This window comes from Eriocheir sinensis, unplaced genomic scaffold, assembly GCF_024679095.1.
Source record: "Eriocheir sinensis breed Jianghai 21 unplaced genomic scaffold, ASM2467909v1 Scaffold220, whole genome shotgun sequence".
NCBI classification, from domain to species: domain Eukaryota; kingdom Metazoa; phylum Arthropoda; class Malacostraca; order Decapoda; family Varunidae; genus Eriocheir; species Eriocheir sinensis.
The window spans coordinates 240,960-313,048 of record NW_026111522.1 but is presented as its reverse complement, the minus strand read 5'-3'; positions in this window follow the sequence as shown (position 1 = coordinate 313,048).

The following is a 72,089-nucleotide window of genomic DNA, read 5'->3' as shown; positions in this document are numbered from 1 at the left end:
TATATGTTTTCTCATACAAATTTACATTATTTTATTGCTATTTTGTTTATTTATTTTGATACGAATTACATGATTATATGTGTATTTTGTACATATTTTTTATACGTATTTACATTACTTAATGTGTATTTTGTTTATATATTTTTAAACAAATCTACGTTATTATATGTATTTGTATAAATATTTTGATACAGATTTACAATATTTTATGTATTTTGTATGTACATTTCAATTCAAATTTAGCTTATTTTAGCTGTATTTTGTATATATATTTTCATACAAATTTAATTACTTCTGTGTATTTTTGTATATAGTTTTATACAAATTTACGATATTTTATGTGTATTTTGTATATTTATATTTATACAAATACACATTCTTTTACTGGTATTTTGTTTATTTATTTTGATACGATTTTTATGTATATATTGTATTCATTTTTTTATACGTATTTACTTCATTTTATATGTATTTTGTATATATTTTTATAGAAATCTACGTTATTTCATGTGTATTCGTATATATATTTTGAAACAAATTTACATTGTTTTATATGTATTTTGCATATCTATTTCAATACAAATTTACCTTATAGTATGTGCATTTTTTATATTTATTTTAATACAAATTTTAATATTTTATGTGTAATTTGGTATATATATTTTTATAAAAAATGCGTTATTTTATGGCTATTTTGAATCTTTATTTTCATACAAATTTACATTATTTTATTAATATTCTGTGTATTTATTGTTGATACGATTTTACATTATTCTATTTGTGTTTTGTATATATTTTTTTATACATATTTACATTATTTAATGTGTATTTTGTATATATATTTGATACAAATTTACGTTATTTTAAGTGTATATGTTTATATATTTTCATTCAAATTTCCATTATTTTATGTGTATTTTGTATATGTATTTCAATACAAATTTACCTAATTTTATGTGTATTTTGTATATATATTTTCATACAAATACACATTCTTTTATTGATATTTTCTTTATTGATTTTGACAAGAATTTAAATTATTTAATGTGTATTTTGTATATATATTTCTATAGAAATCTACATTATATTATGTGTATTCGTATATAGATTTTTAAACAAATTTACACTTTTATGTGTATTTTGCATATTTTTTCAATACAAATTTACCTTATTGTATATGCATTTTGTATATTAATTTCAATACAAATTTAATTATTCTATGTGTATTTTTGTATATGTATTTTTATAAAAATATGCTTTATTTTATGGGTATTTTGCATCTTTATTTTCATAGAAATTTACGTTATTTTATTGATATTCAGCTCATTCATTTTGATACGATTTGACATTATTCTATGTGTATTTTGTATATATTTTTCATACAAATTTACGTTATTTTATGTGAATTTGTTTATATATTTTGACACAAATTTACAATATTTATGGTTATTTTGTATATATATTTCAAAAGAAATTTACCTAGTTTTATGTGTATTTTGAATATCTATTTTCAAACAAACTCAAATTATTTTTATGTATTTTTGTATATATTTCAATACAAATTTTAGTTATGTTATGTGTATTTTGTAAATCTATTTTCATTCAAATATGTATTATTTTATTGTTATTTTGTTGATTTATATTGATACGAATTTACATTATTTTATATGTACTTTTTATATATATATATTTTTATACGCATTTACATTATTTAATATTTATTTTGAATATATAATTTTATACAAATTCATGGTATTTTATGTGTATTTGTATATATATTTTCATTTAAATTTACATTATTTTATGTGTATTTTGTTCATATATTTCATTAAAAATTTACCTTATTTTATGTTTATTTTGTATGTGTATTTTGTACATTTATATTTATACAAATACACATTCTTTTATTGATATTTTGTTTATTTATTTTGTTTCGAATTTATATTATTTTGTGTATTTTTTTTTACATTTCTTTATACGTATTTACCTAATTTTATGTGTATTTTGTATATATATTTTTATAGAAATCTACGTTATTTTATGTGTATTCGTATATATATTTTGAAACAAATTTACATTGTTTTATATGTATTTTTGCATATCTATTTCAATAGAAGTTTACCTTATTGTATGTGCATTTTGTATATTTATTTCAATACAAATTTAAATATTTTATGTGTATTTTGGTATATATATTTTTATAAGAAATGCGCTATTTGATTTTCATACAAATTTACATTATTTTATTATTATTCGGTGTATTTATTTTGATACGATTTTACATTATTCTATTTGTTTTTTGTATATATTTTTTTATACATATTTACATTATTTAATGTGTATCTTGCATATATATTTCATACAAATTTATTATCTATTATTTATTTTCATACAAATACACATTCTTTTCATGATATTTTGTTTATTTATTTTGACACGAATTTACATTACTTAATATGTATCTTATTTATATATTTTTATACGTATTTACATAATTTCATGTGTATTTTGTATATATATTTCTATAGAAATCTACGTTATTTTATGTGTATTCGTATATATATTTTGAAACAAATTTACACTGTTTTTTTGTATTTTACGTTTTTTTTTCAATACAAATTTACCTTATTGTATGTGTGCATTTTGTATATTAATTTTAATACAAATTTAATTATTCTATGTGTATTTTTGCATATGTATTTTTTTTTTAAATATGCTTTATCTTATGGGTATTTTGCATCTTTATTTTCATACAAATTTATATTATTTTATTGATATCCTGTGTACTTATTTTGATACGATTTTATATTACTCTATGTATAACAAAAATAAATACAGAATACACAAAAATAGATGTGCAAAATACATATAAACAATGTAAATTTGTTTCAAAATATATATACGAATACACATGAAATAAGGTAGATTTCTATAAAAATATATATACAAAATACACATAAAATTAAGTAAATACGTATAAAAAATGTATACAAAATACACATGAAATAAAGTAAACTAGTATCAAAATAAATAAACAAAATACCAATAAAAGAATGTGTATTTGTATGAATATATATATACGAAATACACATTAAATAATATAAATTTGTTTAAAACTATACAAAATGCGTTATTTTATGGGTATTTTGCTTCTTTATTTTCATACAAATTTACATTATTTTATTAATATTCTGTGTATTTATTTTGATACGATTTTACATTATTCTATTTGTGTTTTGTACATATTTTTTTATACATATTTACGTTATTTTAAGTGTATTTGTTTATGTCTTTTCATTCAAATTTACATTATTTTATGTGTATTTTCTATATGTATTTCAATACAAATTTACCTAATTTTATGTGTATTTTGTATATTTATTTTCATACAAATTTAAAATATTTTTGTGTGTTTTTGTATATAGTTTAATACAAATTTAGGTTATTTTATGTGTATTTTGTATATCTATTTTCATACAAATACACATTCTTTTATTGATATTTTGTTTATTTATTTTGACGCGAATTTACAGTATTTAATGTGTATTTTGTATATATATATATATATATATATATATATATATATATATATATATATATATATATATATATATATATATATATATATATATATATTTTTATACGTATTTACATCATTTCATGTGTATTTTGTATATATATTCCTATAGAAATCAAAGTTATTTTATGTGTATTCGTATATATATTTTGAAACAAATTTACACTGTTTTATGTGTATTTTGCATATTTTTTTTAATACAAATTTACCTTATTGTATGTGCATTTTGTATATTAATTTTAATGCAAATTTAATTATTCTATGTGTATTTTTGTATATGTATTTTTTAAAAAAATATGCTTCATTTTATGGGTATTTTGCATCTTTATTTTCATACAAATTTAAATTATTTTATTGATATTCTGTGTACTTATTTTGATACGATTTTACATTATTCTATGTATAACAAAAATAAATACAGAATACACAAAAATAGATATGCAAAATACATATAAACAATGTAAATTTGTTTCAAAATATATATACGAACACACATGAAATAAGGTATATTTTTAAAAAATATATATACAAAATACACATAAAATTAAGTAAATACGTATAAAAAATGTATACAAAATACACATAAAATAATGTAAATTAGTATGAAAATAAATAAACAAAATACCAATAAAAGAATATGTATTTGTATAAATATATATATACAAAATATACATTAAATAATATAAATTTCTTTAAAACTATACAAAATACACATGAAATGATGTAAATACGTTTAAAAATATATATACAAAATACACATTAAATAATGTAAATTCGCGTCAAAATAAATAAACAAAATATGAATAAAAGAATGTGTATTTGTATGAAAATAGATATACAAAATACACATAAAATAACCTAAATTTGTATCAAACTATATACAAAAATACACACAAATATTTTAAATTTGTATGGAAATAAATATACAAAATACACATAAAATTAAGTAAATTTGTATTGAAATACATACGCAAAATACACATAAAATAATGTAAATTTGAATGAAAATACATAAACAAATACACTGAAAATAACGAAAATTTGTATAAAAAAATATGTACAAAACACAAATAGAATAATGTAAAATCGTATCAAAATAAATACACAGAATATTAATAAAATAATGTAAATTTGTATGAAAATAAAGAAGCAAAATACCCATAAAATAACGGATTTTTTTTTATAAAGATATATATACCAAAATACACATCAAAAAATTAAATTTGTATTAAAATAAATATACAAAAAACACATACAATAAGGTAAATTTGTATTGAAATAGATATGCAAAATACATATAAAACAAAGTAAATTTGTTTCAAAATATATATACGAATACACATAAAATAACGTAGATTTCTATAAAAATATATATACAAAATACAAATAAAATGAAGTAAATACGTATAAAAAAATGTATACAAAATACACATAAAATAATGTAAATTCGTATCAAAATAAATAAACAAAATACCAATAAAAGAATGTGTATTTGTATAAATATAAATATACAAAATACACATAAAATAACGTAAATTTATATAAAACTATATACAAAAATTCACAGAAGTAATTAAATTTTTATGAAAATATACACAAAATACACACAAAATAAGCTAAATTTGAATTGAAATATATATACAAAATACATGAAATAAAGTAAATTTGTATCAAAATATTTATACAAATACACATATAATAACGTAAATTTGTATGAAAATATATAAACAAAATACACATTAAATAATGTAAATACGTATAAAAAAATATGTACAAAACAAATTTACATTGTTTTATGTGAATTTTGCATATTTTTTCAATACAAATTTATCTTATTGTATGTGCATTTTGTATATTAATTTTAATACAAATTTGATTAATCTATATGTATTTTTGTATATATATTTTTATAAAAATATGCTTTATTTTATGGGTATTTTGCATCTTTATTTTCATACAAACTTACATTATTTTTTTGATATTCTGTGTATTTATTTTGATATGATTTTACATTATTCTATGTGTATTTTGTATATATATTTTATATAAAATGTATTTGTTTTCATTTCATACAAATCTACATTATTTTATGTGTTTTTTGTACATGTATTTAAATACAAATTTAACTAGTTATATGTGTATTTTGTATATCTATTTTGTATGTATATTTTCATAGAAATTTACTCTATTTTATGAGTATTCGTATATATATTTTGATACAAATTTACATTATTGATGTGTATTTTGCATATCTATTTCAATACAAATTTACTTTATTGTATGTGCATTTTCTATATTTATTTTAATACAAATTTGATTATTTTATATGTATATATATATATATATATATATATATATATATATATATATATATATATATATATATATATATATATATATATATATATATATATATATATATATATATATATATATATATATATATTTTATGCAAATATGCGTTATTATATGGATATTTTGCATCTTTATTTTCATACAAATTTACATTATTTTATTGAAATTCTCTTTATTTATTTTGATACGATTTAACATTATTCTATGTGTATTTTGTATATATATTTTTTTTATACATATTTACAATATTTAATGTTCATTTTGTATATATATTTTATCCAAATTTACATTATTTTATGTGTATTTGTTTATATATTTTCATACAAATTTACACTATTTTATGTGTTTTTTGTACATATATTTTTCTACGTATTTAAATTATTTTATGTGTATTTTGTATATACATTTTCATAAAAAAAATTACGTTATTTTATTGTGTGTATAAGTATATATTTTGATACAAATTTTATACAAATTCATGGTATTTAATGTGTATTTATATCAAAATTTGTATCAAAATAAATAAACAAAATTCCGATAGAAAACGTATATTTGTAGGAAAATAAATACCGAAAATACACATAAAATAACGAAAATTTGTATAAAAATATATACAAAAAAAAATCAATTTGTATGAAAATAGATATACAAAATACACATAGAATTAGTTAAATTTGTATTTAAATACATGTACAAAATACACGTAAAATTATGTAAATTTGTATGAAATGAAAACAAATACACATAAAATAACGTACATTTGTATAAAATATATATACTAAATACACATAGAATAATGTAAAATCGTATCAAAATAAGTACACAGAATATCAATAAAATAATTTAAATTTGTATGAAAATAAAGATGAAAAATACCCATAAAATAAAGCATATTTTTTTTAAAAATACATATACAAAAATACACATAGAATAATTAAATTTGTATTAAAATTAATATACAAAATGCATATACAATAAGGTTAATTTGTATTAAAAAAAATACACAAAATACACATAAAACAGTGTAGATTTGTTTCAGAAAATATATACGAATACACAAAAAATAACGTTGATTTCTATAGGAATATATATACAAAATACACATGAGATGATGTAAATACGTATAAAAATATATATACAAAATACACATTAAATAATGTAAATTCGCGTCAAAATTAATAAACAAAATATCAATAAAAGAAAGTGTATTTGTATGAAAATAGATATACAAAATACACAAAATAACCTAAATTTGCATCAAACTATATACAAAAATACACAAAAATATTTTAAATTTGTATGAAAATAAATATACAAAATACACATATAATTAGGTAAATTTATATTGAAATACATATACAAAATACACATAAAATAATGTAAATTTGAATCAAAATACATAAGCAAATACACTTAAAATAACGTAAATTTGTATAAAAAAATATATACAAAACACAAATAGAATAATGTAAAATCGTATCAAAATAAATACACAGAATATTAATAAAATAATGTAAATTTGTATGAAAATAAATAGGGAAAATACCGATAAAATAACGCTTTTTTTATTTAAAAAAATATATACCAAAATACACATAAAAAAATTAAATTTGTATTAAAATAAATATATAAAAAACCCATTCAATAAGGTAAATTTGTATTGAAATAGATATGCAAAATGCACATAAAACAATGTAAATTTGTTTCAAAATATATATACGAATACCCATAAAATAACGTAGATTTCTATAAAAATATATATACAAAATTCACATAAAATGAAGTAAATACGTATAAAAAAATGCATACAAAATACACATAACATAATATAAATTCGTATCAAAATAAATAAACAAAATACCAATAAAAGAATGTGTATTTGTAATACACATATAATTAGTTAAATTTGTATTTTAATACATGTACAAAACACACATAAAATTATGTAAATTTGTATGAAATGAAAACAAATACACATAAAATAACGTACATTTGTATAAAATATATATACAAAATACACATAGAATAATGTAAAACCGTATCAAAATAAGTACACAGAATATAAATAAAATAATTTAAATTTGTATGAAAACAAAGATGCAAAATACCCATAAAATAAAGCATATTTAAAAAAATATATATATATACACAAAAATACACATAGAATATTTAAATTTGTATTAAAATCAATATACAAAATGCACATACAATAAGGTAAATTTGTATTGAAAAAATACGCAAAATACACATAAAACTGTGTAAATTTGTTTCAAAATATATATACGAATACAAATAAAATAACGTTGATTTCTATAGGAATATATATACAAAATACACATGAAATGATGTAAATACGTATAAAAATATATATACAAAATACACATTAAATAATATAAATTCGCGTCAAAATAAATAATCAAAATATCAATAAAAGAATGTGTATTTGTATGAAAATAGATATTCAAAATACACATAAAATAACCTAAATGTGTATCAAACTATATACAAAAATACACAAAAATATTTTAAATTTGTATGAAAAAAATATACAAAATACACATAAAATGAGGTAAATTTGTATTGAAATACATATACAAAATACACATAAAATAATGTAAATTTGAATGAAAATACATAAATAAATACACTTAAAATAACGTAAATTTGTGTAAAAAAATATATACAAAACACAAATAGAATAATGTAAAATCGTATCAAAATAAATACACATAATATTAATAAAATAATGTAAATTTGTATGAAAATAAAGAGGCCAAATACCCATAAAATAACGCATTTTTTTATTTATAAAAATATGTATACCAAAATACACATAAAAAAATTTAATTTGTATTAAAATAAATATATAAAAAACACTTACAATAAGGTAAATTTGTATTGAAATAGATATGCAAAATACATATAAAACAATGTAAATTTGTTTTAAAATATGTATACGAATACACATAAAATAACGTAGATTTCTATAAAAATATATATACAAAATACTCATAAAATGAAGTAAATACGTATAAAAAAATGTATACAAAATACACATAAAATAATGTAAATTCGTATAAAAAAATTAAACAAAATACCAATAAAAGAATGTGTATTTGTATAAATATAAATATACAAAATACACATAAAATAACGTAAATTTATATAAAACTATATACAAAAATACACAGAAGTAATTAAATTTGTATGAAAATAGATATACAAAATAAGGTAAACTCGCATCAAACTCAATAAACAAAATTCAGATAAAAGAACGTATATTTGTAGAAAAGTATATATACAAAATACACATAAAATAACGAGAATTTGTATGAAAATATATACAAAAATAAACAAAAATAATTTCAATTTGTATGAAAATATATATTCAAAATACACATATAATTAGTTAAATTTGTCTTTAAATACATGTACAAAATAAACATAAAATAATGTAAATTTGTAAGAAATTAAAACAAATGCACATAAAATAACGTACATTTGTATAAAATATATATAAAAAAAACACATAGAATAATGTAAAATCGTATCAAAATAAATACACAGAATATTAATAAAATAACGTAAATTTCTATGAAAATAAAGGTGCAAAATACCCATAAAATTAAGCATATTTTTATAAAAATATATATACAAAAATACACATTCAATAATTAAATTTGTATTAAAAGTAATATACAAAATGCACATACAATAAGGTAATTATTTTTTTTTAAATATGCAAAATACACATAAGACAATGTAAATTTGTTTCAAAATATATATACGAATACACATAAGATAACGTAGATTTCTATAGAAATATATATACAAAATGCACTTGAGATGCTGTAAATACGTATAAAAATATATATACAAAATAGACATTAAATAATGTAAATTCGTGTCAAAATAAATAAACAAAATATGAATAAAAGAATTTGTATTTATATGAAAACAAATATACAAAATACACATAAAATAACGTAAATTTGAATAAAACTATGTAAATTTGTATGAAAATATATAAACAAATACACATAAAATAACGTAAATTTGAATAAAATATATATACAAAATATACATTAAATAATGTAAATATGTATAAAAATATATATACAAAATACACAGAGAATAATGTTAAATCGTATCAAAATAAATAAAGAGAATATCAATTAAATAATGTAAATTTGTATATGTATTTTATTACAAATTTACCTAATTTTATGTGTATTTTGTATATTTATTTTCATACAAATTTAAATTATTTTTGTGTTTTTTTGTATATACATATAGAGTAAATTTCTATGAAAATATATATTCAAAATACATATAAAATTATGTAAATAAGTATAAAAATATATATATCAAATACACCTAAAATAATGAAAATTTCGTGTCAAAATAAATAAACAAAATTCTGATAAAAGAATGTATATTTGTAGGAAAATAAATATACAAAATACACATAAAATTATGAAAATTTGAATAAAAATATATACTAAAATACACAAAATTAATTTCGATTTGTATGAAAATAGATATACATAATACACATATAATTAGTTAAATTTGCATTTAAATACATGTACAAAATACACATAAAATAATGTAAATTTGTATGAAATGAAAACAAATTCACATAAAATAACGTTCATTTGTATGAAATATACAAAATATACATACAATAATGTAAAATCGTATCAAAATAAATACAAAATATCAATAAAATAATGTAAATTTGTATGAAAATAAAGATGCAAAATACTCATAAAATAAAGCATTTTTTTATGAAAATACATATACAAAAATACACATAGAATAATTAAATTTGTATTATTTTATATGTACATATATGAAAATATATTTACAAAATACACATTAAATAATGTAAATACATAGAAAAATATATATACAAAATACACATAAAATAATGTAAATTCGTATCAAAATAAATAAACAAAATTTCCTCTAAAAGAATGTATATTTGTAGGAAAATATATATACAAAATACAAAATAAAATAACAAAAATTTGTATAAAAATATATACAAAAATACACAAAAATAATTTAAATTTGTTTGAAAATAGATATGCAAAATACACATGATATTAGGCAATTTTTTTATTGAAATACATATACAAAATACACATAAAATAATGTAAATTTGTATGAAACTATATAAACAAATACACATAAGATAACGTAAATTTCCATAAAATATATGTACAAAATATACATTAAATAATGTAAATATGTCTAAAAATATGTATACAAAATACACAGAATTACGTAAAATCGTATCAAAATAAATAAACAGACTATCAATAAAATAATGTAAATTTGTATGAAAATAGAGATGCAAAATACCCATATAATAACGCATATTTGATTAAAAATATATATACAAAAAATACACATAAAATAATTAAATTTGTATCAAAATAAATATACAAAAGGCACATACAATAAAGAAAATTTGTATTGAAATAGATATGCGAAATACACATAAATAATGGAAATTTGTATCAAAATATATATACGAATACACATAAAATAGAGTAAATTTCTATGAAAATATATATTAAAAATACATATAATATTATGTAAATAAGTATAAAAATATGTATATATCAAATACACCTAAAATAATGAAAATTCGTATCAAAATCAATAAACAAAATTCCGATAAAAGAACGTACAAATTTACATTATATTATGTGTATTTTGTACATGTATTTAAATACAAATTTAACTAATTATATGTGTATTTTGTATATCTATTTTCATACAAATTGAAATTTACTTTTTTTGTTTTTTTGTATGTATTTTTATTCAAATTTTCGTAATTTTATGTGTATTTTGTATATTTATTTTCCTACAAATATACGTTCTTTTATCGGAATTTTGTTTATTTATTTTGATACGAATTTTCATTTTTTTAGGTGTATTTGATATATATATTTTTATACTTATTTACATAATTTTATATGTATTTTGAATATATATTTTCATAGAAATTCACTCTATATGTATATACAAAAAAAACACAAAAATAATTTAAATTTGTATGAAAATAAATATACAAAATACACAAAAAATTAGGTAAATTTGTATTTAAATACATATAAAAAATACACTTAAAATTATGTAAATTTGAATGAAATTATATAAACAAATACACTTAAAATAACGTTTTGTATAAAATATATATAAAAATACACATTAAATAATGAAAATATGTATAAAAAATATATACAAAACACAAATAGTATAATATAAAATCGTATCAAAATATACCCACAGAATATTAATAAAATAATGTACATTTGTATGAAAACTAAGATGCAAAAAAACCCATAAAATAACGCATTTTTTATAAAATTATATATACCAAAATACCCATAAAATATTTGAATTTGTATTAAAATAAATATACAAAATGCACATACAATAAGGTAAATTTGTATTGAAATAGATATGCAAAATACATATAAAACAATGTAAATTTGTTTCAAAATATATATACGAATACACATAAAATAACGTAGATTTCTATAAATATATATATACAAAATACAAATAAAATTAAGTAAATACGAATCAAAAATGTATACAAAATACACATAAAATAATGTAAATTCATATAAATATAAATAAACAAAATACCAATAAGAGAGTGTGTATTTGTATAAATATAAATATACAAAATGCACATAAAATAACGTAAATTTGTACAAAACTATATACAAAAATACACAGAAGTAATTAAATTTGTATGAAAATAGATATACAAAATACACACAAAATAAGCTAAATTTGAATTGAAATATATATACAAAATACATAAAATAAAGTAAATTCGTTTCAAAATATTTTCAACAAATACACATATAATAACGTAAATTTGTAACAAAATATATAAACAAAATACACATTAAGTAATGTAAATACGTATAAAAAAATTTTTTACAAAATACACAAATAATCAAGTCATTCGTATCAAAATAAATAAACAAAAATCTAATTAAATAATGTAAATTTGTATGAGAAAACATATACAAAATACAAATAAAATAACGTTTTAAGTTTCTATAAAAATATATGTACAAAAAAGCACATAAAATTAGTTTGCATAAAAAAATATATACAAAACACACATTAGATAATGTAAATGAGTATAAAAATATGTATACAAAATACCTATGAAATAATCTAAATTCGTATCGAGTTAAATTAAGAAAATAACAATAAAATAATGTAATTTTGGATGAAAATATATATAGAAAACACATAAAATAACCTAAATACAAATACAAATATACACATTAAATAATTTAAAATTGAATGAAATAAATATACAAAATAAACACAAAATAAGGTAAATTTGTAATAAAATATATGTAAGAATACACATGAGATAATATAAATTTGTATGAAAATATATATACAAATACACATAAAATAACATAAATTTGTATAAAATTTGTTTCAAAATATATACGAATACACACAATACAATAACGTACATTTTTATGAAAATGTATATATAAAATATACATAAAATAATTTAAATACGTAGAAAAATATATATACAAAATACACATAAAATAATGTAAATTCGTAAAAAATTAAATACACAAAATTCCAATAAAAGAATGTATATTTGTAGGAAAATATATATACAAAAAACAAATAAAATAACTAAAATTTGTATAAAAATATATACAAATATACACAAAAAATAATTTAAATTTGTTTGAAAATAGATATGCAAAATACACATAAAGTTAGGCAAATTTGTATTGAAATACATATACAAAACTCACATAAAATAATGTAAATTTGTATGAAAATATATAAACAAATACATATAAAATAACGTAAATTTGGATAAAATATAAATACAAAATATTCATTAAATATTTTAAATATGTATAAAAATATATTATATTATATATTTTTTTATTGATATTTGCGTTAATTATGTGTATTTTGTATATGTTTTCTCATAGAAATTTACATTATTTTATTGATATTTTGTCTATTTATTTTGATACGAATTACATGATTATTTCTGTATTTTGTACATTTTTTTATACGTATTTACATTATTTAATGTGTATTTTGTTTATATATTTTTATACAAATTTACGTTATTATATGTGTATTTGTATAAGTGTATAAGTATTTTGATACAAATTTACATTATTTCATGTATTTTGTATATATATTTCAATTCAAATTTAGCTTATTTTATGTGTATTTTGTATATCTATTTATTTTAATATAAAATCAAATATTTTATGTTTTTTCGTATATATATTTTTATAAAAAATGCGTTATTTTATGGGTATTTTGCATCTTAATTTTCTTACAAATTTACATTATTTTATTAATATTTTCTGTATTTATTTTGATACGATTTTACATTATTTTATTTGTGTTTTGTATATATTTTTTTATACATAATTACATTATTTAATGTGTTTTTTGTATATATATTTGATACAAATTTACGTTTTTTTAAGTTATTTTATGTGTATTTGTTTATATATTTTGACACAAATTTACAATATTTTATGGGTATTTTGTATATATATTTCAAAAGAAATTTACCTAGTTTTATGTGTATTTTGAATATCTATTTTCATACAAACTCAAATTATTTTTATGTATTTTTGTATATACATTTCAATTCAAATTTAGTTTATTTTATCTGTATTTTGTATATCTGTTTTCATACGAATTTAATTACTTCTGTGTATTTTTGTATAGTTTTATACAAATTTACGTTATTTTATGTGTATTTTGTATATTTATATTTATACAAATACACATTCTTTTATTGGTATTTTGTTTATTTATTTTGATACGAATTTACATTATTTTATGTGTATTTTATATACATTTTCTTATACGTATTTACATCATTTTATGTGTATTTTGTATATATATTTTTATACAAATCTACGTTATTTTATGTTTTCGTATATATTTTGAAACAAATTTACATTGTTTTATATGTATTTTGCATATCTATTTCAATACAGATTTACCTTATTGTATGTGTATTTTTTATATTTATTTTAATACAAATTAATTTTTCATGTGTATTTTGGTATATATATTTAAAAAAAAAAGCGTTATTTAATGGGTATTTTGCATCTTTATTTTCATACAAATTTACATTGTTTTATTAATATTCTGTGTATTTATTTTGATGCGATTTTACATTATTCTATTTGTGTTTTGTATATATTTTTTTATACATATTTACATTATTTAATGTGTATTTTGTATATTTTAAAATAAATTTAAGTTATTTTATGCGCATCTGTTAAAATATTTTGATACAAATTTACATTATTTTATGTATTTTGTATATATATTTCAATACAAATTTAGTTTATTTTATGTATATTTTGTATATCTATTTTCATTCGTATCAAAATAAATAAACAAAATAGCAATAAAATAATGTAAATTTGTATGAGAAAACATATACAAATACACATAAGTTAACGCAAATTTCTAAAAAAATATATGTACAAAAATGCACATAAAATAAAGTAAATTTGCATAAAAATATATATACAAAACACACATTAAATAATGTAAATGCGTACATAAAATAACCTAAATTTGTATTAAACTATATACAAAAATACACAAAAATATTTAAAATTTGTATGAAAAGAAATATACAAAATACATATAAAATTAGGTAAATTTGTATTGAAATACATATACAAAATACACATAGAATAATGTAAATTTGAATGAAAATATATAAACAAATACACTTAAAATAACGTAAATTTGTATAAAATATATATGCAAGATACACTTTAAATAATGTAAATGTGTATAAAAAAATATATACAAAAAAGAAATAGAATTATGTAAAATCCTATCAATATAAATACACAGAATATCAATAAAATAATGTAAATTTGTATGAAAAGAAAGATGCAAAATTACCATAAAATAGCGCATTTTTTATAAAAATATATATACCAAAATACACATAAAATATTTAAATTTGTATTGAAATAAATATACAAAATGCATATACAGTAAGGTAAATATGTATTGAAAGAGATATTCAAAAATACATATAAAACAAAGTAAATTTGTTTCAAAATATATATACGAATACACATAAAATAACGTAGATTTCTATAGAAATATATATTCAAAATACACATGAAATTATGTAAATACGTACGTATAAAAATATATATACAAAATACATATCTAGGTAAATTCGTTTCAAAATAAATAAACAAAATATCATGAAAAGAATGTGTATTTGTATGAAAATAAATAATAGATAATAAATTTGTATGAAATATATTTGCAAGATACACATTAAATAATGTAAATATGTATAAAAAAAAATATATACAAAAAACAAATAGAATAATGTGAAATCGTATCAAAATAAATACACCGAATATTAATGAAATAATGTAAATTTGTATGAAAATAAAGATGCAAAATTCCCATAAAATAGCGCATTTCTTATAAATATATATATACCAAAATACACATAAAATATTTAAATTTGCATTGAAATAAATATACAAGATGCACATACAATAAGGTAAATTTGTATTGAAAGAGATATGCAAAAATACATATAAAAGAATGTAAATTTGTTTCAAAATATATATACGAATACAAATAAAAAAACGTAGATTTCTATAAAAATATATATACAAAATACACATAAAATTAAGTAAATACGTAAAAAAAATGTATACAAAATACACATTAAGTAATGTAATTTCTAATTAAAATAAATTTGTATTGAAATACATATACAAAATACACATAGAATAATGTAAATTTGAATGAAAATATATAAACAAATACACTTAAAATAACGTAAATTTGTATAAAATATATATGCAACATACACATTAAATAATGTAAATGTGTATAAAAAAATAAATACAAAAAACAAATAGAATAATGTAAAATCGTATCAAAATAAATACACAGAATGTCAATAAAATAATGTAAATTTGTATGAAAATAAAGATGCAAAATTCCCCAAAATTATCGCATTTTTTATAAAAATAAATATACCAAAATACACATAAAATATTTAAATTTGTATTGAAATAAATATACAAAATGCATATACAGTAAGGTAAATTTGTATTAAAAGAGATATTCAAAAAAACATATAAAACAATGTAAATTTGTTTCAAAATATATATACGAATACACATAAAATAAAGTAGATTTCTATGGAAATATATATACAAAATACATATGAAATTATGTAAATACGTATAAAAATATATATACAAAATACATATCAAATAATGTAAATTCAAAATAAAATAAATAAACAAAATATCATGAAAAGAATGTGTATTTGTATGAAAATAGATAATAGATAATAAATATGTATAAAATATATATGCAAGATACACATTAAATAATGTAAATATGTATAAAAAAGTATATACAAAAAACAAATAGAATAATGTAAAATCGTATCAAAATAAATACACCGAATATTAATAAAATATTGTAAATTTGTATGAAAATAAAGATGCAAAATTCCCATAAAATAGCGCATTTCTTATAAAAATATATATACCAAAATACACATAAAATATTTAAATTAGTATTGAAATAAATATACAAAATGCACATACAATAAGGTAAATTTGTATTGAAAGAGATATGCAAAAATACATATAAAACAATGTAATTGTGCTTCAAAATATATATACGAATACACATAAAAAAAAGTAGATTTCTATAAAAATATATATACAAAATACACATAAAATTAGGTAAATACGTACGTATAAAAAAATGTATACAAAATACACATAAAATAATGTAAATTCGATATAAAATAAATAAACAAAATACCAATAAAAGAATGTGTATTTGGATAAATATAAATATACAAAATACATATACAAAATAAACATAAAATAAGGTAGATTTGTAATAAAATATATGTACAAAATACACATAAAATAATGTAAATTTATATGAAAATATATATACAAATACACATAAAATACTATGAATTTGTATAAAAATATATATTCAAAATAAATATTAAATAATGTAAAAGCGTATAAAAATATATATACAAAGTACATATAAAATAATGTAAATTCGTATCAATATAAATCAACAAAACACCAATAAAATAATATATATTTGAATGAAAATAAATTTACAAAATACACATAACATAACTAAAATTTGTATGAAAATATACACAAAAATACACAGAAATAATTTGAGTTTGTACGAAAATAGATATACAAAATACACATAAAACTAGGTAAATTTCTTTTGAAATGTATATACAAAATAGCCATAAAATATTGTAAATTTGTCTCAAAATATATAAACAAATAAACATAAAATAACGTAAATTTGTATGAAAAATATATACAAAATACACATAGAATAATGTCAATTCGTATCAAAATGAATGAGCAGAATATCAATAAAATAATGTAAATTTGTATGAAAATAAAGATGCAAAATACCCAAAAAATAAAGCATATGTTTATAAAAATACAGATACAAAAATACACATCGAATAATTAAATTTGTATTAAAATTAATATACAAAATGCGTATATAAAAAGATAAATTTGTATTGAAAAAATATGCAACATACACGTTTACTCATACAAATTTATATTATTTTATTGGTATTTTGTTTATTTATTTTGATACGAAGGACATGATTATATGTGTATTTTGTACACATTTTTTTATACGTATTTACATTAATTAATGTGTATTTTGTTTATATATTTTCCTACAAATTTACGTTATTATATGTGTATTTGTTTAAATATTTTGATACAAAATTACTTTATTTCATGTATTTTGTATATATATTTCAATTCAAATTTAGCTTATTTTGTGTGTATTTTGTATATATTTTCATACAAATTTAATTACTTCTGTGTATTTTTTGTATATAGTTTTATGTAAATTTACGTTATTTTATGTGTATTTTGTATATTTATATTTATACAAATACATATTCTTTTATTGGTATTTTGTTTATTTATTTTGATACGAATTTACATTATTTTATGTGTATTTTGTATACATTTTTTTATACGTATTTACATCATTTTATGTGTATTTTGTATATATATTTATAGAAATCTACGTTATTTTATGTGTATTCGTATACATATTTTGAAACAAATTTACATTGCTTTATATGTATTTTGCATATCTATTTCAATACAAATTTACCTTATTGTATGTGTTTTTTATATATTTATTTTAATACAAATCTAATTTTTTTATGTGTATTTTGGTATATATATTTTTATAAATAAAAAAATGCGTTATTTTATGGGTATTTTGCCTCTTTATTTCCATACAAATTTACATTATTTTATTAATATTCTGTGTATTTATTTGATACGATTTTACATTATTCTATTTGTGTTTTGTATATATTTTTTTATACAAATTTACGTTATTTTAAGTGTATTTGTTTATGTATTTTCATTCAAATTTACATTATTTTATGTGAATTTTGTATATGTATTTCCATACAAATTTACCTAATTTTATGTGTATTTTGTATATTTATTTTCATACAAATTTAAAATATTTTTGTGTATTTTTGTATGTAGTTTGATACAAATTTAGGTTATTTTATGTGTATTTTGAATATCTATTAAAAATACATATGAAATTATGTAAATACGTATAAAAATATATATACAAAATACATATCAAATAATGTAAATTCGTGTCAAAATAAATAAACAAAATATCATGAAAAGAATGTGTATTTGTATGAAAATAGATAATAGATAATAAATTTGTATAAAATATATATGCAAGATACACATTAAATAATGTAAATATGTATAAAAAGTATATACAAAAAACAAATAGAATAATGTAAAATCGTATCAAATTAAATACACCGAATATTAATAAAAAAAATGTAAGTTTGTATGAAAATAAAGATGCAAAATTCCTATAAAATAGCGCATTTCTTATAAAAATATATATACCAAAATACACATAAAATTTTTAAATTTGTATTGAAATAAATATACAAAATGCACATACAATAAGGTAAATTTGTATTGAAAGAGATTTGCAAAAATTCATATAAAACAATGTAAATTTGTTTCAAAATATATATACGAATACAAATAAAAAAACGTAGATTTCTATAAAAATATATATACAAAATACACATAAAATTAAGTAAATACGTATAAAAAAATGTATACAAAATACATATAAAATAATGTAAATTCGAATTAAAATAAATAAACAAAATACCAATAAAAGAATGTGTATTTGGATAAATATAAATATACAAAATACACATACAAAATAAACATAAAATAAGGTAGATTTGTAATAAAATATATGTACAAAATACACATACAATAATGTAAATTTATATGAAAATATATATACAAATCCACATAAAATACCATGAATTTGTATAAAAATATATATTCAAAATAAATATTAAATAATGTAAGAGCGTATAAAAATATATATATAAAGTACATATAAAATGAAAATTAAGATGCAAAATTCCTATAAAATAACGCATATTTTATAAAATTATTGATACCAAAATACATATAAAATATTTGAACTTGTTTTAAAATAAATATACAAAATGCACATACAATATGGTAAATTTGTATTGAAATAGATATGCAAAATACATATAAAATAATGTAAATTTGTTTCAAAATATATATACGAATACACATAAAATAACGTAGATTTCTATAAAAAATACATATACAAAATACACATAAAATTAAGAAAATACGTATAAAAAAAATGAATACAAAATACACATAAAATAATGTAAATTCGTATAAATGTAAATAAACAATATACCAATAAAAGAATGTGTATTTTTTTAAATATAAATATACAAAATGCACATAAAATAACGTAAATTTATATAAAACTATATACATAAAATAACGCAAATTTCTATAAAAATATATGTACAAAAATGAACATTAAAAAAATTTGCATAAAAATATATATATACAAAACACACATTAGATAAAGTAAATGAGTATAAAAATATGTATACAAAATACCGATGAAATAATCTAAATTCGTATCGAATTAAATTAAGAAATACCAATAAAATAATGTAATTTTGGATGAAAATATATATACAAAATACACATAAAATAACCAAAATACAAATACAAATATACACATAAAATAATTTAAAATCGAATGAAATAAATATACAAAATAAACATAAAATAAGGTAAATTTGTAATGAAATATATGAAAAAATACACATAAAATAATATAAATTTGTATGAAAATATATATACAAATACACATTAAATAACACGAATTTGTATAAAATTTGTATCAAAATATATACTTATACACACAATAAAATAACGTAATTTTTTTTATGAAAATGTATATACAAAATACGCATAAAATAATTTAAATACGTAGAAAAATATATATACAAAAAACATAAAATAATGTAAATATGTATGAAAATATATAAACAAATACACATAAAATAATGTAAATTTTGATAAAATATATATACAAAATGAACATTAAATAATGTAAATATATATATAAAAAAATATATACAAAAAACACATAGAATAATTTTAAATCGTATCAAAATAAATAAAGAGAATATCAATAAAATAATGTAAATTTGTATGAAAATAAAGATGCAAAATATCCATATAATAACGCATATTTGCATAAAAATATATATACAAAAATACATATAAAATAATTAAATTTGTATTAAAATAAATATACAAAATGCACGTACAATAAAGTAAATTTGTATTGAAATAGATATGCAAAATACACATTAATAATGTAAATTTGTATCAAAATATATATACGAATACTCATAAAATAGAGTAAATTTCTATGAAAATATACATACAAATAGATATACAAAATACACATATAACTAGTTAAATTTGTATTTAAATACATGTACAAAAAACACATAAAATAATGTAGATTTGAATGAAATGAAAACAAATACATTTTATATAAAATATATATACAAAATACACATAGAATAATGTAAAATCATATCAAAATAAATACACAGAATATCAATAAAATAATATAAATTTGTATGAAAATAAAGATGCAAAATACCCATAAAATAAAGCATATTTTTATAAAAATACATATACAAAAATACACATAGATTAATCAAATATGTATTAAAATTAATATACAAAATGTACATACAATAAGGTAAATTTGTATTAAAAAAATATGCAAAATACACATAAAACAATGTAAATTTGTTTCAAAATATATATACGAATACACATAAAATAACGCAGATTTCAATAGAAATATATATACAAAATACACTTGAAATAATGTAAATACGTATAAAAATATATATACAAAATACACATTAAATAATGTTAATTCGTGTCAAAATAAATAAACAAAATATCATGAAAAGAATGTGTATTTGTATGAAAATAGATATACAAAATACACATAAAATAACCTAAATTTGTATAAAACAATATATTCAAAAGTACACAAAAATAATTTAAACATGTATGAAAATAAATATACAAAAAACATATAAAATTAGGCAAATTTGTATTGAAATACATATACAAAATACACATAAAATAATGTAAATTTGAATGAAAATATACAAACATATAGACTTAAAATAGCGTAAATTTGTATCAAATATATATACAAAAACACATTAAATAATGTAAATATGTATAAAAAATATATATACAAAACACAAATAAAATAATGTAAAATCGTATCAAAATAAATACAGAAAATATTAATAAAATAATGTTAATTTGTATGAAAATTAAGATGCAAAATACCCATAAAATAACGCATTTAAAAAAAAAATATATATATATATATATACGAAAAAACATAAAATATTTGATTTTGTATTAAAATAAATAGATATACAAAATACAAATAAAATAAGCTAAATTAGAATTGAAATATATACACAAAATACATAAAATAATGTAAATTTGTATCAAAATACCTATACAAATACACATATAATAACGTAAATTTGTATAAAAATATATAAACAAAATACACATTAAATAATGTAAATACGTATAAAAAAATGTACAAAATACACAAATAATCATGTAATTCGTATCAAAATAAATAGACAAAATACCAATAAAATAATGTAAATTTCTATGAGAAAACATATACAAAATACACATAAATAACGCAAATATCAATAAAAATATATATAATATAATATATTTTTATACATATTTAAAATATTTAATGTATATTTTGTATATATATTTTATCCAAATTTACGTTATTTTATATGTATTTGTTTTTATATTTTCATGCAAATTTACATTATTTTATGTGAGTTTTGTATATGTATTTCAATACAAATTTGCCTAACTTTGTGTATTTTGCATATCTATTTTCAAACAAATTTAAATTATTTTGTGTATTTTTGTATATATTTTTATACAAATTTTAGTTATTTTATTTGTTTTTTGTATATATATTTTCCTACAAATATACATTCTTTTATTGGAATTTTGTGTATTTAATTTTTTTCCGAGTTTACATTATTTTATGTGTATTTTGTATATATATTTTTCTACGTATTTAAATTATTTTATGTGCATTTTATATATACATTTTCATAAAAATTTACGTTATTTTATTGTGTGTATTCGTATATATTTTGAAACAAATTTTATACAAATTCATGTTATTTTATGTGTATTTGTATATATATTTTCATACAAATTTATATTATTTTATGTGTATTCTTACATATATTTTATTACAAATTTACCTTATTTTATGTTTATTTTGTATATTTATTTCATTCAATACAATCAAATTTAAATTTATTGTATATGCATTTTGTATATTAATTTTAATACAAATTTAATTATTCTATGTGTATTTTTCTATATGTATTTTTATAAAAATATGCTTTATTTTATGGGTATCTTGCATCTTTATTTTCATACAAATTTACGTTATTTTATTGATATTCTGCTCATTCATTTTGATACGATTTGACATTATTCTGTGTGTATTTTGTATATATTTTTCATACAAATTTACGTTGTTTTATGTGAATTTGTTTTTATATTTTGACACAAATTTACAATATTGCATGGGTATTTTGTATATATATTTCAAAAGAAATTTACCTAGTTTTATGTGTATTTTGAATATATATTTTCATACAAACTCAAATTATTTTTATGTATTTTTGTATATATTTCAATACAAAAATTTAGTTAGGTTATGTGTATTTTGTAAATCTATTTTCATTCAAATATATATTATTTTATTGGTATTTTGTTGATTTATATTGATACGAATTTACATTATTTTATATGTACTTTGTATATATATTTTTATACTCATTTACATTATTTAATATTTATTTTGAATATATAATTATATACAAATTTATGGTATTTTATGTGTATTTGTATATATATTTTCATATAAATTTACATTATTTTATGTGTATTTTGTACATATATTTCATTACAAATTTACCTTATTTTATGTTTATTTTGTATGTGTATTTTGTACATTTATATTTATACAAATACACATTCTTTTATTGGTATTTTGTTTATTTATTTTGTTTCGAATTTACATTATTTTATGTGTATTTTGTTTACATTTTTTTATACGTATTTACTTAATTTTATGTGTATTTTGTATATATATATTTTTATAGAAATCTACGTTATTTTATGTGTATTTGTACATATATTTTGAAACAAATTTACATTGTTTTATATGTACAATAAGGTAAATTTGTATTGAAATAGATATGCAAAATACATATAAAGCAATGTAAATTTGTTTCAAAATATGTATACGAATACACATAAAATAACGTAGACTTCTATAAAAATATATATACAAAATACACATAAAATGAAGTAAATACCTATAAAAAAATGTATACAAAATACACATAAAATAATGTAAATTCGTATCAATATAAAACAACAAAATACCAATAAAATAATATATATTTGAATGAAAATAGATTTACAAAATACACATAACATAACTAAAATTTTAATTGAAATATATACAAAAATACATAAAAATAATTTGAGTTTGTATGAAAATAGATATTCAAAATACACATAAAACTAGGTAAATTTCTTTTGAAATATTTATACAAAATACCCATAAAATATTGTAAATTTGTGTCAAAATATATAAAGAAATACACAAGATTTAAAATTCCCAATAATTATGCATTTTTTATAAAAATATATATACCAAATTTGTATGAAAAATATATACAAAATACACATAGAATAATGTCAAATCGTATCAAAATGAATGAGCAGAATATCAATAAAATACCGTAAATTTGTATGAAAATAAAGATGCAAAATACCCATAAAATAAAGCATATTTTTTTAAAAATACATATACAAAAATACACATAGAATAATTAAATTTGTATTAAAATTAATATACAAAATGCAGGTACAATAAGGTAAATTTGTATTGAAAAAATATACAAAATGCACATAGAAGTGTAAATTTTTTTAAAAATCTATATACGAATACACATAAAATATCGTAGATTTCTATAGAAATATATATACAAAATACACTTGAAATGATGTAAATACGTATAAAAATATATATATACAAAATACACATTAAATAATTTAAATTCTCGTCAAAATAAATGAACAAAATATCAATAAAAGAATGTGTATTTGTATGAAAATAGATATACAAAATACTCATAAAATAACCTAAATTTGTATAAAACTATATACAAAAATACACAAAAATAATTTAAATTTTTATGAAAATAAATATACAAAATACACATAAAATTAGGTAAATTTGTATTGAAATATATAAACATATACACTTAAAATAACGTAAATTTGTATCAAATATATATACAAAATACACATTAAATAATGTAAATATGTATAAAAAAATATATACAAAAGACAAATAGAATAATGTAAAATCGTATCAAAAATAAATACACAGAATATTAATAAAGTAATGTAAATTTGTATGAATACTCATAAAATAACGTTGATTTCTATAAAAATATATACAAAATACACATAAAATGAAGTAAATACGTATAAAAAAATGAATACAATATACACATAAAATAATGTAAAATCGTATCAAAATAAATAAACAAAATACCAATAAAAGAATGAGAATTTGTATAAATATAAATATACAAAATACACATAAAATATCGTAAATTTGTATAAAACTATATACAAAAATACACAGAAGTAATTAAAGTTGTTGGAAAATAGATATATAAAATACAGCTAAAATAAACTAAATTTGAATTGAAATATATATACAAAATACATAAAATAATGTAAATTTATATCAAAATATTTATACAAATACATATAATAACGTAGATTTGTTTAAAAATATATAAACAAAATGCACATTAAGTAATGTAAATACGTATAAAAAATATGAACAAAATACACATATAATCATGTAATTCGTATCAAAATAAATAAACAAAATAACAATAAAATAATGTAAATTTGTATGAGAAAACATTTACAAATAACGCAAATTTCTATAAAAATATATGTACAAAAATGCACATAAGATAAAGTAAATTTGCATAAAAATATATACAAAACACACATTAAATAATGTAAATGAGTACATAAAATAACCTAAATTTAAATAAAACTATATACAAAAAAACACAAAAATAATTTAAATTTGTATGAAAAGAAATATACAAAATACACGTAAAATTAGGTAAATTTGTATTGAAATACATACACAAAATACACATCAAATAATGTAAATTTGAGTGAAAATATATAAACAAACACACTTAAAATAACGTAAATTTGTATAAAATATATATGCAAGATACACATTAAATAAAGTAAATGTGTATAAAAAAATATATACAAAAAACAAATAGAATAATGTAAAATCGTATCAAAATAAATACACAGAATATCAATAAAATAATGTAAATTTGTATGAAAATAAAGATTTAAAATTCCCAATAATTATGCATTTTTTATAAAAATATATATACCAAAATACACATAAAATATTTAAATTTGTATTGAAATAAATATACAAAATGCATATACAGTAAGGTAAATTTGTATTGAAAGAGATATTCAAAAATACATATAAAACAATGTAAATTTGTTTCAAAATATATATACGAATACTCATAAAATAAAGTAGATTTCTATAGAAATATATATACAAAATACATATGAAATTATGTAAATACGTATAAAAATATATATACAAAATACATATCAAATAATGTAAATTCGTGTCAAAATAAATAAACAAAATATCATGAAAAGAATGTGTATTTGTATGAAAATAGATAATAGATAATAAATTTGTATAAAATATATATGCAAGATACACATTAAATAATGTAAATATGTATAAAAAAGTATATACAAAAAACAAATAGAATAATGTAAAATCGTATCAAAATAAATACAACGAATATTAATAAAATAATGTAAATTTGTATGAAAATAAAGATGCAAAATTCCCTTAAAATAGCGCATTTTCTTATAAAAATATATATACCAAAATACACATTAAATATTTAAATTTGTATTGAAATATATATACAAAATGCATATACAATAAGGTAAATTTGTATTGAAAGAGATATGCAAAAATACATATAAAACAATGTAAATTTGTTTGAAAATATATATACAAATACACATAAAATACCATGAATTTGTATAAAAATATATATTCAAAATAAATATTAATTAATGTAAAAGCGTATAAAAATATATATAAAAACTACATATAAAATAATGTAAATTCGTATCAATATAAATCAACAAAACACCAATAAAATAATATATATTTGAATGAAAATAAATTTACAAAATACACATAACATAACTAAAATTTGTATTAAAATATATACAAAAATACATAGAAATAATTTGAGTTTGTATGAAAATAGATATACAAAATACACATAAAACTAGGTAAATTTCTTTTGAAATGTATATACAAAATAGCCATAAAATATTTTAAATTTGTGTCAAAATATATAAACAAATACACATAAAATACCGTAAATTTGTATGAAAAATATATACAAAATACACATAGAATAACGTCAATTCGTATCAAAATTAATGAGCAGAATATCAATAAAATAATGTAAATTTGTATGAAAATAGAGATGCAAAATACCCAAAAAATAAAGCATATGTTTATAAAAATACAGATACAAAAATACACATCGAATAATTAAATTTGTATTAAAACTAATATACAAAATGCGTATATAAGATAAATTTGTATTGAAAAAATATGCAACATACACGTTTACTCATACAAATTTATATTATTTTATTGGTATTTTGTTTATTTATTTTGATACGAATTACATGATTATACGTATTTACATTATTTAATGTGTATTTTGTTTATATATTTTCATATAAATTTACGTTATTATATGTGTATTTGTATAAATATTTTGATACAAATTTACTTTATTTCATGTATTTTGTATATATATTTCAATTCAAATTTAGCTTATTTTGTGTGTATTTTGTATATATTTTCATAAATATTTAATTACTTCTGTGTATTTTTGTATATAGTTTTATATAAATTTACGTTATTTTATGTGTATTTTGTATATTTATATTTATACAAATACACATTCTTTTATTGGTATTTTGTTTATTTATTTTGATACGAATTTACATTATTTTATGTGTATTTTGTATACATTTTATGTGTATTTTGTATATATATATATATATATATATATATATATATATTTATAGAAATCTACGTTATTTTATGTGTATTCGTATACATATTTTGAAACAAATTTACATTGCTTTATATGTATTTTGCATATCTATTTCAATACAAATTTACATTATTGTATGTGTTTTTTATATATTTATTTTAAAATAAATCTAATTTTTTTATGTGTATTTTGGTATATATATTCTTATAAATAAAAAAAATGCGTTATTTTATGGGTATTTTGCCTCTTTATTTTCATACAAATTTACATTATTTTATTAATATTCTGTGCATTTATTTTGATACGATTTTACATTATTCTATTTGTGTTTTGTATATATTTTTTTATACAAATTTACGTTATTTTAAGTGTATTTGTTTATGTATTTTCATTCAAATTTACATTATTTTATGTGTATTTTGTGAATGTATTTCCATACAAATTTACCTAATTTTATGTGTATTTTCTATATTTATTTTCATACAAATTTGAAATATTTTTGTGTATTTTTGTATATAGTTTGATACAAATTTAGGTTCTTTTATGTGTATTTTGTATATCTATTTTCATACAAATACACATTCTTTTATTGATATTTTGTTTATTTATTTTGACGCGAGTTTACATTATTTAATGTGTATTTTATATATATTTTATACGTATTTACATCATTTCATGTGTATTTTGTATAGTTTTAAACAAATTTATATTATTTAATATATATATATATATATATATATATATATATATATATATATATATATATATATATATATATATATATATATATATATATATATATATATATATATATATATATATATATATTTATTTATACACGTTCTTTTATTGGTATTTTGTTTTTTTTATTTTGATACTAATTTACATTATTTTATGTGTATCTTGTATACATTTTTTATACGTATTTACTTAATTTTATGTGTATTTTGTATATATATTTTATAGAAATCTACCTTATTTCATGTGTATTCATACATATATTTTGAAACAAATTTACATTGTTTATATGTATTTTGCATATCTATTTTTATGTATTCTGTATTTATTTTTGTTATACATAGAATAATGTAAAATCGTATCAAAATAATTACACAGAATATCAATAAAATAATTTAAATTTGTATAAAAATAAAGATGCAAAATACCCATAAGATAAAGCATATATTTTTTATTAAAATACATATACAAAAATACACATAGAATAATTAAATTTGTATTAAAATTGATGCACAAAATACAAATAAAACAGTGTAAATTTGATTCAAAATATATATACGAATACACACAAAATAACGTAGATTTCTATTGAAATATATATACAAAATACACATGAAATGATGTAAATACGTTTAAAAATATATATATAAAATACATATTAAGTAATGTAAATTCGTGTCAAAATAAATAAACAAAATATCATGAAAAGTGTTTATTTGTATGAAAATAAATAATAGATAATAAATTTGTATAAAATATATATGCAAGATACACATTAAATAATGTAAATATGTATAAAAAAATATATACAAAAAACAAATAGAATAATGTAAAATCGTATCAAAATAAATACACCGAATATTAATAAAATAATGTAAATTTGTGTGAAAATAAAGATGCAAAATTCCCATCAAATAGCGCATTTCTTATAAAAATATATATACCAAAATACACATAAAATATTTAAATTTGTATTGAAATAAATATACAAAATGCACATACAATAAGGTAAACTTCTATTGAAAGAGATATGCAAAAATACATATAAAACAATGTAAATTTGTTTCAAAATATATATACGAATACACATAAAATAACGTAGATTTCTATAAAAATATGTATACAAAATACACATAAAATTAGGTAAATACGCATAAAAAAATGTAAACAAAATACACATAAAATAATATAAATTCGAAACAAAATAAATAAACAAAATATCAATAAAAAAATGTGTATTTGTATAAATATAAATGTACAAAATACACATACAAAATAAACAGAAAATAAGGTAAATTTGTAATGAAATATATGTACAAAATACACATAAAATAATGTAAATTTATATGAAAATATATATACAAAATACAGCTAAAATAAGCTAAATTTGAATTGAAATGTACATACAAAATACATAAAATAATGTAAATCTGTATCAAAATATTTATACAAATACATATAATAACGTAGATTTCTTTAAAAATATATAAACAAAATAAACATTAAGTAATGTAAATACGTTTAAAAAATATGAACAAAACATACATATAATCATGTAATTCGTATCAAAATAAATAAACAAAATAGCAATAAAATAATGTAAATTTGTATGAGAAAACATATACAAATACACATAAAATAATGTAAATTCGTATCAAAATAAATAAACAAAATACCAATAAAAGAATGTGTATTTGTATAAATATAAATATACAAAATACACATAAAATAACGTAAATTTATATAAAACTGTATACAAAAATACACAGAAGTAATTAAATTTGTATGAAAATATAAACAAAATACACACAAAATAAGCTAAATTTGAATTGAAATATATATACAAAATACATGAAATAAAGTAAATTTGTATCAAAATATTTATACAAATACACATATAATAACGTAAATTTGTATGAAAACATATAAACAAAATACACATTAAATAATGTAAATACGTATAAAAAAATGTGTACAAAATACACATATAATCATGTAATTTGTAACAAAATAAATAAACAAAATACCAATAAAATAATATAAATTTCTATGAGTAAACGTGTATAAATATAAATGTACAAAATACACATACAAAATAATTATAAAATAAGGTAAATTTGTAATGAAATATATGTACAAAATACACATAAAATAATGTAAATTTATATGAAAATATATATACAAATACACATAAAATACCATGAATTTGTATAAAATTATATATGCAAAATAAATATTAAATAATGTAAATGCATATAAAAAAATATAAAAAGTACATATAAAATAATGTAAATTCGTATCAATATAAATCAACAAAATACCAAAAAAATAATATATATTTGAATGAAAATAGATTTACAAAATACACATAACATAACTAAAATTTGTATTAAAATATATACAAAATACATATAAATAATTTGAGTTTGTATGAAAATAGATATTCAAAATACTTGTATTGAAACAGATATGCAAAATACATATAAAACAATGTAAATTTGTTTCAAAATATATATACGAATACACATAAAATAACGTTGATTTCTATAAAATATATACAAAATACACATAAAATACACATACAAAATAAACATAAAATAAGGTAAATTTGTAATGAAATATATGTACAAAATACACATAAAATAATGTAAATTTATATGAAAATATATATACAAAATACAGCTAAAATAAACTAAATTTGAATTGAAATGTACAAACAAAATACATAAAATAATGTAAATCTGTATCAAAATACTTATGCAAATACATATAATAACGTAGATATGTTTAAAAATATAAAAACAAAATACACATTAAGTAATGTAAATACCTATAAAAAATATGTACAAAATACATATATAATCATGTAATTCGTATCAAAATAAATAAACAAAATAGCAATAAAATAATGAATACAAAATACACATAAAAATCGTATCAAAATAAATAAACAAAATACCAGTAAAAGAAAGTGTATTTGTATAAATATAAATAAACAAAATACACATAAAATATCGTAAATTTGTATAAAACTATATACAAAAATACACAGAAGTTATTAAATTTGTATGAAAATATATATACAAAATACAGCTAAAATAATCTAAATTTGAATTGAAATGTACATACAAAATACATAAAATAATGTAAATCTGTATCAAAATATTTATACAAATACATATAATAACGTAGATTTGTTTAAAAATATATAAACAAAATACACATTAAGAAATGTAAATACGTATAAAAAATATGTACAAAATACACATATAATCATGTAATTCGTATCAAAATAAATAAACAAAATAGCAGTAAAATAATGTAAATTTGTATGAGAAAACATATACAAATAACGGAAATTTCTATAAAAATATATGTACAAAAATGCACATATAATAAAGTAAATTTGCATAAAAATATATATACAAAACACACACTAAATAATGTATATGCGTAAATATACAAAATACACATAAAATTAGGTAAATTTGTATTGAAATACATATACAAAATACACATCAAATAATGTAAATTTGAATGAAAATATATAAACAAATTCACTTAAAATAACGTATATTTGTATAAAATATATATGCAAGATACACATTAAATAATGTAAATGTGTAGAAAAAAATATATACAAAAAAACAAAATAATAATGTAAAATCGTATCAAAATAAATACACAGAATATCAATAAAATAATGTAAATTTGTATGAAAATAAAGATGCAAAATTCACTAAAATTATCGGATTTTTTATAAAAATATATATACCAAAATACACATAAAATATTTAAATTTGTATTGTAATAAATATACAAAATGCATATACAGTAAGGTAAATTTGTATTGAAAGAGATATTCAAAAATACATATAAAACAAAGTAAATTTGTTTCAAAATATATATACGAATACACATAAAATAAAGTAGATTTCTATAGAAATATATATACAATATACATATGAAATTATGTAAATACGTATAAAAATATATATTCAAAATACATATCAAATAATGTAAATTCGTGTCAAAATAAATAAACAAAATATCATGAAAAGAATGTGTATTTGTATGAAAATAGATAATAGATAATAAATTTGTATAAAATATACATGCAAGATACACATTAAATAATGTAAATATGTATAAAAAAGTATATACAAAAAACAAATAGAATAATGTAAAATCGTATCAAAATGAATACGCCGAATATTAATAAAATAATGTAAATTTGTATGAAAATTAAGATGCAAAATTCCCATAAAATAGCGCATTTCTTATAAAAATAAATATACCAAAATACACATAAAATATTTAAATTTGTATTGAAATAAATATACAAAATGCACATACAATAAGGTAAACTTCTTTTGAAAGAGATATGCAAAAATACATATAAAACAATGTAAATTTGTTTCAAAATATATATACGAATACACATAAAATAACGTAGATTTCTATAAAAATATATATACAAAATACACATAAAATTAAGTAAATACGTATAAAAATATGTAAACAAAATGCACATAAAATAATGTAAATTCGAAACAAAATAAATAAACAAAATACCAATAGAAGAAAGTGTATTTGTATAAATATAAATGTACAAAATACACATACAAAATAAACATAAAATAAGGTAAATTTGTAATGAAATATATGTATAAAATACTCATAAAATAATGTAAATTTATATGAAAATATATATACAAATACATATAAAATACCATGAATTTGTATAAAATTATATATTCAAAATAAATATTAAATAATGTAAATGCGTATAAAAATATATATACAAAGTGCATATAAAATAATGTAAATTCGTATCAATATAAATCAACAAAATACCAATAAAATAATATATATTTGAATGAAAATAGATTTACAAAATACACATAACATAACTAAAATTTGTATTGAAATATATACAAAAATACATAAAAATAATTTGAGTTTGTATGAAAATAGATATTCAAAATACACATAAAACTAGGTAAATTTCTTTTGAAATATATATACAAAATACCCATAAAATATTGTAAATTTGTGTCAAAATATATTAACAAATACACATAAAATAACTTAAAATAACGTAAATATGTATCAAATATATATACAAAAAACACAATAAATAATGTAAATATGTATAAAAAAATATATACAAAAAAATAAAATAATGTAAAATCGTATCAATATAAATACAGAAAATATTAATAAAATAATGTAAATTTGTATGAAAATTAAGATGCAAAATACCCATAAAATAACGCATTTTTTATAAAAATATATATACGAAAAAACATAAAATATTTGATTTTGTATTAAAATAAACAGATATACAAAATACACATAAAATAAGCTAAATTTGAATTGAAATATAAATACAAAATACATAAAATAATGTAAATTTGTATCAAAATACTTATACAAATACACATATAATAACGTAAATTTGTATAAAAATATATAAACAAAATACACATTAAATAATGTAAATACGTATAAAAAAATGTACAAAATACACAAATAATCATGTAATTCGTATAAAAATAAATAGACAAAATACCAATAAAATAATGTAAATTTCTATGAGAAAACATATACAAAATACACATAAATAACGCAAATATCAATAAAATATATATAATATAATATATTTTATACATATTGAAAATATTTAATGTATATTTTGTATATATTTTATTCAAATTTACGTTATTTTATATGTGTTTGTTTATATATTTTCATAAAAATTTACATTATTTTATGTGAGTTTTGTATATGTATTTCAATACAAATTTGCCTAACTTTATGTGTATTTTGCATATTTATTTTCAAACAGATTTAAATTATTTTTGTGTATTTTTGTATATATTTTTATACAAATTTTAGTTATTTTATTTGTTTTTTGTATATATATTATCCTAAATATATACAATCTTTTATTGGAATATTGTGTATTTAATTTTTACAATTTACATTATTTTATGTATTTTATATATATTTTTCTACGTATAAAATATTTTATGTGTATTTTATATATACATTTTCATAAAAATTTACGTTATTTTATTGTGTGTATACGTATATATTTTGAAACAAATTTTATACAAATTCATGCTATTTTATGTGTATTTGCATATATATTTTCATACAAATTTATATTATTTTATGTGTATTCTTACATATATTTTATTACAAATTTACCTTATTTTATGTTTATTTTGTATATTTATTTCATTCAATTTTAAATTATTTTATGTGTATTTTTGTATTTGTATTTAGGTTATCTTAGGTTATCTTTAGGTTACCTTATTTTATGTTTATTTTGTATATTTATTTCATTCAATTTTAAATTATTTTATGTGTATATATATATATATATATATATTTGTATTTAGGTTATTTTATGTGTACTTTGTATATATATTTTCATCCAAAATTACATTATTTTATTGATATTTTCTTAATTTAATTCGATTCGAATTTAGATTTTTTCATAGGTATTTTGTATACATATTTTTATACTCATTTACATTATCTAAAGTGTGTTTTGTATATATATTTTTATGCAAATTTATTTTAAGTTCATTTTTGTACATATATTTTTATAGAAATTTGCGTTATTTTATGTATATAGTTTTATATAAATTTACGTTATTTTATGTGCATTTTGTATATTTATATTTATACAAATACACATTCTTTTATTGGTATATTGTTTATTTACATTTATACGAGTTTACATTATTTTATGTGTATTTTGTATGCATTTTTTTATTCGTATTTACTTAATATTATTAATTAATATGTATTTTTATAGAAATCTACGTTATTTTATGTGTATTCGTATATATATTTTGAAACAAATTTACATTATTTTATATGTATTTTGCATATCTATTTCAATACAAATTTACCTTATTGTATGTGCATTTTGAATATTTATTTTAGTACAAATTAAAATATTTTATGTGTATTTTGGTATCATTAATTTTATAAAAAATGCGTTATTTTATAGGTATTTTGCATCTTAATTTTCATACAAATTTACATTATTTTATTAATATTCTGTGTATATATTTTGATACGATTTTACATTATTCTATTTGTGTTTTGTATATATTTTTTATACATATTTACATTATTTAATGTGTATTTTGAATATATATTCCATACAAATTTACGTTATTATATGTGTATCTGTTTATATATTTTCTTTCAAATTTACATTATTTTATGTGTATTTTGTATATGTCTTTTCATACAAATTTAAATTACTTTTGTGTATTTTTGTATATAGTTTTATACAAATTTATTTTATGTACGCATTTACATTATTTAATGTGTTTAGTATATATATTTTTATCCAAAGTTACTTTATTTTACGTTCATTTTTGGACATATATTTTTATAGAAATTAGCGTTATTTTATATGTATTTGTATATGTTTTCTCATACAAATTTACATTATTTTATTGATATTTTGTTTATTTAGTTTGATACGAATTACATGATTATATGTGTATTTTGTACATATTTTTTATACGTATTTACATTACTTAATCTGTATTTTGTTTATATATTTTTAAACAAATTTACGTTATTATATGTATTTTTATAAATATTTTGATACAAATTTACATTATTTTATGTATTTTGTATATACATTTCAATTCAAATTTAGCTTATTTTATCTCTATTTTGTATATCTATTTTCATACGAATTTAATTACTTCTGTGTATTTTGTATATAGTTTTATACAAATTTACGTTATTTTATGTGTATTTTGTATATTTATATTTATACAAATACATTCTTTTATTGGTATTTTGTTTATCTATTTTGATACAAATTTACATTATTTTATATGTATTTTGTATATTATTTTCTTATACGTATTTACTTCATTTATGTGTATTTTGTATATTTATTTTAATACAAATTAATTTTTTCATGTGTATTTTGGTATATATATTTTTATAAAAAATGCTTTATTTAATGGGTGTTTTTCATCTTTATTTTCATACAAATTTACATTGTTTTATTAATTTCTGTGTATTTATTTTGATACGATTTTACATTATTCTATTTGTGTTTTGTATTTATTTTTTTATACATATTTACATTATTTAATGTGTATTTTGTATATTTTAAAACAAATTTACGTTATTTTATGCGCATCTGTTAAAATATTTTGATACAAATTTACATTATTTTATGTATTTTGTATATATATTTCAATACAAATTTAGTTTATTTTATGTATATTTTGTATATCTATTTTCATCCGTATCAAAATAAATAAACAAAATAGCAATAAAATAATGTAAATTTGTATGAGAAAACATATACAAATACACATAAACTAACGCAAATTTCTAAAAAATATATGTACAAAATGCACATAATATAAAGTAAATTTGTATAAAATATATATACAAAACAACAATTAAATAATGTAAATGCGTACATAAAATAACCTAAATTTGTATAAAACTATATACAAAAATACAAAAAAATATTTAAAATTTGTATGAAAAGAAATATACAAAATAATCATAAAATTAGGTAAATTTGTATTGAAATACATATACAAAATACACATAAAATAATGTAAATTTGAATGAAAATATATAAACAAATACACTTAAAATAACGTAAATTTGTATAAAATATATATGCAAGATACACATTAAATAATGTAAATGTGTATAAAAAATATATACAAAAAAGAAATAGAATAATGAAAAATCCTATCAATATAAATACACAGAATATCAATAAAATAATGTAAATTTGTATGAAAAGAAAGATGCAAAATTCCCATAAAATAGCACATTTTTTATAAAAAATATATACCAAAATACACATAAAATATTTAAATTTGTATTGAAATAAATATACAAAATGCATATACAGTAAGGTAAATATGTATAGAAAGAGATATTCAAAAATACATATAAAACAAAGTAAATTTGTTTCAAAATATATATACGAATACACTTAAAATAACGTAGATTTCTATAGAAATATATATACAAAATACACATGAAATTATGTAAAAACGTATAAAAATATATATACAATATACATATCAAGGTAAATTCGTGTCAAAATAAATAAACAAAATATCATGAAAAGAATGTGTATTTGTATGAAAATAAATAATAGATAATAAATTTGTATGAAATATATATGCAAGATACACATTAAATAATGTAAATATGTATAAAAAATATATATACAAAAACCAAATAGAATAATGTGAAATCGTATCAAAATAAATACACCGAATAATAATAAAATAATGTAAATTTGTATGAAATAAAAATGCAAAATTCCCATTAAATAGCGCATTTCTTATAAAAATATATATATACCAAAATACACATAAAATATTTAAATTTGTATTGAAATAAATATACAAAATGCACATACAATAAGGTAAACTTGTATTGAAAGAGATATGCAAAAATACATATAAAACAATGTAAATTTGTTTCAAAATATATATACGAATACACATAAAATAACGTAGATTTCGATAAAAATATATATACAAAATACACATAAAATTAAGTAAATACGTATAAAAATAGATATACAAAATACACATAGAATAATGTAATAAAAAAAATAAACAGAATATATATAAAATAATGTAAACTTGTATGAAAATAAAAATGCAAAATACCCATAAAATAAGGCATATTTTTATAAAAATACATATACAAAAATACATATAGCATAATTAAATTTGTATTAAAATTAATATACAAAATGCATATACAATAAGGTAAATTTGTATTGAAAAAATATCCAAAAAACACATAAAACAGTGTAAATTTATTTCAAAATCTATATACGAATACTCATAAATCAACTTAGATTTCTATAGAAATATATATAAAAAAAACACATCACATGTTGTTATCAAGTATATAAATAAAAAATATATATATATATATATATATATATATATATATATATATATATATATATATATATATAAATATATATATATATATATATATATATATATATATATATATATATATATATATATATATATATAAAAAAGATTGTGTATTTTTATATCGTGTCAAAATAAATAAACAAAATATCAATAAAAGAATGTGTATTTGTTTGAAAATAGATATACAATATACACATAAAATCACCTAAATTTGTATAAAACTATATAAAAAATACACAAAAATAATTCTAATTTCTATGAAAATAAATATACAAAATACACATAAAATTAGGTAAATTTGTATTGAAATACATTTACAAAATACACATAAAATAATGTAAATTTGAATGAAAATATATAAACAAATACACTTAAAATAATGTAAATTTGTATAAAATATATATAAAAAATACACATTAAATAATGTAAATATGTATAAAAAAATATATACAAAACACAAATAGAATAATATAAAATCGTATCAAAATAAATACACAGAATATTAATAAAATAATGTAAATTTGTATGAAAATTAAGATGCAAAATACCCATAAAATAACGCATTTTTTTTTTAAAATATATATACCAAGACACACATAAAATATTTGAATTAGTATTAAAATAAATATACAAAATGCACATACAATAAGGTAAATTTGTATTGAAATAGATATGCAAAATACATATAAAACCATGTAAATTTTTTTCGAAATATATATACGAATACACATAAAATAACATAGATTTATATGAAAATAAATATACAAAACACACATAAAATGAAGTAAATACGTATAAAAAAAGGTATACAAAATACACATAAAATAATGTAAACTCGTATGAAAATAAATAAAGAAAATACTAATAAAAGAATGTGTATTGTATAAATATAAATAAACAAAAAACAAATAAAATAACGTAAATTTATATAAAACTATATGCAAAAATACACAAAAGTAATTAAATTTGTGTGAAAATAGATATACAAAATACATGTGTATTTTGTATATTTATTTTCATACAAATTGAACTATTTTGTTTATTTTTTATATATTTTCATACAAATTTTCGTTATCCTATGTGTATTTTGTATATTTATTTTTTCTACAAATATACGTTCTTTTATCTGAATTTTGTTTATTGAATTTGAAACGAATTTACCTTATTTTGTATATCTATTTTCATACAAATTAAAATACTTCTGTGTATTTTTTTATATAGTTTTATATAAATTTACGTTATTTTATGTGTATTTTGTATATATATTTATACAAATACACATTCTTTTATTGGTATTTTTTATTTATTTTGATACAATTTACATTATTTTATGTGTATTTTGTATACATTTTTATACGTATTTACTTCATTTTATGTATTTTGTATATATATTTTTATAGATATCTACGTTATTTTATGTGTATTCGTAAATATATTTTGAAACAAATTTACATTGTTTTATATGTATTTTGCATATATATTTCAATACAAATTTACCTTATTGTATGTGTTTTTTATATATTTATTTTAATACAAATTAAATTTTTTATGTGTATTTTGGTATATATATTTTATAAAAAAAATGCGTTATTTTAGGTATTTTGCCTATTTATTTTCATACAAATTTACATTATTTTATTAATATTCTGTGTATTTATTTTGATACGATTTACATTATTCTATTTGTTTGTATATATTTTTTTTATACAAATTTACGTTATTTTAAGTGTATTTGTTTATGTCTTTTCATTCAAATTTACATTATTTTATGTGTATTTTGTATATGTATTTCAATACAAATTTAACTAATTTTATGTGTATTCTGTATATTTATTTTCATACAAATTTAAAATATTTTTGTGTATTTTGTATATAGTTTGATACAAATTTAGGTTATTTTATGTGTATTTTGTATATCTATTTTCATACAAATACACATTCTTTTATTGATATTTCGTTTATTTATTTTGACGCGAATTTACAGTATTTAATGTGTATTTTGTATATATATTTTTATACGTATTTACATAATTTCATGTGTATTTTATATATATATTCCTATAGAAATCAACGTTATTTTATGTGTATTCGTATATATATTTTGAAACAAATTTACACTGTTTTATGTGTATTTTTCAATACAAACTTACCTTATTGTATGTGCATTTTGTATATTAATTTTAATACAAATTTAATTATTCTATGTGTATTTTTGTATATGTATTTTTAAAAAAAATATGCTTCATTTCATGGGTATTTTGCATCTTTATTTTCATACAAATTTAAATTATTTTATTGATATTCTGTGTACTTATTTTGATACGATTTTACATTATTCTATATATAACCTAAATAAATACAGAATACACATAAATAGATATGCAAAATACATATAAACAATGTAAATTTGTTTCAAAATATATATACGAATACACATGAAATAAGGTAGATTTCTATAAAAATATATATACAAAATACACATCAAATTAATTAAATACGTATAAAAAATGTATACAAAATACACATAAAATAATGTAAATTAGTATCAAAATAAATAAACAAAATACCAATAAAAGAATGTGTATTTGTATAAATATATATATATATATATATATATATATATATATATATATATATATATATATATATATATATATATATATATATATATATATATATATATATATATATATATATATATATATATATATATATATATATATATATATATATATATATATATATATATATATATATATATATATATATATATATATATATATATATATATATATATATATATATATATATATATATATACACATTAAATAATATAAATTTGTTTAAAACTATACAAAATACACATGAAATGATGTAAATACGTATAAAAATATGTATAAAATACACATTAAATAATGTAAATTCGCGTCAAAAGAAATAAACAAAATATCAATAAAAGAATGTGTATTTGTATAAAATAGATATACAAAATACACATAAAATAACCTAAATTTGTATCAAACTATATACAAAATACACAAAATATTTTAAATATGTATGAAAATAAATATACAAAATACACATAAAATTAGGTAAATTTATTGAAATACATACACAAAATACACATAAAATAATGTAAATTTGAATGAGAATACATAAACAAATACACTTAAAATAACGTAAATTTGTATTAAAAAATATGTACAAAACACAAATAGAATAATGTAAAATCGTATCAAAATAAATACACAGAATATTAATAAAATAATGTAAATTTGTATGAAAATAAAGGCAAAATACCCATAAAATAACACATTTTTTATTTTAAAATATATATACCAAAATACACATCAAAAAATTAAATTTGTATTAAAATAAATATACAAAAAACACATACAATAAGGTAAATTTGTATTGAAATAGATATGCAAAATACATATAAAACAATGTAAATTTGTTTCAAAATAAATACACGAATACACATAAAATAACGTAGATTTCTATAAAAATATATATACAAAATACACATAAAATGAAGTAAATACGTATAAAAAAATGTATACAAAATACACATAAAATAATGTAAATTCGTATGAAAATAAATAAACAAAATACCAATAAAAGAATGTGTATTTGTATAAATATAAATATACAAAATACACATAAAATAACGTAAATTTATATGAAACTATATACAAAAATACAGAAGTAATTAAATTTGTTATTTTTCATACAAATTTACGTTATTTTATGTGTAATTATGTGTATTTTGACAGAAATTTACAATATTTTATGGCTATTTTTATATACATTTCAAAAGAAATTTACCTAGTTTTATGTGTATTTTGTATATCTATTTTCATACAAACTCAAATTATTTCTATGTATTTTGGTATATATTTTAATACAAATTTTATTTATATTATGTGTATTTGTAAATTTATCTTCTTTCAAATATATATTATTTTATTGGTGTTTTGTTGATTTATATTGATGCAATTTACATTATTTTATATGTACTTTGTATATATATTTTATACCTTTTACATTATTTAACATTTATTTTGAATATATATTTTATACAAATTCATGGTATTTTATGTGTATTTATATATATTTTCATATAAATTTACATTATTTTATGTGTATTTTCTACATATATTTTATTACAAATCTACCTTATTTTATGTTTATTTTGTATGTGTATTTTGTATATTTATATTTATCCAAATACACATTCTTTTATTGGTATTTTGTTTATTTATTTTAATTCGAATTTACGTAATTTTATGTGTATTTTGTATACATTTTTATACGTATTTACTTTATTTTATGTGTATTTGTATATATATTTTATAGAAATCTACGTTTTTTATTTGTATTCGTATATATATTTTGAAACAAATTTACATTATTTTATATGTATTTTTGCATATCTCTTTCAATACAAATTTACCTTATTGTATGTGCATTTTGTATATTTATTTCAATGCAAATTTAAATATTTTATGTGTATTTTGGTATATATATTTTTATAAAATGCGTTATTTTATAGAATTTTGCATCTTTATTTTCATACAAATTTACATTATTTTATTAATATTCGGTGTATTTAATTTTATACGATGTTACATTATTCTATTTTTTTTTGTATATACTTTTTTATACATATTTACATTATTTAATGTGTATCTTGCATATATATTTTATACAAATTTATTATCTATTATCTATTTTCATACAAATACACATTCTTTTCATGATATTTTCTTTATTTATTTTTACACGAATTTACATTATTTGATATGTATTTTGTATATATATTTTTATACGTATTTACATAATTTCATATGTTTTTTGTATATATATTTCTATAGAAATCTACTTTATTTTATGTGTATTCGTAAATATATTTTGAAACAAATTTACATTGTTTTATATGTATTTTTGAATATCTCTTTCAATACAAATTTACCTTACTGTATATGCATTTTGTATATTTATTTCAATACAAATTTAAATATTTTATGTGTATTTTGGTAAATATATTTTTATAAAAAATCCGATAATTTTAGAATTTTGCATCTATATTTTCACACAAATTTACATTATTTTATTGATATTCTCTGTATTTATTTTGATACGATTTTACATTATTCTATTTGTTTTTTGTATATATTTTTTTTTATACACATTTACATTATTTATATATTTTTATAGAAATCTACGTTATTTTATGTGTATTCGTATATATATTTTGAAACAAATCTACATTATTTTATGTGTATTTTGTATATGTATTTCAATACAAATTTACCTAATTTTATGTGTATTTTGTATATTTCTTTTCAAACAAATTTAAATTATTTTTGTGTATTTTGTATATAGTTTTATACAAATTTAGGTTATTTTATGTACGCATTTACATTATTTATTGTGTGTTTTGTATATATATTTTTATCCAAATTTTGTATATATATTTTTATAGAAATTTGCGTTATTTTATATGTATTTGTATATGTTTTCTCATACAAATTTAAATTATTTTATTGATATTCTGTGTATTTATTTTGATACGAATTAAATGATTATATGTGTATTTTGTACATATTTTTTATACGTATTTACATTACTTAATGTGTATTTTGTTTATATATTTTTAAACAAATTTACGTTATTATATGTATTTTTATAAATATTTTGATACAAATTTACATTATTTTATGTATTTTGTATATACATTTCAATTCAAATTTAGCTTATTTTATCTGTATTTTGTATATCTATTTTCATACAAATTTAATTACTTTTGTGTATTTTTGTATATAGTTTTATATAAATTTACGTTATTTTATGTGTATTTTGTATATTTATATTTATACAAATACACATTCTTTTATTGGTATTTTGTTTATTTATTTTGATACGAATTTACATTATTTTATGTGTATTTTGTATACATTTTTTATACGTATTTACTTCATTTTATGTGTATTTTGTATATATATTTTATAGAAATCTACGTTATTTTATGTGTATTCGTATATATATTTTGAAACAAATTTACATTGTTTTATATGTATTTTGCATATCTATTTCAATACAAATTTACCTTATTGTATGTGTTTTTTGTATATTTATTTTGATACAAATTAAATTTTTTGATGTGTATTTTGGTATATATATTTTTATAAATAAAAAAAATGCGTTATTTTATGGGTATTTTGCTTCTTTATTTTCATACAAATTTACATTATTTTATTAATATTCTGTGTATTTATTTTGATACGATTTTACATTATTCTATTTGTGTTTTGTACATATTTTTTATACAAATTTACGTTATTTTAAGTGTATTTGTTTATGTATTTTCATTCAAATTTACATTATTTTATGTGTATTTTGTGTATGTATTTCAATACATATTTACCTAATTTTATGTGTATTTTGTATATTTATTTCCATACAAATTTAAAATATTTTTGTGTATTTTTGTATATAGTTTGATACAAATTTAGGTTATTTTATGTGTATTTTGTATATCTATTTTCATACAAATACACATTCTTTTATTGATATTCTGTTTATTTATTTTAACGCGAATTAACATTACTTAATGTGTATTTTGTATTAATATTTTTATACGTATTTACATCATTTCATGTGTATTTTATATAGTTTTAAACAAATTTATATTATTTAATGTGTATTTTGTATATATATATTTATACAAATACACATTCTTTTATTGGTATTTTGTTTATTTATTTTGATACTAATTTACATTATTTTATATGTATTTTTTATACATTTTTTATACGTATTTACTTAATTTTATGTGTATTTTGTATATATATTTTTATAGAAATCTACCTTATTTCATGTGTATTCGTATATATATTTTGAAACAAATTTACATTGTTTATATGTATTTTGCATATCCATTTTTGTATTTTGTATCTATTTTGTTATACATAGAATAATGTAAAATCGTATCAAAATAAGTACACAGAATATCAATAAAATAATTTAAATTTGTATGAAAATATAGATGCAAAATACCTATAAAATAAAGCACATTTTTTTTAAAAATACATATACAAAAATACACATAGAATAATTAAATTTGTATTAAAATTAATATACAAAATGCACATACAATAAGGTAAGTTTGTATTGAAAATAAAAATACACATAAAACAGTGTAAATTTGTTTCAAAATATATATACGAATACACATAAAATAACGTTGATTTCTATAGGAATATATATACAAAATACACATGAAATGATGTAAATACGTATAAAAATATATATACAAAATACACATTAAATACTGTAAATTCGCGTCAAAATAAATAAACAAAATATCAATAAAAAATGTGTATATGTATGAAAATAGATATACATAAAATAATGTAAATTCGTATCAAAATAAATATACAAAATACCAATAAAAGAATGTGTATTTGTATAAATATAAATATACAAAATACACATAAAATAACGTAAATTTATATAAAACTATATACAAAAATACATAGAAGTATTTTAATTTGTATGAAAATAGATATACAAAATAAGGTAAATTCGTTTCAAATTCAATAAACAAAATTCAGATAAAAGAACGTATATTTGTAGAAAAATTAAATATACAAAATACATATAAAATAACGAAAATTTGTATGAAAATATGTAAAAAAATAAACAAAAATAATATCAATTTGTATGAAAATAAATATACAAAATACACATGTATTTTGTATATCTATTTTCACACAAATTTAATTACTTTTGTGTATTTTTGCATATAGTTTTATATAAATTTACGTTATTTTATTTGTATTTTGTATATTTATATTTATACAATACTCATTCTTTTATTAGTATTTTGTTTATTTATTTTGATACGGGTTTACATTATTTTATGTGTATTTTGTATACCTTTTTTTATGCGTATTTACTTCATTTTATGTGTATTTTGTATATTTATTTTCATAGAAATCTATGCTATTTTATGTGTATTCGTATATATATTTTGAAAAAAATTTACAGGGTTTTATATGTATTTTGCATATCTATTTCAATACAAATTTACCTTATTGTATGTGCATTTTGTATATTTATTTTTATATATATATATATATATATATATATATATATATATATATATATATATATATATATATATATATATATATATATATATATATATATATATATATATATATATTTTTTTTAAATGCGTTATTTTATCGGTATTTTGCATCTTAATTTGCATACAAATTTACATTATTTTATTAATATTGTGTGTATTTATTTTGATACGATTTTATATTATTCTATTTGTATTTTGTATATTTTTTTATACATATTTACATTATTTAATGTGTATTTTTTATATATATTTTATACAAAGTTACGTTATTTTAGGTGTATTTGTTTATATATTTTCATTCAAATTTACATTATTTTATGTGTATTTTGTAAATGTATTTCAAGACAAATTTACCTAATTTTATGTGTGTTTTGTATATTTATTTTCATACAAATTAAAATTATTTTTGTGTATTTTTGTATATAGTTTTATACAAATTTTGGTGATTTTATGTGTATATTGTATATCTATTTTCATACAAATACACATTCTTTTATTGATATTTTGTTTATTTATTTTGACGCGAAATTACATTATTTAATGTGTATTTTATATATATATATATATATATATATATATTTTTATACGTGTTTACATCATTTGATGTGTATTTTGTATATGTATTTCTATAGAAATCTACGTTGATTTATGAGTATTCGTATATAGATTTTGAAATAAATTTACACTGTTTTCTGTGTATTTTGCATATTTTTTCAATACAAATTTACCTTATTGTATATGCATTTTGTATATAATATAATGTAAATTTGTATCAAAATATTTTAACAGATGCGCATAAAATAACGTAAATTTGTTTTAAAATATACAAAATACACATTAAATAATGTAAATATGTATAAAAAAATATATACAAAACACAAATAGAATAAAGGTCGTATCAAAATAAATACACAGAATATTAAAACAATGTAAATTTGTATGAAAATAAAGATGCAAAATACCCATTAAATAACGCATTTTTTTATAAAAATATATATACCAAAATACACATGAAAAAATTAATTTGTATTAAAATAAATATACAAAATACACATACAATAAATTAAATCTATATTGAAATATATATGCAAAATACATATAAATCAATGTAAATTTGTTTCAAAATATATATACGAATACACATAAAATAACGTAGATTTGTATAAAAATATATATACAAAATACATGTGCATTTTGTATATTAATTTTAACACAAATTTGATTAATCTATGTATATTTTTGTATATGTATTTTTATAAAAATATGCTTTATTTTATGGGTATTTTGCATCTTTATTTTCATACAAATTTACATTATTTTATTGATATTCTGTGTATTTATTTTGATATGATTTTACATTATTCTATGTGTATTTTGTATATATATTTTATATATAATGTATTTGTTTTCATTTCATACAAATCTACATTATTTTATGTGTTTTTTGTACATGTATTTAAATACAAATTTAACTAGTTATATGTGTATTTTATATATCTATTTTGTATGTATATTTTCATAAAAATTTACTCTATTTTATGAGTATTCGTATATATATTTTGATACAAATTTACATTATTAATGTGTATTTTGCATATCTATTTCAATACAAATTTACTTTATTGTACGTGCATTTTGTATATTTATTTTAATACAAATTTAATTATTTTATATGTATTTTGTATATATATTTTTATGCAAATATGCGTTATTATATGGATATTTTGCATCTTTATTTTCATACAAATTTACATTATTTTATTGATATACTCTTTATTTATTTTGATACGATTTAACATTATTCTATGTGTTTTTTGTATATATTTTTATATATATATATATTTACATTATTTAATGTTCATTTTGTATTTATATTTTATCCAAATTTTCATTATTTTATGTGTATTTGTTTATATATTTTCATACATATTTACATTATTTTATGTGTTTTTTGTATAGATATTTTTCTACGTATTTAAATTATTTTAGGTGTATTTTGTATATACATATTCATAAAAAAAATTACGTTATCTTATTGTGTGTATAAGTATATATTTTGATACAAATTTTATACAAATTCATGTTATTTAATGTGTATTTGTATATATATTTTCATACAAATTTATATTATTTTATGTGTATTTTTTCATATATTTCATTACAAATTTACCTTATTTTATGTTTATTTTGTATATTTATTTCATTCAATTTTAAATTATTTTATGTGTATATTTGTATTTGTATTTAAGTTATTTTATGTGTTTTTTGTATATATATTTTCATCCAAAATTACATTATTTTATTGGTATTTCTTAATTTAATTCGATACGAATTTAGATTATTTCATAGGTATTTTGTATACATATTTTTATACTCATTTACATTATCTAATGTGTGTTTTGTATATATATTTTTATGCAAATTTATTTAAAGTTCAATTTTGTACATATATTTTTATAGTAATTTGCGTTATTTTATGTATATAGTTTTATAAAAATTTACGCTATTTTATGTGCATTTTGTAGATTTATATTTATACAAATACACATTCTTTTATTGGTATATTGTTTATTTACATTTATACGAATTTACATTATTTTATGTGTATTTTGTATACATTTTTTTATACGTATTTATTTAATTTTATGTGTATTTAGTATATGTATTTTTATTGAAATCTACGTTATTTTATGTGTATTCGTATATATATTTTGAAACAAATTTACATTATTTTATATGTATTTTGCATATCTATTTCAATACAAATTTACCTTATTGTATGTGCATTTTGTATATTTATTTTAAAACAAGTTCAAATATTTTATATGTATTTTGGTATCAATAATTTTATAAAATATGCGTTATTTTATAGATATTTTGCATCTTAATTTTCATTTTATATATACTTTGTATATATATTTTTATACGCTCTTACATTATTTAATATTTATTTTGAATATATATTTTTATACAAATTCATGGTATTTTATGTGTATTTGTATATATATTTTCATATAAATTTACATTATTTTATGTGTATTTTGTACATATATTTTATTACAAATCTACCTTATTTTATGTTTATTTTGTATAAGTATTTTGTATATTTATATTTATCCAAATACACATTCTTTTATTGGTATTTTGTTTATTTATTTTAAATCGAATTTACATTATTTTATGTGTATTTTGTATACATTTTTTTATACGTATTTACTTAATTTTATGTGTATTTTGTATATATATTTTTATAGAAATGCGATAATTTTTGGGAATTTTCCATCTTTATTTTCATACAAATTTACATTATTTTATTGATATTTTTTTATACACATTTACATTATTTAATGTGTATCTTGCATATATATTTTATACAAATTTACGTTATTTTAAGTGTATTTGTTTATATATTTTCATTCATATTTACATTTATTTTAATTAGAAATTACATTATTTTATGTGTATTTTGTATACATTTTTTTATACGTATTTACTTAATTTTATGTGTATTTTGTATATATATTTTTATAGAAATCTACGTTTTTTTATTTGTATTCGTATATATATTTTGAAACAAATTTACATTGTTTTATATGTATTTTTGCATATCTCTTTCAATACAAATTTACCTTATTGTATGTGCATTTTGTATATTTATTTCAATGCAAATTTAAATATTTTATGTGTATGTTGGTATATATATTTTTATAAGAAATGCGCTATTTTATGGGAATTTTGCATCTTTATTTTCATACAAATTTACATTATTTTATTAATATTCGGTGTATTTATTTTGATACGATGTTACATTATTTTTTTTTTTGTATATACTTTTTTATACATATTTACATTATTTAATGTGTATCTTGCATATATATTTTATACAAATTTATTATCTATTATCTATTTTCATACAAATACACATTTTTTTTCATGATATTTTGTTTATTTATTTTGACACGAATTTACATTATTTGATATGTATTTTGTATATATATTTTTATACGTATTTACATAATTTCATATGTATTTTGTAAATATATTTCTATAGAAATCTACTTTATTTTATGTGTATTCGTATATATATTTTGAAACAAATTTACATTGTTTTATATGTATTTTTGAATCTCTCTTTCTATACAAATTTACCTTACTGTATATGCATTTTGTATATTTATTTCAATACAAATTTAAATATTTTATGTGTATTTTGGTAAATATATTTTTATAAAAAATGCGATAATTTTTGGGAATTTTGCATCTTTATTTTCATACAAATTTACATTATTTTATTGATATTCTGTGTATTTATTTTGATACGATTTTACATTATTCTATTTGTTTTTTGTATATATTTTTTTATATACATTTACATTATTTAATGTGTATCTTGCATATATATTTTATAGAAATTTACGTTATTATAAGTGTATTTGTTTATATATTTTTATTCAAATTTACATTACTTGATGTGTATTTTGTATATGTATTTCAATACAAATTTACCTAATTTTATGAGTATTTTGTATATTTCTTTTCAAACAAATTTAAATTATTTTTGTGTATTTTGTATATATTTTATACAAATTTAGGTTATTTTATGCATTTACATTATTTAGTGTCTGTTTTGTATGTATATTTTTATGCAAATTTACTTTATTTTATGTGCACATTTGTACATATATTTTATGTACATATTTTTATATACATATTTACATTACTTAATGTGTATTTTGTTTATATATTTTAAACAAATCTATGTTATTATATGTATTTGTATAAATATTTTGATACAGATTTACATTATGTATTTTGTATGTACATTTCAATTCAAATTTAGCTTATTTTAGCTGTATTTTTGTTTATTTATTTTGATACGATTTGTATGTGTCTTTTGTATTAATTTTTTTATACGTATTTACTTCATTTTATGTGTATTTTGTAAATATTTTTATAGAAATCTACGTTATTTTATGTGTATTCGTATATATATTTTGAAACAAATTTATATTGTTTTATATGTATTTTTTAATATCTCTTTCAATACAAGTTTACCTTACCATATATACCAAAATACACATAAAAAAATTAAATTTGTATTAAAATAAATATATTTAAAACACATACAATAAGGTAAATTTGTATTGAAATAGATATGCAAAATACATATAAAACAATGTAAATTTATTTCAAAATATATATACGAATACACATAAAATAACGTAGATTTCCATAAAAATATATATACAAAATACACATAAAATTAAGTAAATACGTATAAAAAAATGTATACAAAATACACATAAAATAATGTAAATTCGCATCAAAATAAATATACAAAATTCCAATAAAAGAATGTGTATTTGTATAAATATAAATATACAAAATACACATAAAATAACTAAAATTTATAAAAACTATATACAAAAATACACAGAAGTATTTTAATTTGTATGAAAATAGATATACAAAATAAGGTAAATTCGTTTCAAATTCAATAAACAAAATTCAGATAAAAGAACGTATATTTGTAGAAAAAAATATATACAAAATACACATAAAATAACGAAAATTTGTATGAAAATATATAAAAAAATAAACAAAAATAATTTCAATTCGTATGAAAATAAATAAAATTAGGTTAATTTGTATTGAAATACATATACAAAATACACATAAAATAATGTAAATTTGAAAGAAAATATATAAACAAATACACATATAATAACGTAAATTTGTATGAAATATATGTACAAAATACACATTAAATAATGTAAATATGTATAAAAAAATATATACAAAACACAAATAGAATAATGTAAAATCATATCAAAATATATACACAGAATATTAATAAAATAATGCAACTTTGTATGAAAATTAAGATGCAAAATTCCTATAAAATAACGCATTTTTTATAAAATTATTGATACCAAAATACACTTTGTATGCTTATACAGTAAGGTAAATTTGTATTGAAAGAGATATTAAAAAATACATATAAAACAATGTAAATTTGTTTCAAAATATATATACGAATACACATAAAATAAAGTAGATTTCTATAGAAATATATTTACAAAATACATATGAAATCATGTAAATACGTATAAAAATATATATACAAAATACATATCAAATAATGTAAATTCGTGTCAAAATAAATAAACAAAATATCATGAAAAAAATGTGTATTTGTATGAAAATAGATAATAGATAATAAATTTGTATAAAATATATATGCAAGATACACATTAAATAATGTAAATATGTATAAAAAAGTATATACAAAAAAAAAAGAATAATGTAACATCGTATCAAAATAAATACACCGAATATTAATAAAATAATGTAAATTTGTATGAAAATAAAGATGCAAAATTCCCATAAAATAGCGCATTTCTTATAAAAATATATATACCAACATACACATAAAATATTTAAATTTGCATTGAAATAAATATACAAAATGCACATACAATAAGGTAAATTTGTATTGAAAGAGATATGCAAAAATACATATAAAACAATGTAAATTTGTTTCAAAATAAATATACGAATACAAATAAAAAACTTAGAATTGTATAAAAATATATATAAAAAATACATAAAATTAAGTAAATACGTATAAAAAAATGTATACAAAATACACATAAAATAATGTAAATTGAATTAAAATAAATAAACAAAATACTAAAAAGAATGTGTATTTGGATAAATATAAATATTCAAAATACAGATACAAAATAAACATAAAATAAGGAAGATATGTAATAAAATATATGTACAAAATAAACATAAAATAATGTAAATTTATATGAAAATATATATACAAATACACATAAAATACAATGAATTTGTATAAAAAATATAATCAAAATAAATATTAAATAATGTAAAAGCGTATAAAAATATATATACAAAGTACATATAAAATAATGTAAATTCGTATCAATATAAATAAAAAAACACCAATAAAATAATATATATTTGAATGAAAATAAATTTACAAAATACACATAACATAAATAAAATTTGTATTAAAATATATACAAAAATACATAGAAATAATTTGAGTTTGTATGAAAATAGATATACAAAATACACATAAATCTAGGTAAATTTCTTTTGAAATGTATATACAAAATACCCATAAAATATTGGAAATTTGTGTCAAAATATATAAACAAATACACATAAAATAACGTAAATTTGTATGAAAAATATATACAAAATACACATAGAATAATGTCAATTCGTATCAAAATGAATGAGCAGAATATCAATAAAATAATGTAAATTTGTATAAAAATAATGATGCAAAATGCCCAAAAAATAAACCATATGTTTATAAAAATACAGATACAAAAATACACATCGAATAATTAAATTTGTATTAAAATTAATATACAAAATGCGTATATAATAAGGTAAATTTGTGTTGAAAAAATATCCAACATACACGTTTACTCATACAAATTTATAATATTTTATTTGTATTTTGTTTATTTATTTTGATACGAATTATATGATTATATGTGTATTTAGTACATATTTTTTTATACGTATTTAAATTATTTAATGTGTATTTTGTTTATATATTTTCATACAAATTTACGTTATTATATGTGTATTTGTATAAACATTTTGATACAAATTTACTTTATTTCATGAATTTTGTATATGTATTTCAACTCAAATTTACCTTATTTTGTGTGTATTGTGTATATATTTTTATACAAATTTAATTACTTCTGTGTATTTTTGTATATAGTTTTATATAAATTTACGTTATTTTATGTGTATTTTGTATATTTATATTTATACAAATACACATTCTTTTATTGGTATTTTGTTTATTTATTTTGATACGAATTTACATTATTTTATGTGTATTTTGTATACATTTTTTTATACGTATTTACTTCATTTTATGTGTATTTTGTATATATATTTTTATAGAAATCTACGTTATTTTATGTGTATTCGTATATATATTTTGAAACAAATTTACATTGTTTTATATGTATTTTGTATATCTATTTCAATACAAATTTACCTTATTGTATGTGTTTTTTGTATATTTATTTTAACACAAATTTAATTTTTTGATGTGTATTTTGGTATATATATTTTTATAAATAAAAAAAATGCGTTATTTTATGGGTATTTTGCTTCTTTATTTTCATACAAATTTATTAATATTCTGTGTATTTATTTTGATACGATTTTACATTATTCTATTTGTGTTTTGTACATATCTTTTATACAAATTTACGTTATTTTAAGTGTATTTGTTTATGTATTTTCATTCAAATTTACATTATTTTATGTGTATTTTGTGTATGTATTTCAATACAAATTTACCTAATTTTATGTGTATTTTGTATATTTATTTTCATACAAATTTAAAATATTTTTGTGTATTTTTGTATATAGTTTGATACAAATTTCTGTTATTTTATGTGTATTTGTATATCTATTTTCATACAAATACACATTCTTTTATTGATATTTTTTTTATTTTTTTTACGCGAATTTTGTGAATTTGTTTTCATTTCATACAAATTTATATTATTTTATGTGTATTTTGTTCATGTATTTAAATACAAATTTAACTAATTATATGTGTATTTTGTATATCTATTTTCATACAAATTGAAATTTATTTTTTTGTTTTTTTGTATATATTTTTATTCAAATTTTCGTAATCTTATAAAAATATATATACCAAAATACACATAAAATATTTAAATTTGCATTGAAATAAATATACAAAATGCACATACAATAAGATAAATTTGTATTGAAAGAAATATGCAAAAATACATATAAAACAATGTAAATTTGTTTCAAAATATATATACGAATACAAATAAAAAAACGTAGATTTCTATAAAAATATATATACAAAATGCACATAAAATTAAGTAAATACGTATAAAAAAATGTATACAAAATACACATAAAATAATGTAAATTCGAATTAAAATAAATAAACAAAATACCAATAAAAGAATGTGTATATGGATAAATATATATATACAAAAAACACATACAAAAGAAACATAAAATAAGGTAGATTTGTAATAAAACATATGTACAAAATACACATAAAATAATGTAAATTTATATGAAAATATATACAAATACACATAAAATACCATGAATTTGTATAAAAATATATATTCAAAATAAATATTAAATAATGTAAAAGCGTATAAAATATATATATACAAAGTACATATAAAATAATGTAAATTCGTATCAATATAAATCAACAAAACACCAATAAAATAATATATATATGAATGAAAATAAATTTACAAAATACACATATCATAACTAAAATTTGTATTAAAATATATACAAAAATACATAGAAATAATTTGAGTTTGTATGAAAATAGATATACAAAATACACATAAAACTATGTAAATTTCTTTTGAAATGTATATACAAAATACCCATAAAATATTGTAAATTTGTGTCAAAATATCTAAAGAAATACACATAAAATAACGTAAATTTGTATGAAAAATATATACAAAATACACATAGAATAATGTAAATTGGTATCAAAATGAATGAGCAGAATATCAATAAAATAATGTAAATTTGTATGAAAATAAAGATGCAAAATACCCAAAAAATAAAGGATATGTTTATAAAAATAGATACAAAAATACACATCGAATAATTAAATTTGTATTAAAATTAATATAGAAAATGCGAATATAATAAGGTAAATTTATATTGAAAAAATAGGCAACATACACGTTTACTCATACAAATTTATAATATTTTATTGGTATTTTGTTTATTTATTTTGATACGAATTACATGATTATATGTGTATTTTGTACATATTTTTTTATACGTATTTAAATTATTTAATGTGTATTTTGTTTATATATTTTCATACAAATTTACGTTATTATATGTGTATTTGTATAAATATTTTGATACAAATTTATTTCAAATATTTTGTATATATATTTCAATTCAAATTTAGCTTATTTTGTGTGTATTTTGTATATATTTTCATATAAATTTAATTACTTCTGTGTATTTTTGTATATAGTTTTATATAAATTTACGTTATTTTAAGTGTATTTTGTATATTTATATTTATACAAATACACATTCTTTTATTGGTATTTTGTTTATTTATTTTGATACGAATTTACATTATTTTATGAGTATTTTGTATACATTTTTTTTAAACGTATTTACTTCATTTTATGTGTATTTTGTATATATATATATATATATATATATATATATATATATATATATATATATATATATATATATATATATATATATATATATATATATATATATATATATATATATATATATATATATATATATATATATATATATATATATATATATATATATATATATATATTGTGTTTTGTATATTTTTTATACATATTTTCATTGTTTAATGTGTATTTTTTATATATATTTTATACAAATTAACGTTATTTTAAGTATTTGTTTATATATTTTCATTCAAATTTACATTATTTTAAGTGTATTTTGTATATGTATTTAAATACAAATTTACCTAATTTTATGTGTATTTTGTATATTTATTTTCATACAAATTTAAATTATTTTTGTGTTTTTTTGTATAAACATATAGAGTAAATTTCTATGAAAATATATATTCAAAATACATATAAAATTATGTATATAAGTATAAAAATATTTATTTCAAATACACCTAAAAAAATGAAAATTCGTATCAAAATAAATAAACAAAATTCCGATAAAAGAACGTATATTTGTAGGAAAATAAATATACAAAATACACAAAATTACGAAAATTTGAATAAAAATATATACAAAACAACAAAAAAATAAATTTCAATTTGTATGAAAATAGATATACAAAATACACATATAATTAGTTAAATTTGTATTTAAATACATGTACAAAATACACATAAAATAATGTAAATTTGTATGAAATGAAAAAAAATTCACGTAAAATAACGTACATTTGTATAAAATAGATATACAAAATATACATAGAATAATGTAAAATCGTATCAAAATAAATACACAGAATATCAATAAAATAATGTAATTTTGTATGAAAATAAAGATGCAAAATACCCATAAAATAAAACATATTTTTTTAAAAATACATATACAAAAATACACATAGAATAATTAAATTTGTATTAAAATTAATATACAAAATGCACGTACAACAAGGTAAATATGTATTGAAAAAATATACAAAATGCACATAAAAGTGCAAATTTGTTTAAAAATCTATATACGAATACACATAAAGTAACATAGATTTCTATAGAAATATATATACAAAATACACATGAAATGATGTAAATACGTATAAAAATATATATATACAAAATACACATTAAATAATTTAAATTCTCATCAAAAGAAATAAACAAAATATCAAAAAAAAGAATGTGTATTTGTATGAAAATAGATATACAAAATACTCATAAAATAACCTGTTTGTATTAAACTATATACAAAAATACACAAAAATAATTTAAATTTGTATGAAAATAAATATACAAAATACACATAAAATTAGGTAAATTTGTTTTGAAATACATATACAAAATACACATAAAATAATGGAAATTTGAATGAAAATATATAAACATATACACTTAAAATAACGTAAATTTGTATCAAATATATATACAAAATACACATTAAATAATGTAAATATGTATAAAAAAATATATACAAAACACAAATAGAATAATGTAAAATCGTATCAAAAATAAATACACAGAATATTAAAAAAAAATGTAAATTTGTATGAAAATAAAGATGCAAAATAGCCATGAAATAACGCATTTTTTAAAAAATATATATACCAAAATACACATAAAATATTAAAATTTGTATTAAAATAAATATAAAAAATGCACATACTATAAGGTAAATTTGTATTGAAATAGATATGCAAAATACATATAAAACAATGTAAATTTGTTTCAAAATATATATATACGAATACACATAAGATAACGAAGATTTCTATAAAAATATATACAAAATACACATAAAATGAAGTAAATACGTATTAAAAAATGAATACAAAATACACATAAATATCGTATCAAAAATAATAAACAAAATACCAGTAAAAGAATGTGTATTTGTATAAATATAAATATACAAAATACACATAAAATATCGTAAATTTGTATAAAACTATATAGAAAAATACAAAGAAGTAATTAAATTTGTATGAAAATATATATACAAAATACAGCTAAAATAAGCTAACTTGGAATTGAAATGTACATACAAAATACATAAAATAATGTAAATCTGTATCAAAATATTTATACAAATACATATAATAACGTAGATTTGTTTAAAAATATATAAACAAAATACACATTAAGTAATGTAAATACGTATAAAAAATATGTTCAAAATACACATATAATTATGTAATTCGTATCAAAATAAATAACCAAAATAGCAATAAAATAATGTAAATTTGTATGAGAAAACATATACAAATAAAGCAGATTTCTATAAAAAATATATGTACAAAAATGCACATAAAATAAGGTAAATTTGCATAAAAAATATATATACAAAACACACACTAAATAATGTAAATGCGTACATAAAATAACATAAATTTGTATAAAACTATATACAAAAATACACAAAAATAATTAAAATTTGTTTGAAAAGAAATATACAAAATAATCATAAAATTAGGTAAATTTGTATTGAAATACATATACAAAATACACATCAAATAATGTAAATTTGAATGAAAATATTTAAACAAATACACTTAAAATAACGTAAATTTGTATAAAATATATATGCAAGATACACATTAAATAATGTAAATGTGTATAAAAAAATATATACAAAAAACAAATAGAATAATGTAAAATCGTATCAAAATAAATACACAGAATATCAATAAAATAATGTAAATTTGTATGAAAATAAAGATGCAAAATTCCCAGAAATTATCGCATTTTTTATAAAAATATATATACCAAAATACACATAAAATATTTAAATTTGTATTGAAATAAATATACAAAATGCATATACAGTAAGGTAAATTTGTATTGAAAGAGATATTCAAAAATACATATAAAACAATGTAAATTTGTTTCAAAATATATATACGAATACACATAAAATAAAGTAGATTTCTATAGAAATATATATACAAAATACATATGAAATTATGTAAATACGTATAAAAATATATACAAAATACATATCAAATAATAGAAATTCGTGTCAAAATAAATAAACAAAATATCATGAAAAGAATGTGTATTTGTATGATACTTAATTTTATATGTATTTTGTATATATATTTTTATAGAAATCTACCTTATTTCATGTGTATTCGTATATATATTTTGAAACAAATTTACATTGTTTATATGTATTTTGCATATCTATTTTTGTGTATTCTGTATTTATTTTTGTTATACATAGAATAATGTAAAATCGTATCAAAATAAGTACACAGAATATCAATAAAATAATTTAAATTTGTATGAAAATAAAGATGCAAAATACCCATAAAATAAAGCATATTTTTAAAAAAATACATATACAAAAATACACATAGAATAATTAAATTTGTATTAAAATTAATATACAAAATGCACATACAATAAGGTAAATTTGTATTGAAAAATACACATAAAACAGTGTAAATTTGTTTCAAAATATATATACGAATACACATAAAATAACGTTGATTTCTATAGGAATATATATACAAAATACACATGAAATTATGTAAATACGTATAAAAATTATACAAAATAAACATTAAATACTGTAAATTCGCGTCAAAATAAATAAACGAAATATCAATAAAAGAATGTGTATTTGAATGAAAATAGATATACAAAATACACATAAAATAACCTAAATTTGTATCAAACTATATGCAAAAATACACAAAAATATTTTAAATTTGAATGAAAATAAATATACAAAATACACATAAAATTAGGTAAATTTGTATTGAAATACATATACAAAATACACATAAAATAATGTAAATTTGAATGAAAAGACATAAACAAATACACTTAAAATAACGTAAATTTGTATAAAAAATTATATACAAAACACAAATAGAATAATGTAAAATCGTATCAAAATAAATACACAGAATATTAATAAAATAATGTAAATATGTATGAAAATAAAGAGGCAAAATACCCATAAAATAACGCTTTTTTTTTTAAATATATATACCAAAATACACATAAAAAATTAAATTTGTATTAAAGTAAATATATAAAAAACACATACAATAAGGTAAATTTGTATTGAAATATATATGCAAAATACATATAAAACAATGTAAATTTGTTTCAAAATATATATACGAATACACATAAAATAACGTAGATTTCTATAAAAATATATATACAAAATACACATAAAATGAAGTAAATACGTATAAAAAAATGTATACAAAATACACATAAAATAATGTAAATTCGTATCAAAATAAATAAAAAAATACCAATAAAAGAATGTGTGTTTGTATAAATATAAATATACAAAATACACATAAAATAACGTAAATTTATATAAAACTATATACAAAAATACACAGAAGTATTTTAATTTGAATGAAAATAGATATACAAAATAAGGTAAATTCGTTTCAAATTCAATAAACAAAATTCAGATAAAAGAACGTATATTTGTAGAAAAAATAAATATACAAAATACACATAAGATAACGAAAATTTGTATGAAAATATATAAAAAAATAAACAATGTAAATGTAAATGTAAATTTGTATCAAAATATTTTAACAGATGCGCATAAAATAACGTAAATTTGTATAAAATATATTTAAGAAATACACATTAAATAATGTAAATATGTATAAAAAAATATATACAAAACACAAATAGAATAATAAAAAATCGTATCAAAATAAATACACAGAATATTAATAAAATAATGTAAATTTGTATGAAAATTAAGATGCAAAATACCCATAAAATAACGCATTTTTTATAAAAATATTTATACCAAGACACACATAAAATATTTGAATTTGTATTAAAATAAATATACAAAATGCACATACAATAAGGTAAATTTGTATTGAAATAGATATGCAAAATATACATAAAACCATGTAAATTTTTTTCAAAATATATATACGAATACACATAAAATAACGTAGATTTCTATGAAAATAAATATACAAAATACACATAAAATGAAGTAAATACGTATAAAAAATGTATACAAAAAACACATAAAATAATGTAAATTGGTATCAAAATAAATAAACAAAATACCAATAAAAGAATGTGTATTTGTATAAATATAAATATACATAATACACATAAAATAACGTAAATTTGTATAAAACTATATACAAAAATACACAGAAGTAACTAAATTCGTATGAAAATAGATATACAAAATACAGATAAAATAAGCTAAATTTGAATTGAAATGTATATACAAAATACACAAAATAATGTAGATTTGTATCAAAATATTTAAAAAAATACCCATAAAATAACGCATTTTTTTTATTTATAAAAATATATATACCAAAATACACATCAAAAATTAAATTTGTATTAAAAAAAATATAGAAAAAACACATACAATAAGGTAAATTTGTATTGAAATAGATATGCAAAATACATATAAACAATGTAAATTTGTTTCAAAATATATATACGAATACACATAAAATAACGTAGATTTCTATAAAAATATATATACAAAATACACATAAAATGAAGTAAATACGTATAAAAAAATGTATACAAAATACACATAAAATAATGTAAATTCGTATCAAAATAAATATACAAAATACCAATAAAAGAATGTGTATTTGTATAAATATAAATATACAAAATACACATAAAATAACGTAAATTTATATAAAACTATATACAAAAATACACATAAGTATTTTAATTTGTATGAAAATAGATATACAAAATAAGGTAAATTCGTTTCAAATTCAATAAACAAAATTCAGATAAAAGAACGTATATTTGTAGAAAAAATAAATATACAAAATACACATTAAATAACGAAAATTTGTATGAAAATATAAAAAAATAAACAAAAATAATTTCAATTTTTATATACAAAATACACATGTATTTTGTATATCTATTTTCACACAAATTTAATTACTTTTGTGTATTTTTGTATATAGTTTTATATAAATTTACGTTATTTTATTTGTATTTTGTATATTTACATATATACAATACACATTCTTTTATTAGTATTTTGTTTATTTATTTTGATACGAGTTTACATTATTTTATGTGTATTTTGTATACCTTTTTTTATACGTATTTACTTCATTTTATGTGTATTTTGTATATTTATTTTCATAGAAATCTACGTTATTTTATGTGTATTCGTATATATATTTTGAAAAAAAATTACATGGTTTTATATGTATTTTGCATATCTATTTCGATACAAATTTACCTTATTGTATGTGCATTTTGTATATTTATTTTAATACAAATTCAAATATTTTATGTGTGTCTTGGTATAAATATTTTTATAAAAAATGCGTTATTTTATGGGTATTTTGCATCTTAATTTTCATACAAATTTACATTATTTTATTAATATTCTGTGTATTTATTTTGATACGATTTTATATTATTCTATTTGTGTTTTGTATATATTTTTTTTATACATATTTACATTATTTAAAGTGTATTTTTTATATATATTTTATACAAATTTACGTTATTTTAAGTGTATTTGTTTATATATTTTCATTCAAATTTACATTATTTTATGTGTATTTCGTAAATGTATTTCAAAAAAATTTACCTAATTTTATGTGTATTTTGTATATTTATTTTCATACAAATTAAAAATATTTTTGAGTATTTTTGTATATAGTTTTATACAAATTTAGGTGATTTTATGTGTATATTGTATATCTATTTTCAAACAAATACACATTCTTTTATTGATATTTTGTTTATTTATTTTGATAATTTACATTATTTAATATATATATATATATATATATATATATATATATATATATATATATATATATATATATATATATATATATATATATATATATATATATATATATATATATATATATATATATATATATATATATATATATATATATATATATATATATATATATATATATATATATATATATATATATATATATATATATATATATATATATATATTTATTCGTGTTTACATCATTTGATGTGTATTTTGTATATATTTTCTATAGAAATCTACGTTGATTTATGAGTATTCGTATATAGATTTTGAAATAAATTTACACTGTTTTATGTATTTTTATATTTTTCAATACAAATTTACCTTATTGTATATGCATTTTGTATATTAATTTTAATACAAATTTAATTATGCTATGTGTATTTTGTATATGTATTTTATAAAATATGCTTTATTTTATGGGTATTTTGCATTTTTATTTTCATACAAATTTACATTATTTTATTTATATTCTGTTTATTTTTATTTGAAACAATTTTACATTATTCTATGTGTATTTTGTATATCTATTTTTATACGTATTTACTTAATTTTATGTGTATTTTGTATATATATTTTTATAGAAATCTACGTTATTTTATGTGTATTCGTATATATATTTTGAAACAAATTTACATTGTTTTATATGTATTTTTGCATATCTCTTTCAATACAAATTTACCTTATTGTAAGTGCTTTTTGTATATTTATTTCAATACAAATTTAAATATTTTATGTGTATTTTGGTATATATATTTTTATAAGAAATGCGCTATTTGATGGGAATTTTGCATCTTTATTTTCATACAAATTTACATTATTTTATTAATATTCGGTGTATTTATTTTGATACGATTTCACATTATTCTATTTGTTTTTTGTATATATTTTTTATACATATTTACATTATTTAATGTGTATCTTGCATATATATTTCATTCAAATTTATTATCTATTATTTATTTTCATACAAATACACATTCTTTTCATGATATTTTGTTTATTTAATTGAACCCGAATTTACCTAGATATGTTTTTTTTATATATATTTTTATACGTATTTACATAATTTCATGTGTATTTTGTATATATATTTCTATAGAAATCTACGTTATTTTATGTGTGTTCGTATATATATTTTGAAACAAATTTACTTTGTTTTATACGTATTTTTGAATATATCTTTCAATAAATATTTACCTTACTGTATATGCATTTTGTATATTTATTTCAATACAAATTTAAATATTTTATGTGTATTTTGGTATATATATTTTTATAAAAAATGCGCTAATTTATGGGAATTTTGCATCTTTCTTTTCATAAAAATTTACATTATTTCATTGATTTTCTGTGTATTTATATTGATAGGATTTTACATTATTCTATTTCTTTTTTGTATATATTTTTTATACACATTTACATTATTTAATGTGTATCTTGCATATATATTTTATACACATTTACGTTATTTTAAGTGTATTTGTTTATATATTTTCATTCAAATTTACATTATTTTATGTGTATTTTATATGTATTTCAATACAAATTTACCTAGTTTTATGTGTATTTTGTATATATCTTTTCATACAAATTTTAAATATTTTTGTTTATTTTTGTATATAGTTTTATACAAATTTAGGTTATTTTATGTACGCATTTACATTATTTAATGTGTGTTTTGTATATATATTTTTATGCAAATTTACTTTATTTTATGTGCATTTTTGTACTTATATTTTTTTAGAAATTTGCGTTATTTTATGTGTATTTGTATATGTTTTTTCATACAAATTTACATTATTTTATTGCTATTTTGTTTATTTATTTTGATACGAATGAAAATAGATATACAAAATATACATAAAATAAACTAAATTTGTATTGAAATATATATACAAAATACATAAAATAATGTAAATTTGTATAAAAATATTTTAACAGATGCGCATAAAATAACGTAAATTTGTATAAAATATATTTAAAAAATACACATTAAATAATGTAGATATGTATAAAAAAATATATACAAAACACAAATAGAATAATATAAAATCGTATCAAAATAAATACACAGAATATTAATAAAATAATGTAAATTTGTTTGAAAATTAAGATGCAAAATACCCATAAAATAACGCATTTTTTTTTTAAATATTTATACCAAGACACACATAAAATATTTGAATTTGTATTAAAATAAATATACAAAATGCACATACAATAAGGTAAATTTGTATTGAAACAGATATGCAAAATACATATAAAACCATGTAAATTTTTTTCAAAATATATATACGAATACACATAAAATAACGTAGATTTCTATGAAAGTAAATATACAAAATACACATAAAATGAAGTAAATACGTATAAAAAAAGGTATACAAAATACACATAAAATAATGTAAACTCGTATCAAAATAAATAAACAAAATACTAATAAAAGAATGTGTATTGTATAAATATAAATATACAAAATACAAATAAAATAACGTAAATTTATATAAAACTATATGCAAAAATACACAAAAGTAATTAAATTTCTGTGAAAATAGATATACGAAATACATGTGTATTTTGCATCTTTATTTTCATACAAATTTACATTATTTTATTAATATTCGGTGTATATATTTTATACCTATTTACATTATTTAATGTGTATTTTGTTTATATATTTTTATACAAATTTACGTTATTATATGTGTATTTGAATATATATTTTGATACAAATTTGCATTATTTTATGTATTTTCTATATTTATTTCAATTCTAATTTAATTTATTTTATATGTCTTTTGTATATCTATTTTCATACAAATTAAATTATTTTTGTTTATTTTTTATATAGTTTTATACAATTTTACGTTATTTTATGTGTATTTTGTATATTTATATTTATACAAGTACACATTCTTTTATTGGCATTTTGTTTATTTATTTTGATACGTATTTACATTATCTTATGTGTATTTTGTATACATTTTCTTATACGTATTTACTTCATTTTATGTGTATTTTGTATATATATTTTTATAGAAATCTACGTTATTTTATGTGTATTCGTATATATATTTTGAAAGAAATTTACATTGTTTTATATGTATTTTGCATATTTGTATAAATATAACTATACAAAATGCACATAAAATAAGGTAAATTTATATAAAACAATATACAAAGATACACAGAAGTAATTAAATTTGTATGAAAATAGATATACAAAATACACACAAAGTAAGCTTAATTTGAATTGAAATATACGTACAAAATACATAAAATAAAGTAAATTTGTATCAAAATATTTTTACAAATACACATATAATTACGTAAATTTTATATAAAAATAAATAAACAAAATACACATTAAATAATGTAATTACGTATAAAAAAATATATACAAAATACACATATAGTCATATAATTCGTATCAAAATAAATGAACAAAATACCAATAAAATAATAAATTTGTATTTGTATTTGTAAATTTGTATTGAAATATATACAAAAATACATAAAAATAATTTGAGTTTGTATGAAAATAGATATTCAAAATACACATAAAACTAGGTAAATTTCTTTTGAAATATATATACAAAATACCCATAAAATATTGTAAATTTGTGTCAAAATATATAAACAAATACACATAAAATAACTTAAAATAACGTAAATATGTATCAAATATATATACAAAAAACACATTAAATAATGTAAATATGTATAAAAAAATATATACAAAACACAAATAAAATAATGTAAAATCGTATCAAAATAAATACAGAAAATATTAATAAAATAATGTAAATTTGTATGAAAATTAAGATGCAAAATACCCATAAAATAACGCATTTTTATAAAAATATATATACGAAAAATATAAAATATTTGATTTTTATTAAAATAAATAGATATACAAAATACACATAAAATAAGCTAAATTTGAATTGAAATATATATACAAAATACATAAAATAATGTAAATTTGTATCAAAATACTTATACACTTATACAAATACACATATAATAACGTAAATTTGTATAAAAATAAATAAATACACATTAAATAATGTAAATACGTATAAAAAAAATGTACAAACTACAGAAATAATCATGTAATTCGTATCAAAATAAATAGACAAAATACCAATAAAATAATGTAAATTTCTATGAGAAAACATATACAAAATACACATAATTAACGCAAATATATATAATATAATATATTTTTATATATATAATATATATATAAATATATATATATATATATATATATATATATATATATATATATATATATATATATATATATATATATATATATATATATATATATATATATATATATATATATATATATATATATATATATATATATATATATATATATATATATATATATATATATATATATATATATATATATATATATATATTCTATCCAAATTTACGTTATTTTATATGTATTTGTTTTTATTTTTTCATACAAATTTACATTATCTTATGTGAGTTTTGTATATGTATTTCAATACAAATTTGCCTAACTTTATGTGCATTTTGCATATCTATTTTCAAACAAATTTAAATTATTTTGTTTATTTTTGTATATTTTTATACAAATTTTAGTTATTTTATTTGTTTTTTTGTATATATATTTTCCTACATATATACATTCTTTTATTGGAATTTTGTGTATTTAATTTTTTACGAATTTACATTATTTTATGTGTATTTTGTATATATATTTTTCTACATATTTAAATTATTTGATGTGTATTTTATATATACATTTTCATAAAAATTTACGTTATTTTATTGTGTGTATTCGTATATATTTTGAAACAAATTTTATACAAATTCATGTTATTTTATGTGTATTTGCATATATATTTTCATACAAATTTATATTATTTCATGTGTATTCTTACATATATTTCATTACAAATTTACCTTATTTTATGTTTATTTTGTATATTTATTTCATTCAATTCTAAATTATTTAATGTGTATATTTGCATTTGTATTTAGGTTATTTTATGTGTGTTTTCTATATATATTTTCATCCAAAATTACATTATTTTATTGTTATTTTCTTAATTTAACTCGATACGAATTTAGATTATTTCATAGGTATTTTTTATACATATTTTTTACTCATTTACATTATCTAATGTGTGTTTTGTATATATTTTTTTATGCAAACTAATTTTATGTGCATTTTTGTACATATATTTTTATAGGAACTTAAAACGTTATTTTATGTGTATTTTGTATATGTTTTCTCATACAAATTTACATTATTTAATTAGTTTTTTGTTTATTTATTTTGATACGAATGACTTGATTATTTGTGTATTTTGTAAATTTTTTTATACGTATTTACATTACTTAATGTGTATTTTGTTTATATATTTTTTTTACAAAATTACGATATTATAAGTGTATTTGTTAAAAAATATTTTGAAACGAATTTACTTTATTTTATGTATTTTGTATATATATTTCAATTCAAATTTAGCTTATTTTGTGTGTATTTTGTATATCTATTTTCATACAAATTTAAATACTTCTGTGTATTTTTGTATATAGCTATATCCAAATTTACGTTATTTTAGGTGCATTTTGTATATTTATATTTATACAAATACACATTCTCTTATTGGTATTTTGTTTATTTATATTTATACGAATTTACATTATTTTATGTGTATTTTGTATACATTTTTTATTCGTATTTACTTAATTTTATTTGTATTTTGTATATATATATTTACATGTATATACATGTATTTAAATGCAAATTTAACTAATTATATATGTATTATGTATATCTATTTTCATACAAATCGAAATTAATTTTGTGTATTTTAGTATATATTTTTATTCAAATTTTCGTAATTTTATGTGTATTTTGTATATTTATTTTCCTACAAATATACGTTCTTTTATCGGAATTTTGTTTATTTATTTTGATACGAATTTTCATTATTTTAGGTGTATTTGATATATATATTTTTATACTTATTTACATAATTTTATATTTTTTCATAGAAATTTACTCTATATGTATATACAAAAAAACACATAAATAATTTAAATTTGTATGAAAATAAATATACAAAATACACATAAAATTAGGTAAATTTGTAATAAAATACATATACAAAATACACTTAAATAATGTAAATTTGAATGAAATTATATAAAGAAATACACTTCAAATAACGTTAATTTGTATAAAATATATATAAAAAAATACACATTAAATAATGAAAATATGTATAATAAAATATATACAAAACACAAATAGTATAATATAAAATCGTATCAAAATATATACACAGAATATTAATAAAATAATGTACATTTGTATGAAAACTAAGATGCAAAATACCTATAAAATAACGCATTTTTATAAAATATATACCAAAATACACATAAAATATTTGAATTTGTATTAAAATAAATATACAAAATGCACATACAATAAGGTAAATTTGTATTGAAATAGATATGCAAAATACATATAAAACAATGTAAATTTGTTTAAAAATATATATACGAATACACATAAAATAACGTAGATTTCTATAAATATATAAATACAAAATACAAATAAAATTAAGTAAATATGAATCAAAAATGTATACAAAATACACATAAAATAAGGTAAATTCGTATAAATATAAATAAACAAAATACCAATAAGAGAATGTATATTTGTATAAATATAAATATACAAAATGCATATAAAATAACGTAAATTTGTATAAAAGTATATACAAAAATACACAGAAGTATATAAATTTGTATGAAAATAGATATACCAAATACACACAAAATAAGCTAAATTTGAATTGAAATATATATACAAAATACATAAAATAAAGTAAATTCGTTTCAAAATATTTTTAACAAATATACATATAATAACGTAAATTTGTAAAAAAATATATAAACAAAATACTCATTAAGTAATGTAAATACGCATAAAAAAACATTTAAAAAATACACAAATAAGCAAGTCATTCGTATCAAAATAAATAAACAAAAAACTAATTAAATAATGTAAATTTGTATTAGAAAACATATACAAAATACACATAAAATAACGTTTTAAGTTTCTCTAAAAATATATGTACAAAAATGCACATAAAAATTTACATTATTTTATATGTATTTTGTATATGTATTTAAAGACAAATTTAACTAATTATATGTGTATTTTGTATATCTATTTTCAAACAAATTGAAATTATTTTTGTTTTGTTTTTGTATAAATTTTTATACAAATTTTCGTTATTTTATGTATATTTTGCA